At 53.7% G+C, this 70,803-nt stretch overlaps 1 protein-coding gene across 1 annotated transcript; it reads left to right on the forward strand.

The window, feature by feature from the left end:
* Positions 1–27,763: 27,763 nt before the first annotated feature.
* LOC138096137 (V-set and transmembrane domain-containing protein 2B-like) lies at positions 27,764–55,628 on the forward strand. The gene is made up of 9 exons (XM_068992214.1): positions 27,764–27,845; positions 28,384–28,568; positions 29,512–29,541; positions 30,434–30,875; positions 33,620–33,743; positions 38,023–38,137; positions 53,208–53,421; positions 53,723–53,866; positions 55,540–55,628. Exons 1-9 carry the CDS (start codon positions 27,764–27,766, stop codon positions 55,626–55,628), a joined length of 1,425 nt encoding a protein of 474 aa, XP_068848315.1.
* The last annotated feature ends 15,175 nt before the right edge of the window (positions 55,629–70,803 follow it).

The following is a 70,803-nucleotide window of genomic DNA, read 5'->3' on the forward strand; positions in this document are numbered from 1 at the left end:
GGAGCCCTTCGGAGATTCTCAAACATCATCTAGCTGAAGATTCTGAATTTTTCCTATTTCATAACCGAAACCAACAGGGCGACCACACACCTGGGCTTCCAGAGAAGTCTTGACCTCATTGCGCTTCATTCTATCTGCCATGCTTTATTCATATCCATTTAGTGCGCTGTGATTTCCGTAACTTTGTAGGTACTCCACATGTTTAAATGCACAACTAAGGAAAGTATCTTTTTTGGTCCAAGTGTCCTAAATTTTGTCCCAGAAAAAAAAAAAGTAGCCATATAAGTAGGCCGCAACTTTGAAAGCCATAACAATAAATCGCATTAATTTGGACCCATTAATCTGGAGTAGGTGCTAATCCCTTAGGCCTAGGAGGAAGCTTAGCTTTGAAGAAAGAGTTTGCTTTCTAAGCAAAGAAGGATGCAAACAAGCCAGGGGAAGCGTAGCCTACTTAGAAGCAGATGTTGTTCTTAAAGAAACAGGTGCACATTAAGCTGTGCCTGCTTGTGAGTCCTAATCTCCCAGCTCACTCTTCACTGTAGACATTAACCGATTCTGCTGCAGAGTTTGAAATTCCAGGTCCCTCACCCATTCCAGCAAGCAAGTCCTTCCAACACAGAGTTAAGCAAAGGATGCGCCCCTGGAGATCCAATGAGGTCCAGAGAGGAGAAGGAACCAGCCCAAGGTCACACATCCTGCAGTTTCACAGCTGTCTGTGCCTCAAGCTCTGCTTCACGCAGATCGGGGTTCTAATCTCACCCAGTCTCTTATTGGGCCCCTTATTGGTCTCTGTGCTAAAGTATGGAACGCAGATGAAGCCTGGAGCCTCCCCACGCTCAGATCCTGGTAAGACTGGCCCAAACTGCAGCTCCAGACTCTGGAAAGTGCCCTCCCCGAGATCTCTGCAAATCCCCCACCACGCACGGCTTCTTTTCCTACTGTATCCAACTCTGTCCACTTTAATAATATAATAGATATGTTACCACCAAAAACACATTTGTCTGGGAATAGCTAGAAGAATTACAGTTTGGGATACGCAACCTATCGTAAACCATAGGCAAATCCAGAAACAAAGAAAGGGAGCTGGCTTTTATAGGGAAAAGAAGGGAGTTGGGAGGGGCTATCGTCACTAGAGTCTCCTGAAGGAAGCTGGAGGCTTCTCACTGGTCGGGCTGCTGCAGGCTCAGATCGGCAGGGCAGTCAGGGTGGAGAGAAGTTTCCTTCCTCCTGCTGGATAGTAGGGCGGTTTGCTCCTTCCTGTCAGGATGTAGGTGCCTGTCTCTTCCTGTTTGGCCATGCCTGGCTGGGAAGGAGAGCTCCCCCTACAGGACTTCTTCACTCCAATTTTAGCTGAGGTTTCTTTCATTCACTCCGCAGCTCCAGTGGAAAGCCCGGCCCATCTTTAACTCTCGCACACACTTGTGAACGTGCTAGAATTTGCAGAAGGGCTTCTCTCGTGTTAGGTTCCCTAGTAGCACTGGGTGGGCAGCCTTCTGCACCCACTTTGTCACTTAGTCAACTGCTAAGGGGAGCAGGGAGCTGGAATCACCTTGGGGCAATTCCCCAGAGAGGGGGCAGCAGCTAACACTCACAGCTGAGGGCGGGGTGTGAAGCAGCAAGCAGCCCAGTAACTCTGCAACGGTATCTGGCAGGGCACAGCCAGCATCCACGACACAGAGCGGGTATTAATAGAAAGGTGCTCTGAGGCTTCTGTCACAACACAGCCCCACGCTCAGCATGGGGCACCTGGTGCTTACAGGGACCTGGGCTCACACCTCAGGGTGCCCCTCATCCACACAGCTCCTCTTCACACATTCTTGCTTCTTCACTCCCGTTTTCTGCCCCTCTTACTGCTGTTTCCCCTCCCTCTCTGGAGCAAACAAACAAAAAAGCTTCATTTTCTTCTTTAGAACGGCCTAATCATTCTTCGCCTGAGCTGCTGCCAACAACCTCTGTATATAGTGACCACCAGTTTCAGCACTAAACACCCCACATCCCAGAAACCCCTCTGTCCTGGGCAAACTGGCAATTGCTCTTTAGCAATTGACTGTGTCTGTGACTTTTCAAGGCTCCCTCCCAAACGGGCAGTAAGTCCCGTATTTGCTAACACGGCTAATCATCTTTTCTTTTGGATCAGGAATGTGTGGTGAATTACATCGAATGCTGCTTCAGCCTCTATTAAGAGACTCACATGATTTAACCTGCCAGTGGAGTAATTAGATTAGTATAGTTTCCAATGTTGAATGGTCCCTTGTTGCTGGAATAAGCCATAGTTGAACACACTGTATGTTTTTTATGATCCCATGCTTGATTTGATGATATCCTAGTATTTTGTAGGTAACTTGTCTTTGAATGAGGTTCACCTACGGTTTTCTTTTGCTGCCTGTGTCTGATGCTGGTGGCTGGAACAGACTCGCCTTGCAAGCTGAGCTTGGGAACATTTCCGCTTTTCTCACACCCACCTCCTTCCTGCTCAGCCTGAGCACATGAGTGAAAAATAAACGAGATATATTCAAGTATATAATAGAATAAAGATGAACTTAATTTTTGCATCCAAAAGACATAACATGTTCAGGAAAAATTGTGCTAAAAGTGATACAATTGAGAAACAAGAAAACAATCCTTGTGTGTTCACAGCGGGGGGAAAAAGGCATTTTCAGAAGGAAAGAGGTTCATGAAATCACACTGGGCTCAGACTTTTCCTTGGCAATTTTCAATTCAGTGGATAAGAGAGAATGTTCACAAACTGTAGTGAAAATGTGAACCTACAAAGCTGCTGCTGCTGCTAAGTCACTTCAGTCATGTCCGACTCTGTGCGACCCCATAGACGGCAGCCCACCAGGCTCCCCCGTCTCTGGGATTCTCCAGGCAAGAACACTGCAGTGGGTTGCCATTTCCTTCTCCAATGCATGAAAGTGAAAAGTGAAAGTGAAAAGTGAAAGTGAAGTCGCTCAGTCGTGTCCGATTCTTAGAGACCCCATGGACTGCAGCCCACGAGGCTCCTCCATCCATGGGATTTTTCAGGCAAGAGTACTGGAGTGGGGTGCCATTGCCTTCTCCTAAAAAGTCATGATCATTCAATTTGCTGTTTGAACAAAACAGCAACTAACATTATGAAAGAACACTATGGAACTCAGTAAATACACTAGCCAGGAACTTTTCTTTAAAAATCTAATTTACAGCTATATCCAGGCAAAATATATCTAAAGAAAAAAGAAGCTGAAGAAATCATAATATTAGAGGAAAAATATAGAAGGGTGGAGGGGGTAACATAGGAGTCTCCAGAGCAAAGCTGAGGAAAGCAGTTTTAAAGGCAAACTGTGTATGTCTCAAGTTGTCCTTTAAATATAAATATCAAGAGAGGCATTTTTTTTAGCACGGAGAACTTAGGCAACATAGTACCCATGACTCTTGGAGGAAAAAATCCATTTCACAATAAAATAGAGCATCAAAATGAAAAAAAAAAAGGTAAAATCATTGAACAAAAAACAAGCACTGACTAAAATAAAATATAGAAAAAAAGAAATCCTGTAGAAGAGAATGTTAAAGTTGCAAACTTGGACAAAGTAAAAAAATAACTTTGTGAATAGAAATTGGCAGAAAATCTTCAGAAGAGAATAAACCTGCTAATTCCCTCCTCCTTTAGAATCCAAAGCCAGCTCAATTGTCTAGAATTGAGATATACTTAAAAGAAAATGACTCCCAGTTCATATTGTTTCTCGTAACTTTTTTTTCTTAATCTGAGGCACTCTTTTAAGAATGATGGATTATGAGGTGAAGAAATATTGTTTCCATCTCACTTCAGGTTTTTCATTGTTCCTATTAAATTCAACCAAAATTTGACAATTTTATTTTTACATAGCATGTTGAAATCATCTTTTCATCAAACCCTCTCTATGAATCTGTACATGTTCCTAGAGAGAGATCCAGAAAGGCCACCACCTAATTTTAACAATTATGCTTCTCTCTTTTGCTTGGCTGTTTGTGATTATGCATCTTTATGAAATCAATAAAGGGAAGAAATCTAGAGAGAAAGGGAGGGAGGGAGAAGGGGGATGGCAGGAAGGGCTCAGGAACAGAAACATGACTGAGCTGGTTGATGGCGCTCACTCCACAAGCACAGACAGAACCCCGGGGGAAGGGGGACGGGCCTCCTTCTGCCTGAGGAACTAACCGGTCAGACGACAGCACATAAAGGGGGCATCCACATGGGGGATCCGGCAAGGGGATTGAGCTCAGGGAGGAAGACAGAGAGACACATAAAAACATAACTGCTGAGCCCCTGGATCGAGCCATGCCTGAGACCTAAGCCTTCCGGTTACTGAGTCAATAAGTTGCCCTCTTTGCCTAATCCAGGCATATAATGATTTTCGGAAGGAAATGGCAACCCACTCCAGTATTCTTGCCTGGAGAATCCCATGGGCTGAGGAGCCTGGTGGGCTGCAGTCCACGGGGTCACAAAGAGTCGGACACAACTGAGAGACTTTACTTACTTACTTACTTACTTACTTACTTACTTATACAACTGCAAGCATTCTAAGAAAGCATCCTCCAAAAGCCCTCTGGGTTGAGATTTGGGAATCCAATTATCCTACAAATGCTTCCCTGCGAAGCTCCTGACAGTACTCCTGATTACGTGTCAGTTGCCCGTCCTGTTCCCAAGGCTAATTGTCAAGTAAGACAGTAGCAAGTGGCAGAGGCCACTGAGCTGACACCATGGATCAGGATGCTGCCTGCTCCCGCGTGACCCAGACACGGCTCACCAGCCTCCCCCAGGCTCTGCCACGCAGGCCTTCCTCTGCTTCAGGAGAACTTCAAGACAGGACTTCAGCTGCCCACCCACACCCAGGAAGGACATTCTGGGGTAGGAAGCAGGAAGAACTCAGGCCAAGCATCAGTTGAAAGGTGACTTTGACACAGATCCAGGCTGACTTCCCCAAGAAAGATGGTCCTGTGGGAGTGTTGTGTGCCGTCAGTCACAAAGGGCGCTCTCGGTGAACACAGTGAGTTGGGAGCCTGAGGCTCCCCAGAGCCCAGAAAATGGAGTGGGGCTGCAGATGAGGGGCACCAGCCTGAGCTTGCTCCTGTGGTCTGCTCAGCCTGCACTGCGACTCCTGACTCCCCACCTGCTTTCCTTGACTTGTCACGGGGGCCTGCTCTGCTCACTCACTCAGTCACATCCGACTCTTTGCAGCCCCCCATGGACTAGAGGCTCCTCTGTCCCTGGGATTCTCCAGGCAAGAATACTGGAGTGGGTTGCCATTTCCTCCTCCAGGGGATCTTCCCAACCAAGGAACTGAACCCATGTCTCTTGCATCTCCTGCACTGGCAGGCAGATTCTTTACCACTGAACCATGAGGGAAGCCCCCATCATAGGGGCCTATCTAGGAGTAAAGAGCTGAAATGTGGCACATCCCTGAAGACCTTCAGCCCAGACCCTGGCCTGGCCAGCGTTCAGAACTGAATGAGCAAATGAGTGAAGTGAATGAATGGATGAAGCAGGTTCTGGGTACCTGGCACTATTCTTGGCTCTGGAGGTCCCCGAAGCTTAAGGCAGGTAGGGTCCCTGCTCCATGGCACTTACATTCTTTCAGATCATGCATCTGAACAAGAGAAAGAAGAGGCCATCTGGACAGGGGCCTGGCCTGGGGGACCTCAGACTGCCCTGGGCAATCCCGGCCAGTTAGAATTGCCCAGTCTTCTAACTAGTGTTAAATGTCTCCTGTCTGAGCCAATTTCTTCAAGTGTCTGCACCACGCCTGGCATGTGCAGGTTTCCCTGAGCAGCAGAGCTGACGCAAGAAAACACCACAAAAAGAGCTGGGGACAGGAGCCCAGGAGAAAGTAGCCCTCTCCTCTCCTGCGTTCCTGCAGTGACAATTCAATCTGGTCTCCAACTGTGTGTTTCTGCATTGAGCCTTCCCACAGAGTCCTCATGTGGAAATGAGGGTCACCATCCATTTTACTGGAATCTAGAACGCATGACTATGGCCAGACTTGGGTGTGATACTTCATGGGGGTTAGGACGGGGGGAGGTATCTATGCAAAGAAGCGCCCCCTTCCCCAGCAACCTGCTGTGAGGCTGGATCCAGAAGAGCAGGTCCTGAGGGACCCCTTCTGTGGGGTCGTGGGATACCCCCTCATTCTCTGTTTGCATAAGAGGGCCACTCAGGTGCTCAAGATCAAATAAGCTTGAGGAATTTCTGTGTCCATCCAGAGAAACTGAGATAGCTGACCGACCCTCCCATTTAAAAAGTGAGTTGTTCATCGCAGTCATCTGAGATGTAGTTGGGGAAGGGATGCATCTCCCCAGCTCACCAGTGGAGAAACAGGGAAGTGCCTTCCCCAAAGTCGTGGAGAGCAGGGGACTCCTGGCCCAGCGCTCCTCCCTGTGTTGCAACGTGGGACATGGTGGATGTTTTCCTCTTCTATTGAAGTCACTAAAACAACTCAGCTATCAAAAATATCAGATGCAAGAAGAGGCAAGACGATTACATGCAAAAAAGAGCAAAATTTGGTGGTTGTCCAAAATTCTCTAGTTATTTGAAAAATAGTCCCTTCTGTAAAACCTCCCCATGCCTAACTTGTTACCAAACATTTTTTAAAGTCACAGATCAAATCGTTTCTGATATCTTCAGGAGCTTCATGTCAAGGCTGATGTTAATATTTCGTGAGAGACAGGCACAGTGGAACAAATGCAAAATCAATGCCATCTGTCTGCAGGAAACTACTCGAGATTCCAGACATCAGAGAAGCCTGATGCAAGCAGATTCAGGAGCAATGGCCCCATAGAGGCAGGGAAAGATGGAAAGGGAAAAGATCCATTTCTGGTCAAGAGAAATCCACCTTTTATGGTTAAAAACAAAATTAGTGAGATTAGGTCACTTCTGAATGATTCTTTCTTCTTTAAAATCCTCAGCCCAAAGACAAGTTTATAACACAATCAGTACACTTTTCAGCAGAGCGGCATGTGGTCAGACAGCAGGAGAGATTTCCTCAGTAAAGAGATGCGGAGTTCAGGAGTAAGTCAACTGGTGAGGCTGATCAGTGTGAATGCCCATTAGCCCATGGACCGGGAGCTGCACACAATGGCCTCTCAGGGTGCTGATAGTCCACGTCTTCTGAGCAGCTTGGCCCGGCAGGCATAAAATCAGAAGCCAGCTCTGGGACATGGGGCAAAGGGGTTGGAAAGGGCCTGAGGTCTCCCAGACTCACCAGAGAGCCACCTGGGCTTGGGGAGTGGGCCAGGGGGCTCCAGAAGTCCAGGCTGCACAACACACTGCGACCCCTGGGTCAGCCACCAGCAGGCTCCCTGAGCACAGAGCACCCCTGGGGTGGTCCTTCCAGGCAAGCGTCCGTGACTCCCCGTGGATGTGACCACTCTGACTCTGGAGCCCCTGAAGACACCAAAGCCTCTTGAACAACCTCCCTTCCAACCTGGCACTGTGGCTACTCAGGTGCACCTTGTATCTCTGGGGACCGCACGCCCCAGGCCTTCATGGGGACATAGCGCGCGATGACGGCAAGATGTGCGTGAACAGAAGAGCAAGGGGAGGATGGGATGCCAAGGGGGCTCTGGCTCACGGGCGTCCTCGTCGTGGCCGTGGACCGCCTAGCAGCCATGCCCCATGCGGCTCCAAAGCCCCAGCATCCCTGCGTGTCGGTGACATTTGCTGACCGGGCACACAGAGCACTCACGCCTACTGACCCCTCCCCCCTCTGCCCAGATCGGGGTCTCCTCTCCCAGACAGGGCTGAGTGGGTGCCGTGGAAGGTCAGCCAACACCTCCCATGACATCGTTTCTTCCAACCACGCGTCCTTCGACGCATCCTTCACCTCTTTTCTCTTTGGCCCTTTTTCTACCTGACTTCCCTGAGAACTACCTCGATCCTTGATCGGACTGACACTCTTGGGCAGAGAGCTTCGGTGTTGAAGGACATTCCCTGAATGGCTGAACTGGAGGGATCTGCCAAGGGACAGGCTGCGCTGCTGCGGCGGCCGTCACGGCTGCGTCAGCAGGGGCCTCGGAGGCCACACAAGTGTCTCGCTGGGGGTTGACAGAACCCGGTGTGACAAGTGACAGGATCCCAGCCCAAGCCAGATGCAGCAAAGCGAGGATGTGTGGGCCCCACGGCAAACCCCGGGAGGGGTGGGGGCCTGGGAGGTCTCAGCGATGACCTGGGCCCTCGAGACCCTGCTCCAGCTGGCAGTCTGGCTCTTCCCAGGTGAGCTCATTCTGTCAGAGGTGCAACTCCACATGGCTGGCCGCGGCAGCCACAGCCTCAGGGCCCCCACAGCCCCAGCTTTCGCCGGGATGAGGGGGGAGTGGGGCTCTTCCCTTGGCTCCAGATTGAAAACTCCCCCTGACTTGCTCTCTTGGAGCTGCACGATGGAGTGGCGGGAGAGGTTCCCCCAAAGAGGAAGGTGCCATCCGCGCCAGTGAAGGATGCCCACGGGGACCAGACTCCAGGGCACCCCGAGGAATCACCCTCGCAAGAGCAGGCCCTGCGGGGCAGTCCGACAACCCCTGCGATCTGACTTGGCTTCCTCCTGGTCTGCGGGGTGACTGACAGCAGTGGAGAGGGGGTAGCGGGGCTCCCCTCCCCAGATGTGGCCTGAACGAGGCCCTCAAAGCTTTGGGGTCCATGAAACACAAACAGCTCGCTGAGCATGTGTATTTGCCAGCAAGGCCCACCTTGACAAAACATCACAGACTGGGGGGCAACAGACGTTTATTTTTTACAACTTTGGAGGCCAGATATCCATGATCAAGCTGCAAGCAAAGTAGGTTTCACGCTGAGGCCTCTCCTGGCTTGCAGCAGCCACCTTCCGTATGTGTGCTCAGGCGGCCTTATCCTGTGCTGAGGGTGAAGAGAGAGATGGCTTTTCCTCTTCTTAAAGGGACCCACCAGCCCTGTAGAATTCGGACTCCACCCTTGTGACCTCATTTAACACCATTACAGCCTAAAGACCCTATCTCCAGATACCGTCATATTGGGCGCTGGGAATTAGAGCTTCAACATACGGGTTTGGGGGACCCAGCTGGGTCCACAGCAGCATACAGGTGCCGTGATGAGTGGGGAGAGTGGAAGACGCCCGCAGGCAATGTGTCCCTTACGCCCTTCGAGTCCAGGCACTGCCCCGCCCTGGCAGCGGGCTGAGGGCAGGCACACAGGCACACGGGTTGTCCTCCACCCTCTCCAACACTCTGACTATCAGCAAGCAGTGCAGAGCCAGGGTTTACACCCCAGTAATCCTGCTGCGGACTGGCAACACGGGACGAGGCAGTGAGCAGGCTGCTGTGGGTAGCCCGCTAGGGACTGTAGATCATGTCAGAGCTGTCCTACCCAGAGGGTGTCCATCCATCAGTGCCCACTCGTCACCGCAGAAATCTGCCCCTGGGACATCAGCTCCCATGTATCTCCAGGCACGTGCTCGTGGCTCGAGGGACCAGCAGGCCAAGTACCCTCAGCAAGAAGCTGCTGGTGCACAGGGCAACTGACAGTGGCAAGGGCATACGGACTGGTCACTGCACTCCCTAAGCAGATGCCTCTGTGGGAAGAGGGCAGGCACCCCACAGGGCTCAGTCCCTGTGAACAAGCCCAGACCGCGTCCAAAAATGAGCAGAGGCCCTGCAGTGAGCTGGGCACCTCTCGGGGACTCCCATCTGCCCACTGTGACTGCGGGAAGTCAGGACCCCAGGCGGCTGTCAGAAGTGACTCTTCCCCTCCTGGGTCTGTGCCCGGAGCCTGACTGGGACTCAACCTACCAAGGTAAATCAAGTCAGGTAATTCTCTTGTCTGTATCATAATTACTTTCTCCAGAGGAACACATTATAGCAAAATGTTGGGCTTTTTTGTTTTTAAAGAAAAGCCATCTTCCTCACTAGTTTTATTTTGAATGAGCTAAGTGGTGCTAGTTTTTAAATCACGAGAGAAAACACACACACTAAGTAGGCGACAATTTTCATTTTCAACAGTCATGATTGGGAACAACGCTACTAAAGGCTTCCACAGCGGCTCATATTCATTCACCTAAAAGCCAAACCCCAAACTTATGTATTGAAGAATTAAAAAAAAAATGACTTGGGCCATTTAGTGACTGTCTTGTGCATTCCACCAACCCTTCTCTGGAAAGTCATTCTGTACTGTACCCGTTTTTCAGAATCATGAGGTGTACTGGGGCTCTTCAGCGGGACATGGAATAGTTTGGGGGAATAGTTTAAATTTAGACCCTCTGGCTCATGACGTGAATCGAGCATAAAGAGGGGCTCGGCTATTCCCTGCAAATGACCGTCCACCGACAAGAATATGAAATGCTCCAATACAAAATAATCAAATGGACAGCAAGCAGCGACCAGCATGCTGTGGGAGCCTTTAAAAATAAGGCTCATTGTTCCCCAACTGTCTATTAATAGCTTGAAAAGACATCTGCTCCTAATTTGGTCTTCTCAAATCAAGAAATCTTCCCTTCACTTCCCTCCAGGGCCCGGATGAAATCAATCAAGCAACGAAATTTATCAAGCACCAGGCACATTCTGGCCCAGAGCTCAGAACCAAGCCTGCAACCTAACCCGAGCCACCCAAAAGCCAGGTCTGCAGGGAACATGCACCCTTTCTCCAGACCAACATCCTTCACCCTGCACGCTCAAGCAGGGCAGAAACCACCAAAGGAGACCCCAGTGTTGGTGAGCCCCAGCCCCGTCAGTACCCAAGAGCCATCCGCTCCATCACCAGGGGTCAGCTATTGCACGAGATCCTGACTCCAAGCAAAGCTGGATTCCGTCAGTAACAGGCAGCTCTCTGCTTCTCAGGGCAACTCTTCTCATTCCTGAGTATCTACGACTACTGAACACACCTAAAACCTTTCCCCACCCCGTAGGTATAATTCTGCTCTCGGGGGCCACAAATAGCAGGTCAGTTCATCTTCCTATGATAGTCCTTCAGCTACTTGAGTGATGTCTGCCTGGTACCTGAGTAGCAGGGGGTTGTTATGGACCCAGTGCTCAGACAGGACAACTGAGTTACAAAGCCACAGGGTGGTTCTGCTTCATTTCGGGCTGCGCCCCGAGTGTTCGTGTGTCCCCCTTGCACATCCACTCCAGTTCTAGACCCACAGCTCACCTCCCCGGCACGTCATGCTCCCATCTACCCAGGGATGGTGCCAGCCCTTCTTTTCACACAGCGTGATTCCTCCAGTTCCCACATAGCTCATTCCCATCTTTCAGGTCCCAGGTCCATAAGCAGCCTTCTCCAAGCTCCCTGCTAAAATGCACCCCACATCGTGCCCAGATACACCCTTCTTTCTTAATTCCCTATATAGCAGTGAACACTGTCTTCTCTATTTTTCTTCCTTTTTATTCACGTGTTTATTATCTATCTCCCCCTCTAAACTGTAAGACCATGAATAAGCACAGGGTAAGAACTCAATACATGGTTGTCATCTGAATAAAGAAAACAGCTTTCTAGGCAGAAGCAGCAGCAGCTGGAGCCAAGGAGCCCAGAGAAGCCGTAGAGTCTACTGATCCTGCGCACGAGCTTTAGGAGAGGAAAGACTCACTTTAGCGAGCTGGGTGGCCTTGGGAAAGTCACTTCGTCATCCTGAGCCTCAGCCTCCACATCTGCAAAATGAGGACAAGAACACAGACCTCCCGACACCGCAAGTGAGGCAGTGTTTAGGAGCATTTGGCAAGAGGATGGGTTCAGAACAGACCGTCCGCCTGTGGGACTATGGTGTGTGCTGGGGGCCGGGTGCCCAAGGAGCCAGGCCCCTTCAGGGGGACGAGGCGGGGCTGGCGGGCAGACAGGCAGCACGGTGCAGGAGCTGCGAGCCCGAGGGGCTGAGGGCAGAAGAGCCAGACATCAGGGCCTCCACTGAAGCCCCGACAGGAGGCCAGCCCCGACCCGTCAGCTGTCCCCATCCTTCTTCTCCCACCCCTCGGAAGAGCCCACTGAGGGCATCAGGCTCAGAGAAGGTGGCTAGAGGGATCGAGTCCCCAGCCGTCGCATCTCTGCTCACAGCCCCCGGTCGCGCGGTGGCCCGTTAGAAAGGAGCCAGGCCCAGCCCCAGCACCCCTTTCAGAAAGCTGACGGGCCTCCTCCTTGGCCAGCGTCGGCTCCCACGGGCAGGGCTGCAGAAAAACCAGAGGCCCTGGAGAAAAGGGCTCCCCGCGGGCTCCACCTCCAAGCTCCCAGCCCGAAGCCCCCCGCAGGGCCTGGGCCGGAGCCAGGGCACTTCCGCGGGCCGCCAGCCCCCCGGGACACAGCCAGGATTGTCCAGCCCGCCGCAGGCGTCGGCCGCAGCTGAGGGGACAAGGCCCGGCTGTTCCTGCAGACAAGCAGGCAGCTCTCTTCCCACATGACAAGGGGACCTGTGTCCCTGGGGGAGGAGACAGGCAGAGGGAAGGGGCCAGGGCAGACCCAGGTGGGGCCGTAAACACCCCTCCCTGGAGTCCCCCATGCCTGGAGCGGAGCCAGGGAGGGGAGGGCAGCACGGGTCCTGAGAAGCCCCCCAGCCTGCCACAAAAGGGGGACAGACGGCCTGCCAGCAGGGCCGAAAGACGGGGCTGTGAGCGTACACGCACGCGAGGGCTTCTAGAGATGGGCTCGTTTATGCTGAGCCTCATTCAAGACAGCAGCAGCTTCTATTTAATGAGTAGGTTTTAATCAAGGATAAAGACCTGGACAGATCCTGCCAGGACCCTTCCAGCAGGAACTGACAGAACACTGTGCGTTAACTAAAAGCCGTGGAGTTGAGGAGGCGGGGGGTGCACCTCCTTCCAGGTGTGGCTGCACCAGAGGCTCCAGCGACGCCGTAGGACCAGCTGTGCGCCAGCTCTGGCTCCCGCCGAGGGAGGCGCCTCTGGCCATCTGCACAGCCTGCCATTCTGGAGACCAAGGAGCACTGCCTTCCCGGTGACGCTGACCAGACATCCCTCCATCACACGGACATGTGATGCAGCCAGGGTCCTGTGCGTCCCCGGACCTGTTCCCAGGCTCAGGAGGCAGAGCTCTGATTGGCAAGGCCTGAGCCACATTTGTACCTCTGAAGCTGGGGAAAGAGGTCAGCTCCACTCGGCCAGTAAGGATAGGGTGTGCCGGAAGGGAAAGCTGCAGATTTTTCCCTTTAAACATCAGCCATCGGCTATAAATGTGAATAGCACACCGTATCACCCTCCCCACATGAAGGGGGAGGGGTTGGGGGTACAACCTGCAAGAATCGAGAGAATGAGGCTAACGTGCAAAGGAAAAGCTCAGGGAAAACAGACCAGAGTCCTAACAAATTCATCTGAGTCCCTGGATCAAGCTCTGCCTGAAAGTCACACCAGATACATGAGCAAATAGATTTCTTGTTTGTGTTACGTAGTGTGAATTGTTTTTCTGTCACTTAGCATGTGTAAATGCCTTAACGTCTCTCCCACCTAGACAGTGAGCTCCAAGAGATCAGAAACCATATCTTTTCTATCTCTGTATACCTACCACCTGGCACAGGGTTTGGCATGGAGTAGGTACTTAAAGAGTACTTGTTGAATGAATGAGCAAATGTTACTAATGATGGTGGAATTTCTCACCGTCCTCCGCAAACTCAGAATTTGTGGAACATGTTCATCGGCCTCATTGCACCTGAATATACAGCACCTTCCGCAGTCCCCACAGCATCTGTCAGACTCTGGTGGGGCAGCTGGCCTGGGCCCATTCTACAGGAAGAATGCAGGCTGAGGATATTGCCCAGCCTTCCTCAGGGACGGTCATTTGTCGGGTGCCGATTCAGCCGTCTTGGAGAAGCCCACTCACGACACTAGAGAGCCACCTTTTGGACAGGTGATGTCTGGGCCTCCTCAGAGGGTATCCCCTCTCCAGGGTCTCCCTGCAGAGCCGCTGAGCGCGTGGGACTCCTGCGAAGCAAGGCAGGCAAAGCCTCGGACATATTTAAGAGCGAGTTGGAAGTCGTTAGCTCCCATTTTAACTTAACAAGCCCAATTTTATAAATAAGACTGAATTTTCCCAGGCTATTATTTCTAATTATGCATTTACATCAATTCACATTATGCGGTTGATGAAATGTTAATACCAAAGGCAATTTTCTGCTGATGGGCGGCATGGAGAAGAGCTTTCTTCACATTACGAGTCAATATTTTTGGAAATAATTACCGAGTTGCTCACCAAAGTTTGCACTGACTAACGCAGTTGTTGCATCTACGTAGTCCCCAACTGGAGAGACTAAGAGGGAAATCCCCTGACAGGGAGCGGGGGGATGAGGCCGAGGACTCAGGGAGCTGAGCCAGGGACCCGGAGCAGCTCCAAGGGCTGGCCGCTGCTGGCAACCAGGCTTCCCTTAGCTCCACTTGGAGAAGGAAATGGCAGCCCACTCCAGGACCCTTGCCTGGAAAATTCCATAGATGGAGGAGCCTGGTAGGCCACAGTCCACAGGATCGCAAAGAGTCCAGTGATTCACTGGCTCAGCTCCACCACGTACCAGACTAAATGGCTCCAGGACACAGACTTTTCATCTGCGCCATGGGAATGATCATAGCAACTCTCCCACAGGGTGTTAATGCCTCTATGCCTTCATTCATTTATTTGTCCAGGAGGAATCTATTGTAGGTCTATTCGGTATTGGTACTCAATAAATGATAAGGATGCTTATGAGGAGAAGAAGGAAACACTCTGGACCTCCTAACAGAGCAGGCTGGAGGTGCCTCTCACCCTAAGTGACAACACAGGGCCGGTGGAGCCCTGCAAGAAGGCCAGAGGACCAACACTCAGGCCCTGGCAGCTTCACACAACTTCCTGCATAAGAGAGGCAAGCGCTGGGTTCCAGGGCTGCAGGGGGCCTCAGCATGGCACAGGGGTGGCAGGCCAGCTACTGAGACAGAGACGATCACCAGGACCGCCCCAGACCAAGCTTGCGGAGGGAACGCACAAGCTTCAGGCGGACATCCTCCAAGTCCTCCGTGGCATCTATACGGAAGCCCGTGCAGGCAAAGGACCACTTCCATCTGAGCTAGAGAAGCGGGCCTGGGACTAAGTTGTGAGGAGTCCAACTCAGCAGCATAAGAAAGATGACCAGTGACAAGGAGACTGGGGGGTGTGGCCAGGGTAGTGGGGGGAAGCCGAGAAGGGACATCGCAAAAGCCAAGGGAGCAAGCGCTTCCGGGAGAGGAGCACGCCCAGCTCTGCCGCCGTGTCCAGGTAAGGACTAGACAGCGCTCCCGAGGCTGGAGAAGTCGGGCGCGCCGAGGTGTCACCGCAGGAGTGGTGGCAGTGAAGGAACGGGGTGGAGCCGTGCTGAGAAGGGCCAGCGACAGGGACACCGCGGACCGCCCAAGGCCACCGCTTCCCAACCTCAGCACCTCCCCCGGCGATCTCCGGGCTCAGACAAGCCTGCGCAGCACAAGGAGAGACCCTGGGAACCGAAAAGAGGAGAGAGCCAGGTTCAAGGATAACATTCTCACCTCAGCTTAAAATAGACAGAAGACGCAGCAGAGCCGCACCTCATGGAGACCTGCAGCCTCACCAGTGTCCCCGCCGCGGGTCCAGGGTGCAGCCCAGTCCCGCGTCAGCGTCTGCACAGTTGCAGAGAGCCCACCCCAGAGTGTCCTGCCTCTGGGGCCACTGGGGCTGGTGACGCCGCACACTGGGCCTGGAGCCAGCGTTAGCCTGCAGACCCTGCAGCGTGTGTTTCTGTAGTGAAATCAACAATTAAAAATTAGATTTCTCGTAAACTCCTGGGTTTCCAGCTTCATCTGAGACTGAAACAGCAGGCCTCTCAGGGTCTGCACCGAGCCGTGACCCCCAGGCAGGGTGTGACGGGGCGCTCTGTTCCCTGCCCCCCAGCACCTCGGAGACCAGCCCCACCCCTGTGCACGTCGGCCCGGCCCACAGGCCTGCAAGTCCATACGCGGGAACTTGGGCCTCCGAGAGAGACCTGAGACGCAGCACATGGGGAGAGGGTACACCCGTGCTGTGCGGGCAGGGGGCGTCTCCCGGCCACTCCAAGCCAGTCCAAAGTCCCCTCCACTCCCCACCCCAGAGCAGCCAGGCAGAAGACGGGAGAGCCCAGAGGAAGGGGGAGACGGTGACGCTGGCTCAGACCCACAGTCCCAGGAGAGCTCAAGGCTGCTAAAGAGAGGGCAAGGAGAGTGTTTTGCCTATGTTCTCCTCTAGAAATGCAAATCAAAACCACAATGAGGTACCATTTCACACCAGTCAGAATGGCTGCGATCCAAAATTCTACAAGAAATAAATGCTGGAGAGGGTGTGGAGAAAAGGGAACCCTCCTACACTGTTGGTGGGAATGCAAACTAGTACAGCCACTATGGAGAACAGTGTGGAGATGCCTTAAAAAATTGCAAATAGAACTGCCTTATGACCCAGCAATCCCACTGCTGGGCATACACACCAAGGAAACCAGAATGGAAAGAGACACGTGTACCCCAATGTTCATCGCAGCACTGTTTATAATAGCCAGGACATGGAAGCAACCTAGATGTCCATCAGCAGATGAATGGATAAGAAAGTTGTGGTACATATACACAATGGAGTATTCCTCAGCCATTAGAAAGAATACATTTGAATCAGTTCTAATGAGGTGGATGAAACTGGAGCCTATTATACAGAGTGAAGTAAGCCAGAAAGAAAAACACTAATACAGTATACTGACACATATATATGGAATTTAGAAAGATGGTAATGATAACCCTGTATGCGAGACAGCAAAAGAGACACAGATGTATAGAACGGACTTTTGGACTCTGAGGGAGAGGGTGGGATGATTTGGGAGAACGGCATTGAAACATGTATAATATCATGTAAGAAACGAATCACCAGTCTATGTTCGATACAGGATACAGGATGCTTGGGGCTGGTGCACGGGGATGATCCAGAGAGATGATATGGAGTGGGAGGTGGGAGGGGGGTTCAGGATTGGGAACTCATGTACACCCGTGGTGGATTCATGTCAATGTATGGCAAAACCAATACAGTATTGTAAAGCAAAATAAAGTAAAAATAAATTAAAAAAAAAAAAAGAGAGAGGGCAAGGGAAGAACCAGGGGACTGGAGAGGAGCAGAAGGAGAGAGAGAAGTCGGGGGCAGAGGGGCCTGTTCACCAGCCCCCGCCCACAGCGTGCCTTCCCGCCTGTGTGTGCACACACACGCTCCATGTGCACACATTCTGTGCACCCACCATTTACACACACCTACGCTGTCTGCTCACACCAGCTGCCACTCATCCAAACATCGCCTGTACACACACACGGAGGTCACGCTGTCTATGCACAAGCACCCCCCACACACACAGGCACACTCAGCACACGCCCACCACCCATGTCCTGAGGGTGCAGCCTGGGACTCCAGTCCCTGGAGGCGGGGCCCAGGGGAGACTTGTGAGCTGAGGGGCTCCAGGACAGGAGAGGACCACAAGTGATAGAGCTGGCCCCCGGAAGGTGCCCCCCAGCCTGGAGGGCCAGGACTGCAGGCAGGTGTGGGGAGAGCCACGGCCCCCGTCACTGCCCGGTTACCCCAGGTGTGCCCTGCCACTCTCTCTTACTACAGGGCTGCCACCGTTCACAGCTGCACCAGCCCCTCAAACTGGCCGCCCTGGTCTGCGTCCCACCTCAGCTGGGTGGGCTCTGGAAGGCACAGCTGCTGCAGGAGCCCTCCACCTCAGAGAAGGCCCACCGCGGCCGAGGCCACGCTCCTGTGGGGCCAGACCTCCCCACCCCCACAAGGCACCTGCACACTTGCCCAGAAGCCCCAGGCTGGGCCATGCACACAGCAGGCACTCACTCAAGGCTTGCCAAGCCACCTCTCTTTAAGCACCATGGGACAAGATCGAACCCTGACAAACGTTCTCATCCCCGCGCTCCACCCCAGGACAAGCAGGACTGGGGAGGATGGGGCCAAGGTGAGGGGCACAGGCCCGAGAGGCTCAGCATCTGGGATCTCCCCAACTCAGGCCTCTTCCCAGAGAATCTCATTTTCTCCGGTTTTTTTCTTTTTTGGAAAAAAATGACATTTTGAAACATTATTGTGAAAAATTTATTTAGGCCTGAAGCATCAAAGACATTTTGCAAACAAAACTAAGGCATCTATGCGTGACCACTGCCTGAGCTGAAAACCCCCGGGGGCCTTGGCCAGCCCTCCGTCCCCATGGGAAGAAGCAGCCGTACCCACACGAAACCGCTCTCCTGGGAAAAGCACAGCCTGATTCCAGGGCCCGGGGAAGAGGAGAGTAATCACACGCATGCAAGGGCATGGCAGCTGCTGGCTTCCAAGGCAGGGTGACCTTTTGTCAACTTCGGACAGGAACACAAATCTCCCTACCATCACGCTGGATCGGCCTTGATTGGATCAAAATCCCATCGGAAAACAGGGGGGAGGAAAGGCAATAAAGCCTCCAGAATTGATATTAAACCACTGACATTTCACAAACCGAGCGGCACTGGCAGCTGCCAGTCTAACAGCAGGAGGAACTCTGAAGGGGCAAGTCAGGCATGAAGGTCACGGCGGCGCGGAGCCTCTCTCAGGCCCAGGCGTCAGCACCCAGGGGGCTGGCGCCCAGACGAGAGGCTGCAGCAAGCCCCTGCCTGGCAGAGCTGCCCCCTGAGCCCTGTCCGCGTGCCTGCCTGGTGCGCCCGAGCGGGGGACACCAGGGGGTCTCAGAGCCTTGCGGACCAGACGCTCTGCGGCTCTGAGGCCAAAGGTGACACGGCGCTCTGAACCTGTGCCTGGGCCCTACTGGACCTATGGTAGCCTCACATGGGGATGGGCCCATCCAGTGCTAGACTGGGAGAGACTACTGGACCTACTGTGGCCTCACACGGGGATGGGCCCCTCCAGTGCACGACTGGGAGAGACTACTGGACCTATGGTAGCCTCACATGGGGATGGGCCCCTCCAGTGCTAGACTGGGAGAGACTACTGGACCTATGGTAGCCTCACATGGGGATGGGCCCCATCCAGTGCTAGACTGGGAGAGACTACTGGACCTACTGTGGCCTCACATGGGGATGGGCCCATCCAGTGCACGACTGGGAGAGACTACTGGACCTATGGTAGCCTCACATGGGGATGGGCCCCTCCAGTGCACGACTGGGAGAGACTACTGGACCTATGGTAGCCTCACATGGGGATGGGCCCCATCCAGTGCAAGACTGGGAGAGACTACTGGACCTATGGTAGCCTCACATGGGGATGGGCCCCTCCAGTGCAAGACTGGGAGAGACTACTGGACCTATGGTAGCCTCACATGGGGATGGGCCCCATCCAGTGCTAGACTGGGAGAGACTACTGGACCTATGGTAGCCTCACATGGGGATGGGCCCCATCCAGTGCTAGACTGGGAGAGACTACTGGACCTATGGTAGCCTCACATGGGGATGGGCCCCTCCAGTGCTAGACTGGGAGAGACTACTGGACCTATGGTAGCCTCACATGGGGATGGGCCCCATCCAGTGCACGACTGGGAGAGACTACTGGACCTATAGTAGCCTCACATGGGGATGGGCCCCATCCAGTGCTAGACTGGGAGAGACTACTGGACCTATGGTAGCCTCACATGGGGATGGGCCCCATCCAGTGCACGACTGGGAGAGACTACTGGACCTATGGTAGCCTCACATGGGGATGGGCCCCATCCAGTGCTAGACTGGGAGAGACTACTGGACCTATGGTAGCCTCACATGGGGATGGGCCCCTCCAGTGCTAGACTGGGAGAGACTACTGGACCTACTGTGGCCTCACACGGGGATGGGCCCCTCCAGTGCACGACTGGGAGAGACTACTGGACCTATGGTAGCCTCACATGGGGATGGGCCCCATCCAGTGCTAGACTGGGAGAGACTACTGGACCTATGGTAGCCTCACATGGGGATGGGCCCCTCCAGTGCTAGACTGGGAGAGACTACTGGACCTACTGTGGCCTCACATGGGGATGGGCCCCTCCAGTGCTAGACTGGGAGAGACAAGCGGTCCTTCAAAAACAGCCTGGGACTAAAACTCTCCGGGAGCCTCCTACGGACCACAGCACCTCCCACTGTCCCCAAGGGCCCCACACGGATGCTCTGGGCAGAAACTTCTAGGTGGTGGCCAAGAAAGATGTGGAAGGATGCCACAACCTTAGGGGCCTAGAAACAGAGCCCAGCTGGCACTTCCTGAGTGGCTCCTGAAACCCAGAACTGCAGAGGACGCGGGACCATAATCACCGTGAATCCCCACCCGTGACAGCTCACAAAGCTACACAGTCCAGGAGGTGGGGACCCCAGTGCGCTCTGACGGGGGAGCTGAGGCTTAGTTCACGCGGCAGAGAAACAGCCATAGTTCCTGGCTTTGACCGCCCCATCACTGCCTCCACTGCGCCCTGCCAGAGGCTCTGCACTCTGTGCCCACCTGAACTCCCTGACCACGCGATGCTGACTCTTCAGAAGGCTGGCTGGTCAAAGACACTGGAAGGGCACCAGAGATGCCTCTGGTCCCCAATGGCATATCCAGGAGAACCATCACACAACGTCTTGCCAAGGGGGAGACTCCCATGGGTCTGGAGCAAGCACTGGCGCCACAGCCCTGACTCTCCGGCCAGCCCCTGGTCATTATTAGCCAGCTCCGTGTTTCCTAATCACCATCCTCATCATTAAGGTGAAGAACACTCATGGGGAAATAACAGAGTTTTATCTCAAGTAGACTGATCCACTCAGATCCATCTGCCCGAGCCTTGTAATTCTCCATAAAGTCAAAGCAATTTTTGGTTAAGTATACAGTCTGTCCTCTACTAAATTAAACTAATAAGATCCACTGGGAAATAAAACCCCAAGTGTATTGAGAATATTAAAAAACGCGCAACTCTCCATGGATCTGTAAGATTTACTCTGGCAAATAATTGTGAACATAACACACACAGAGACTATAATGAAATCATTAGGGGACACAGAACACCACTTATCACTTCCCCCTGATAACACCACGCTTCCCAAGTGCCCAGGCTCAAGGAGAGCCAGTCCGCACCCTGAAAGTTCCCATCCCGCACTGTCACGTCACCAAAGTCAGCTAGGCACGCACTTTAAAATATGAACTGCTGCTGTCACTGCTACGCCCAGGTGCTGCGGGATCTGCTGTAAACACTGTCTTAGAATCAATCCCCCCATTCACCCTCTGCAGTCAGCAAAGCTGGTATTCCCTTTTCACAGACAGGAAAGCTGAGTTCCAAGAGGTCAAGGCAAGGCCAGGACCTGAACCAACGCGCTCCTGACTCCATAGCCCTAGATGCCACCTGGCTCTGCTTTGCTTAGTTTTGCATTTGACTTACTTTCCCATCGAGCAATGGGTAGCCCAATCACTGGCCAGGATTTTGCTCTCATCTGCTCATCAGAGATGGAGTCGAGAGCCCCCTCAGCCTGCCCACCAACTCTGGCCTAGGACCATATGCATCAATCTCAGTGGAAGGTGGAAGAGAGAGAGCAGAGAGGGCAGGAATGAGAACCCACATTGCAGTTGGGGAACCTGAGGCTCACGGTCCCTCCCAACCAAGCCCAGAGGTCCAGGGATCCCAGCAGGTCCAGGACCCAGGAAGACAGGGTGAGGCCCTTAGCTGGGGACTCAGGCACCACGAGGCTCACCTGAAACCCGCACACTTTTGGGCCAGGTGTGGTACTGTTTGTCAGAGCCAGCCACCAAGTGCAGAGGGACAGGAGAGGGCAGGGACAGGCGAGCTCTCGTCAAAAGGCCTCCCCTTGGAGCCGCGTCCAAACAAGGAGCCGTCTGCGGCCTTGCACTCGCTTCCCTGCCCCCACCCCGCGCCACGCTGCCTTCAGGGCGGGGCCCCCAAGGCCGGAGCGTTAGCCCGTCCTCCCCGCGCCGCTCCCTGCTGACCCTGTCACTCTGGACTCCTCTCTGTCCCCGGATGCGGATGCGCGCCTCGGGCAGCACAGGCGTTTCTTCCCAGGGCTGGGCCCCCAGAACCCGGCCCCGCCTCGGTCAATCAAATTTCCACTCCACGCTCAGCCGCGTTTGGGAACCTTCCGAGGTGGGGTCCACCTCTCTGCCGGGGCTGGGCTCACTCTGGGCTGGATCTGCACCCCATGGGTTCTGAGCCCCACTCTTCTGGGTATGGAAACCCTTACTGTGGCTCCAAGGCCCCCTGTGCCCCCACTTGCTGCCCCCTAGGCCACCTGAGCCCCTCACTGGCACCCCCTGCCCTCTACCAGGCCCCTGACCTTGACCTTGGCCTTGGCCCCCAGCACCCTTCCCCTCCTGGCCTTTGCCTGGCTGATGCTTCACGTCTTCCCCCACCATGAGGACCACCACGATGTGTGTCTGTGTGTGAGGGGTGGGGTGCGGGGTGCATGTCACACATCGCTGACTGAGCTGATCAGGCTTAGCTTGTGTTTCCTCTTTGCGGGTGCATCTCTGCTCCCTTCTGGAATGAACTGCAGCTTCTCTGTAGGCAGGTGCTGTGAGCACCCCAGCGTGGTGCCCGCAGATGCGCGCCGGTGAGATGCACGATGAGGTCCTCCAGACGTGCTGGCTGAGTGAATGTTTGAGGTGACACAGGCTCTGTCTGGAGTCTCTCCCCTTTGTCCACCTCTCCAGGCAGTCCCCAGCCTCAGCAGGCCTGTCTCTGACGAGCAGACTACCGGCCCCCGGCTCTAGGGGCCCAGCGTGGGGACACTGATCAACACGGATGGACCAGGCCCGCGGGCCTCACAGCTTGTGGTCTCCTACTGCTGCAGGCCCAGCACAGGCGGACTGCACACCGGGTCCACTGTGGCGTGCACACGAGCAAGGGCCGGCTCAGCTCCCCAGGAGGCCTGCCAGAGCAGAGGGCCCTCCCTTGCGTCTGTGCCATTCAGGGGCTGAAGCCCCAGGGTCTTCCTCCTGGGATGCAGGGCAACAGGAGCTGCCACCCCCACATCTCAGGCACTCGATCCCCCATCACCCGGGACAGAGACCGCCGCGTGCAGGGAGGGCCCGCCTCTGCTGCCCACACTGCCCTCCGCCCGACACAGCTGGCCGGATCTGTGCCCTCAGGGGACGTCCCCTGGGGCTGGATGTCTGGCCTTCATCCCCAATACTAGTGGCAAGTCAATGACTAAACCAGCCAAAAATGAAAGTCCCCGTAAATCTGATCTTTTCCTTTAAGCTGTTGGGTACACAGAGTGTGGCCAGGATTATTGATAGAAAAGTTTATGGATGGGCTGCATCTTAAAATGAAAACACATTACCCAAAATCAATGTTGCTGGATGTGGTTCCAGGAGGACAGGAAAGGTCAGCGGAGACAAGAATACCGAAACCAAAACTCCAAGAGGACGTGAACATTAAAGCAAATTTTGAAAGTGAGTTCCAGGAAAAACATTTACGTAGGGCTATAATTTAAGGGTGCTTTCACGAGAGGCTGGGCAGTCTTTCTAAATAGCATTTTTGAAGCGTCTTTGAGAGTCCACTGAGTTCATCCACAAAATGGTATTAACAAGTGCTGCATGCCCCAACTTGCAGCCCAATCAGAACAGCACGTGCTGGTGGTGGGCATGACTTAGAGACCTGCCGATGGGCACAAGCAGGCCCCCAGGCAGAGCCGGACCAGCGGGCCAGGCGCGCTCATCACCAGACCCCTGTACACAGCGATCCTGCAGGCACTTCAGAGCCTGTGGACACAGAGAGGAGGGGAAAAACCTGGAGGCCAAAAGGGCAGCTGTCACTGCCTAGTGATGAGCATTCGGGACCGGCCATGCAATAGTTCTGAAACGTTCTGACAGGTCCATCCATGGGAAAGCAGTTTCATCTCACATGGCCAACGCTCTCCTTAAACAGGGCATCTTTGTGGAAGCCCAGGGGAAATTGGCAGCTGGCAGGGCTGAGGAGCTCTGGTCCCCAGAGAGCAGTTTTCCTTTGGGGAAACAAACTTTGTCACAGATGCCTTCTTTAGAGCTTCCAATGGAGACCGTGGCCCACCATGATTCAGTGAGAAGGGACTGGCTTCCCTGCAGGAGGGGGCCCGGCCAGGCTTCGCCCAGGACGGTGGGGGCTGTTGCCTGGCAAACACTAGATCGAAGAGACTGAAGGCCATGAGTTGCCCACCAGGGAAGCCCCAGGAAAGGAGCCACCGCGCCCTCTGGGACACTCCTGGCAGGGCCCCTGGTTCCTACAGCCACAGAGCCCTAGGCACGGGTCAAACCCAGCCTGGAGGTAAAGACACAGAGAAGAAAGATGCAGCTGCGGCCTCAGTCTAGGAGACAGGAGGGAAGAGCAGACCCGCCCAGCACAGAGCTGCAAAGCAGCCTCACCAGGCGCCACCAGTCAAGGGCAGAGGAGCCTTGCTGTCTACACCAATTCCAGGTACGGGACCACAGTCTCATCTGGGGTGGGGCTGTTTGAGCTAAAATTAGGACCTCAGAGGAAGACAGACCTGGTTTAAGCCTTACTTGCCTGTGTGACTGTGGGCTAGTTCCTCAAACACTCTGAGCTCCAGTACCACACTTCTAATAAGATGGGTAAAATCAGTCTACCACACAGGAGAAGGTACCCACCATTATAGGGGTTAAATGAGCCCACTCATTCACTCCACAAATATTTACTAAGCACTGACTGTATGTCAGACCCTCTTCTAGGTGCTGGAGACACATCCATGAGTATAGACTCCACAGATCTCCCTGCCATTATAAATAAGGATATTGGATCATGTATTGGAAGGAAGCTGGCGCTAAAGAAAGGAGAAAAGAAGCGCAAAGTCAGGGACTGGGATGCTGGAGGTAGGGATGGAGGAGTGCAGGTTGCATATTAAAACTGTGACTCCAGCGGGCCTCACTGAGATGTGACTGCTTAACAAAATCAGAAGAACCAGGTAACTGAGGAAGGAAGGAGTATTCCAGCCAGAGAAAACACCTGGTGCAAAGGCCCTGGGGTGGGGGCACACCCTGTGGGTGGGGGCACGCCTGGGGTGGCATTGTAGGAAGGAGGCCAGTGTGGCCAGAGGATTCTGACCAAGAAAAAGACAGGAAGCAAGAGATGAGGACCGAGGAGGTGGAGGTGGGAGGCAGATGGTTTGACCCTGCCAGTCATTGCAAGGTCACTGATGTTTGTCCTGAATGAAAAGGGAGCCATTTGCAGGGCTTTGAGCAGAGGAAGAGTAATCTGATTTCTGTTCGAGAAGGACTGCTCGGTTGTCATGTTGACAACTAACGCATGGAGAGTGCCTGGTACATGAAGAGTATGTAAAAATGTATAGCTGTTATTCTTATTAATAGTAACACTGATTTATGCAGTGGGAAAGAAATACCTTACCCCCACAAGGTGGTACAGGTTTAGAAGATTCACCATCCTTAAAGGTAAGTGAGGCATAACTTCCTCTAGCTGCAGGAATCCTCCCCGTGTGCATCCCTGATCACTGGCCCTCCACCTCGATATGGTATCAGGACAGGAGACTGCTGCGTCTCCGGGCAGGCCACTGCACAGTAGGCTAGCTCCTGCCATCATAGCCCCGCCTGGAATCAGCCCCCAAATGAACCTGGTTTCCTAGAATCCCACCAGCGTCCCGAGCCTGTGCAATATAGTGCAAGTCTCCCCCTCCCTTGCGAAGCTGAGGACAGCAATGAGCCCGGTAGGGTTTTATATTCAGGGATCCAAGGGTGGTTTCCAAAGGAAGGTGGAATTTTTAAGGGAAAGCTCCCAGGGGGTGGGGACTTGAAAGGACAGAAAGCAGCTGGCAACCGCCTCTCTGGGTCCCCTGGAGAGAAACTGTAGGGAGAAGAGGAAGGCCCTGAGACATCCCTCCCTTCTTGGCCAGAAACCTTGGCCAACAAGGGCCCAACAGATGAGCAACAGTGGCCTGAGGACGCAGGAATAACTCCTGGGCCACAGATGAGATGCTGAAACTCAGGCCTAGGAGGGGGTAGATGGACCTGCCCAGGGCACCCAGCTGGCAAGACCTAGCTTAGAAAGGGCCTGCAGCTTCCTGGACCAAAGTCACCTGCTGGAAAGTGTTTGCCCAGTCGTATTCCATCTCCTTGGTTCTTGGGGAACCCTCTGGTGGAGCCTCCAGAGAGGCTGGGGAATAGGGACAGCAGTCACGTGAATTCACAGGGCTCCTCTCATCTCGACCTCAGGTCAGAACTAAGAGGTTAGGGATCGGAGGTGGAAACAGAGACGCTGAAGTCCGCTGCCTGGTTTCCCTTGGTGAAGGCAAGAGACGCCGAGCGCAGGCGTGGGACTCGCCCCTACAACTGTGTGTCCCTCCAAACCACAAGCGCGCCCCATGTTTTCCCTCAGGGGCCAGACTTTCCGCAGAGGGCTGAGGACGGAGGAGGCTCTGGCGAAAGCTTTGAGAGGTCCAGGGTTTCGGGGGATGCGAAGCCAGGGATGGGCTCCGAAACCGCCCTTTGCCTCCTTCCTCTTGGGGATCCCGCCGGGCACGGGTAAAGCGAGGGCTGCGACCCATGAAGAACAAGGCGGGACGCAAGGGCCACGATCGAGGCGCAGAAACCCCACCCCTCTCGGAGCCCTCCTGGGCCTGGAGTCGTGCCGGGCGCTCCGCAGCCACCCCGCCCCACCCCGCCTCCGCCGTCACTCACTGCCGCCGCTCCGGCTCGCTCTCGCGCTCTCGGCGCCTCGGGCACCTGCTCGCCCCGCGCCGAGCGCTCACTTCTCGCTCGCACGCTGCAGACTCCGGCTTGGCCGCCCGCACCGGCCCCGGCCCCGGCCCCGCGCGGCGCTCCACCCTGCTCCCGGGCCCTCGGGGCCCACTCTCCCGCGTCCCAGCCCGCCATGGCCTGGGTCCGGGACAAAGAGCGGGGCAGCTTTTTGTCCAAACCGGGGTAAGAAGTTGAGGGCGGGGGTCTGCGGAGAGGGCCTCGGGCCCCGCGGGGCACAGGGATGCTAAGCGGCCGTCTCCGGAGACGGAGATGGAGAAGAAACAAGGGAGAGTTGGGGTGGGAAGACCCCCAGCCCAGGCGGGGGCGGGGCGGGGCTGCGCTCCAGCCGGAGACTGGCGGTCCCTCCAGGCGACCGGGCGGGGCGTGGGGAGCGCTCCGGGGCGGGGGCGGCGCCGGCTGTGGCAGAGCAAAGAAGGGGGAGAGAAGAAGGGGGGGGCGCGGGTGATGCAGCGCTGGAGGCGGCCCGGCGCCCAGCCGCTGACCGCCCCCTCCCCTTCCCTTCCCCCTCCTCTCCCGCCCCTCCGGCTCCGGGGCCGCCACGCCGGACCCGCTCTCCCGGCGCTGCGCTGGGTCGGACGCCAGGTCTGCGCGCCGCGGCTGAGCGCCCACTCGCCCTGCGGAAAGAGCCGAGCAGGGACCGGCGGAGGCGGCAGCGGGAGAGCGGAGCGGCCGCCAGAGGAGGCGGCGGTCTGGAGCCGCAGCAGCAGGAGACCGGCAGGCAGAAGCTCGGGGCTCCGAGGCGCGCGCTCTCCTGGCCAGGGATGGGTCCCGGCGCGGCCCGGCCCCCGACCGGCCCGCCGGGCAGAAACTGAATTGCGGGTCCCCAGAGTCCGGCGGACGACTGGACAAAAGGAAGCACGGACTGACTGCCAGGAGCCTCCCGGCGGGACCTCGCGTTCCGCGCACCCGGAGCAGCGCCCCCCGCCGGAGCCGCGCCTGGCGAGCCGGCTAGGGAGCTGGACTGATTGGCGGCCGCCGGCGGCCGGGGGAGGGGGCGCCGCGCGGGGCCATGGCAGGCTCGAAGGCGTCCTAGCCCGAGTCCGACCGGATCCGAGCCCGCGCCGCCGCCACAGCCGCCTCTCCGAGCCCGGGTCCGCGTCGCCGCCGCGCCCCCTGCGGGAGATGGAACAGAGGAACCGGCTCGGCGCTCCCAGATACCTGCCGCCGCTGGTGCTGCGCGCCCTGCTGCTCTTCGTGGCCGAGGGTGAGAGCGGGAACTTTGCTACCGCTGGGGTCTCAGGGGTCCTCGCCGGGGCCGCCAAAGCCAGCCTGTCCTGGCCGCAGCGGACAAAGAGGCGGAGGAAGCGAAGGGGAAGGCTTCACAGTCTCCAGCGATCCTGGTGTGCAGCCACTGCCCGGTGCGGTAGGGGGTGGAGAGCGGCGAACGGTCGCGGCATCAGTGGCGCCCGCGCCCAGGTCCTTCGAAGCCGGACCCGGGCTCCAGCTGCGGCCAGGCGGCTCGTGGGGCGCCGGGAGTTGGCGCGCCCCAGCCTGGCGCTGGTAGCGCGGCCGGGCGTGGAGAAGAAGCGTGAGCCGCCCCCCGCCGCCCCGCCCGGACTGGAGGGAAGCGGCCTGCAGCGGCAGCCGGTCTCTGCAGCGGCCCGGCAGCTGCTCGACCGGACTTGGCCAGTGCCTGGGCCGCGCGAGCAGCTGAGGGATAGGAAGCACACGGCCCAGCGAGCCGGGGTGGCCCCGGGCCTCAGCCCCACAGCTGGTCACGCCTCTCTCTCCCCCGCCCCCAGCGACATTCACCGAAGTCCCCAAAGATGTGACCGTACGTGAGGGAGACGACATCGAAATGCCCTGCGCCTTCCGGGCCAGTGGAGCCACCTCGTACTCGCTGGAGATTCAGTGGTGGTATCTCAAGGAGCCTCCCCGAGAGCTGCTGCACGAGCTGGCGCTCAGCGTGCCCGGCGCCCGGAGCAAGGTAACTGGCCGCCCGCGCGGCGCCTGGGGTGACCGGGGTGAGGCAGGCAGGGCGCCGCCCCGTGGTGCCACCCATCTCCTCCCGTCTCCGTCCTGACAGCACCTTCAACAACAGCGGTTGTTATCCCCTAGGCATTTGCATTCCTTTCACGGAAACCTCCCCCGAACTCCACGCCTAGCCCTAGGAAGCTACCCCTCATCCAGTTTGCCCGCTATTGCCAGCTGCCGGTCCAGAGGGTGATGGGTGCCGGGTGTTGAAAGAAGACCGCTTGCTGGGGCCGGGCTTTCCCTGTCCTCTGCCACTCTGAGGTCCCCAGGGCACACGGCCAAGCAGCTAAGCTCCTCCGGGCTGGGATCCAGAGGCTGGCGGAGCACGCTGTACAGGTTACCTCCAGCCGCTGCAGGGTCAGAGGGACTTCCCCCTCTGCCCATCTGCCTCTTAAACAGTCTCTAGCTCTGTCTCTTTCTCTCACACACACACCCACCTCCCCTAGCGCCGCACAAAAACACACACACCGCACACCCACACCGCCTACCTTCGCTCTACCCGGAGTCCCACCCTTTGCTCACATCTCCCATCGGGTCCTGTCCATCCAGTTTTCCAAGGGGTTTAGGGAAACACCATAGGGAATGGGGATGCTCCTCCGGAGGGAAATGGGTCTTCTTTCCCACCCGGGGGGCGATCCAGCCTCCCTTCCTTGGCTGGCAGGGGTGCTCCGGCAGCCCCTCCTTGGCCGGGCGCCATACTAGCTCCAAGCCCTGCTTCCTTCCGGATAAAACTCCTGAAAATCTCGATGTTCTTCCTGCCCTCCGCCGTGGCTACATCCTGAGCGGTTTCGAGTCTCAGCCCGCCTGCGGAGGATCCTCTTGCAGGAGGTGCGTCTGAGTTCTCTGAGCCTGAAGGCCAACAGCCTAATGTCTCTCTCTCCCTCTTTGCATTTTAGGTAACAAATAAGGATGCGACTAAAATCAGCGTAAGTGTGGAGCCCAGCGTGGGCCGCGGGAGACCCCTTCCGGCCGCTTTGCGCCCCGCAGCCTCCTCCCTCTTAGAAAGGCTCCTTGGCGGTGCGGTATAGGGCCCAGCTCACAGCCTGGCATTGTCGGCCGCTTGGCGTGTCCGTGCGCCATCTGTCGCCGGTCGTGGATCGGGTTCTCTTTTGCGTAAATCAAGGGTCCCAGGCCTGAATCTCCTTCCTCCGTACGCTTGCCTGTAAAGCTCTCCTGCAGGCTCCTTGCCCTAGCTCCTGGCTCAGGGCTGTGGGCCCCACTCCCACCCCGCACGCAGCCCACGCCCTGGCGGCGCCCTCCGCGGCAGCCCTCCGCCTGGGTTGCGGGTCGCGGTGCCGGGCGCCGTGGGCTGGCTTGGAGTTGCGGTGGAGGGGAGGAGTCTTGCCAGGGTTGGGGAGGACATGCGCCAAGCCTTCCCCTCTGGAGATGGAGGGATCACGGCCTGGGGATGACCAGGGCCTCCTGTGCTTGGTTCGGAGGTGAGGGTTCCCTGGGAGCTTGGTGAGGGCCACAAAGCGGTTGCTCGCCGGCATCTCCAGCAGCTCGCAGGAGCTGAGCTTTGTCTGCCGTTCCATGCTGCCGCCGAGAGACAAGTTCCTAGGCAGCAGGGACCCAGTGGCTGTGGCAGCAGCCTCTGCATGCACTGCCTCCCAGCGAGGGCAGAGCGCTCGCTGAGAAGGGCTGGAGCTGGGAGCAGGTATCTGCACTATGAAGGCAGAGCGACTCTCCCTCGAACACCACCTCGGCCCTCCGGGCTCTGGAATGAAGGAGTGTTAGTGGGAGCGGATGTGAAGGCCCCAAGGGCAAGGCGCCGGCCTGCCCGCCCCGGGCCCTGACCGAAGCCCCGCTCTCTTGCAGACCGTGCGCGTGCAGGGCAACGACATCTCGCACCGGCTGCGGCTGTCGGCCGTGCGGCGGCAGGACGAGGGCGTGTATGAGTGCCGCGTGTCGGACTACAGCGACGACGACACGCAGGAGCACACGGCCCAGGCGCTGCTGCGCGTGCTCGCGCGCTTCGCACCGCCCGACGTGCAGGCCGCGGAGGCCGTGTCCCACATTCAGAGCGGCGGCCCGCGCCGCCACGGCCCCGCCAGCGCCGCCCGGGCCGACGGCGCCCAGGATCCCGGCCGCGGCGACAAGAGCCCGCCTCCCGGGGGCCCTCCCGCCGCCCCCGCCCCAGGCGTCCCCGAGGCCGCCGCCGCCTCCGCGGCGCACAGAGCCGCGACCACCGTGGCGGCCGCCGCCTCGTCCGCGCCGCCGCCGCCCCGCGAGGCGGCCCTTCTGCGCCAGAGGCACTCAGGTAAGGGCCCCGCGGAAGGCTCTCGCCGGGCGGGCCGCCCCGCTGCGGTCGGTCGCGGGCGCGGAGCCGTCGGTGGGTCATCTGGCGGGAGCGTTCCCAGAACCCCGCCTCTGCTCTCTTCCCGCCGCTTTCCCATCCTTACTGTCGGCTGCTGGGGGTGGTCACCACCCACCTTTTTGACGGTGGGCGCCGCCCGGGGTTCCCGAGGCTGGAGGCGGGGAGCTCGCTCTCGAGTTTGGGGAACCGGACCTCGGGGGCTGCACCCCAACAGCATCGGGCCTGCTTGTCTCCTGAACATGCAGGGTGGGCAGTAGCACCCAGTCTAGAGTGAGAGGAGGCGATTACAGTTCGGGTCTTGTAAGTCTGGGTGCCACCTTGACTGGACTGAACAGACACACTGTTGGAGCCCGCGTGGGTGGACCTGGCTGCGTGCGCTCTGCCCTCCTTGGCAAGCTCCAGGCGGTCCTAGACAGCAGTTGGGCTATAATCGCCCCTCCAGGCTCCTTTAGGCCCTCATGGGGGACAGGGTGAAGATGGAGCCCTGCCATCGTTAGGAGGGCTGCTCTCCCAGGGAGCTGAGCGGATCAGGGGAGGGGGAAGGGGCAAGGAGAGAAGGGGAGAAGGGAGTCAGAGAGCAGAGGGCAAGGATGAGGGGCTGACTGCAGGCTGGGAGCAGGAGGGCCGGCTTAGCAGTGGTGGGCTTTTAGCCAGGGCAGGAGGGCCTACTGCGCAGGGTGTCCCTCCTCCAAGGCACCCCTCACTCCCAGCACCTGCTCAAAGGTGGGACCTCAGAGATAGCTCAGCTCCAGGGCTCACTCCCTGTGTCTGCCTTTAAGCTTGTCACTCCCTCTCAGTCTTGTCGAGGCACAGACTCAGAGAGAGCATCTCCATCAGCCTTGCAGCACTCAGAGTGCTGGGCTCCAGGACAGTCATATAAACCACCACAGAGTGGGCGAGCTGAAGCGCACCGCCCTACTCTCATGGTTCTTTTTTTTTTTTTGAAAGCTTCGTCCCACTCTTTGCAACCCCATGGACTGTATAGAATTCTCAGGCCAGAATACCGGAGTGGGTAGCCTTTGCCTTCTCCAGGGGATCTTTCCAACCTAGGGATCGAACCCAGGTCTCCCGCCTTGCAGGCAGGTTCTTTACCAGCTGAGCCACCAGGGAAGCCCTCTCAAGGTTCTTAAAGTGCAGATGCCCCGCCACCAGTATCAGCACTTTGTAAGGATGCAGACTCCTGGGCTCCCCGCTGAATCCAAGGACACCAGCATCCTAGCCTCCCTCCCTGGCCGATCGTCTTAAGGCTTCAAACAGTTCAGACCCTGCCAGTTTGTCTTCCACATTAGTTCAGTTGCTTCTCACTAAGTCACCCTCCCTGTGGAAGCTTCTCCATGCGGCTCAGGCTCTTGTCTATATCTGGAGGCTTCATCCCTCTCAGGTTCCATACAGGTACCCTCCCAGGCTAGGAGGGAAGGCGAGTCAGCTGGGAACTTGTGAGGGTCCTCTCCCCAAACTCGACCACCTGTCTTGCAGCTTACCCCATATCAGTTTAAGATAACATGAGTTGCTGTGCAGAGCTGCAAAATGCCAGAGGCTTAACACAATTCGAATGTACCATTTTCTGGTTTCCATTGCTGGGAGGCGGGGCTGAGGAGGAATGGCTCTGTTCCATGCAGTCATTCAGAGATTCAAGCCGACAGAAACTCGACCATCTTTAAGAGGTGGCTTCCACGCTCGCTCATCAACACACAGCCCGCAAACAAGGGAAGAGAGAATGGAAGCAGCCTTTCTCAACCCAGTGCCCTGAGCACACCAAGCCCCAGGGCTCTAAGGCTCACAAAGCATGTGATGAGTCTTTCTTGTGCATTTAGAATGGGTCTTGGTATCTGTCATTTTTGGAAGACTGAGAAGATAGCCACTCAGATAATTTTGGTAGAGTTCAGTTCTCTCAGAGAAAAGCTGATATGGAGAATGGCAATGGAAGTTTGTAAAGGCCATGCCTAGAAGTGGTCAATATTACTACCACCCTCATCCATCAGCCAGAACTCAGTCTGATTGTTCAACAGATGCAAGCAGGGTAGAAAAATGTAGTCCTTGGCTTGACAGCTGTTCTCCAGTCTCATCTCTTCAGGGTGGAAGAGCCTAAATCACAGGAACGAAGCCATCTCTGCCTAGCACGCTGGAAAAGGGTTACTAGGGATGCTGGAAAAGGGTTACGGGCCTAGATACTGCTGGTTGGTGAAGAAAACACCCTTCTGCCCCATCCCTTGGGCTCTAGCAAGTAAACGTGTGTCTTGGGCTGGAACATTCCTCTGGGATGTCCCATAGACCATAAGCAGAGCAGAGGAGGTGGCGCGCCAGGAGCCCAGATATGCGTTGTGTTTCCTTCTTTTACTGGCTGTGTGATTTTAGGCCTGTGACTTACCCTCTCTGAAAGTATTTCTTTTAGAAATACTTCAGTAATCCCTGACCTCAGAGGGAACTCAGCATGGAAACTGCTCTATTATCACCAAGGCCATTATATTCTCTGAGCGAAGAGGAGGGGGTGAGGGAGATGAAGCGAGTGGCTGGTGGTTGGAGGCCAGGCTGCGGAAGGTCTTGAATGCCGAGTGGAGCAACAGGAGCCACTGAAGGTTTTGGTAAAGGAAGCCCCGTGTGATAAGAGGTCATTCCTGCTCGGTCTCCCTCCTCCCTGGGCAGAACTTGACCCCTTGAGCCTCATCGCAGCTGCCCTGACTGCCCAGCACGGCTGTCAGAGCTGCAGTCTCTGGGCCTGACCGCAGGGAAGCTCCAGATGACGCATCGCTCCAGCAGGGACCCAGACACGGAAGTTGGCACGGACAGTGCCTTCTTTCTGGAAGTCCTTAGGTCAGCCCCGTTCTGACGGCACTTGCCAGCCCAGGCGGGGGCTCCTCTGCCCTCCCTGGGGTGAGAAGCAGTACTACTTCCCCCCAGAAAGAAGAGCCAGTGGGGCTGCCAGCAGGGCTCACAGCTCGACCGGGATGGGGTGTGCTGGCCCTAAGGCCTCTGTCGCCCCAAAGCCACTGCCGGCTCCTGCACCGTCAGAAACCACGCAGACACGGTGCAGAAAGAGCCCTGGGTTCCTCTCCAGCTGTGTGCAAGCCCAGGAAGGTGGGCCCTCAGCTGGAGGACCAAAAGGCTTGTGTCCTCTGGGCTCCAGGGAGAATCACTGTGCTGCGGCCCCCTCTGTGGCCCACTCTGGGTGTAAAGAAGTGGGTCAGGACTTCTAACCCACACACGTACCCAACAGCCTGATGCCAAGGGGGCACCCGTACTGTCTTCAGTGCCCCAGCCTGCCTCACCTGCTGCGCCTGGGGGCTGTGGGCGGGATGAAGGCTGCAGCTGGGCTCTGAGTCACGGGCGCCGGTAGCCTTTCTGCAGGGCTGTGTTGTCGAGCAGCTCTTGGTCCTGCCGAGCCTCTCTGGGATGCAGCAGGCAGCCGATCACTCAGAGCCAGCAGCAGTGTGAGTCAGAGAGGGAGCTCACGGCGATGACCTCGGAGTTGCTCCCCGCCCCCACCACTCTCCTCACCCCACTCTCGGTTCTTGGCAGCTTAGAGGGGGAAGGACGAGAAAGGATTGTGGCCACTTGGTTACCAGGCAGGCGTGTCTGCAGAGCGTAACAGAGAGGGGGCTGGTGGAGCAGATGGCACATTCGAGCAGAGTCTTGGAAGAGAGACAATGAGAGTATTTTTTAAAGGTGTGAACAAGGTTAGGACAGCCAAGGATGAGAACTGGCCCCTGGCTCATAGCAGTGGGAATCATTAGCACCTTGGGCCTGGAAGGGGCAAGGGGAGGGGGCAACTTAGCAGAATCCAGAGAGGTCAGGTGGACAGAGAGACCAGAAGAGCTGAGGCCTTGGGAGAGGGATGTGCTAACCCCTGGTGGCCTGGCAAGACCCCCTTCTCCTGCTGACCTCTAGTGCCCTGTCAGGGTCTCCCAGTGACCAAACCCTCCTGGGAGCTGAGGACAAGGGCACCCAGGTGATGCAGCCTGTACAGGCCAGCTTCTCAGGGCTCAGAGCAGAGTGGGGAAAGGTGAAGGGTGGATCTGGAGTGACAGAGGCAACCAGCTGGCTCTCAAGGGAGGAAGATGCATTCTTCCCCAGCCCAACACCAGGACAAATCCAGACCTGAGTTCCTAATTAAAGAGGTCATCTAACCCCTGAGCTGAATGGATACACTGGCTATTTCAGATTAGCAACCTCAGAGATGGTCCCAGCCCAGCTCCCCAGTCACCTGTTAAGCAGTTGCTCCTGGGAGAAAATCAGAAGCCCCAGACAAGACTGTGTCACTGTTTTTAAAGTGAGGCTCTTTGCTAACGCCAGGAAAGGGATGAGGGGACTTACTCAAAGCTTTGTTTTCAGCTTTCTCACAGCCAGGCCAGGAAAGCCTTCCTGTGCCCTATACATGCCCAACATAGCCAAATACATAGTTGCACTAAAAGTTTATGTTCAAAAACTCATTCATTTCACGTCTCATTTGTCAAGAGACATTTTGATACTTGTGCCTAAAAATAACATGGGCTGGATTAGCGCAACAGAGCCGGCACAGGAGACTGGGGTCCTTCTTAGCCATGTTCATAAATCTGACTCCTAATTAATTTGAATACTGACCTATTTTTCATGAACACTTTGCTGCTGGTTGCCATGTCTAGAAGAAATAAAAAAAGAGAGAGAAAACAAAACAGTATCTTCCAGACAAATGCTTCAACTAGAAGGTTGCCACAGTGAAGCCAAGTGTGGCCTCAACAGAATAGTTTGCAACTGACTGGCTTGTATGTTGGCAAGAGGTTCCCCTTTGCAGGGACCTGGGGATCAGCTCCGTGGTGTGTGACCCTCTAATTAGCCTCCAGGCTCCAGTTCAGAGAAGAGCCACCCTGGCCCCTACAGAGAGCCAGCTGGATGTGGCAAATTGCTGCCTGGTACCCACCCAGATAACTGAGTCTCAATATTTCAATTAATAATGAGAGAAAGACAACCAAGGTCATAGGTGTGATGGCTTTAGAGAGACTGCTACTGCTGGGAGCCATCAAGGGGAGCATCCTTGGATGTCACCATGGCAACTGTAAACCATGACCGAAGAGGGCTGTGGACAAGGTAACAAGGTGAAGGGAGCTCCTCTCAGCCCGGGCCCCTGGTGGACAACAAAGCCAGCAGAAATGCCAGTATGACCAGAGAGAATCTCCACGCGGTGGGGGTTTCCAACCAGGCCGCAAAGGCAGGCGGCAGCCACCCGGCCTCCCCTTCTCCCCGGACCCACAGGGACCTGACAGCCATCACCTTAAATAAACAGCCTGCTCTTCCCTCAAGCTCTGATGTGATACAAGGGTCGTAAGTCAAGAGAAAGTAAATCTGGCAGAGGTTTTCCCAGAGAGGAGAAGGTGAAACTCTGAGCATCCTGAAAGAGAACGTGAAGGGACTTCACAAAGTAAACGGCCGAGCCTCACCGCTGGCAGGAGGCAGCCGCATCCTGCAAACGCGTGTGGTTGTCAACGTCACGGCCTCCCGTCCCTCACCAGCCAGTCCCATGGTTGCAGGAACCGGCGAGGACAGCCAGACTCAGCTCAGGGAATCAAGGGTGCCCACGGGACTCCGGGACAAAGCTATCTGTGTCAGCAGGAGTCCCAGGGAGCACAGCCCCGGCCCAGACGAGGCTGATGGAGGAGGCCTGCTCTAGGCAGTGCGAGACCTCAGGCTGGAAGGAGGCACCTGGGCTTCGTCCGCCTCTTAGATCAGTCCTGGGGAAGTTCCCGGGGGGGCCCTCTTTCCCTCCCAACTCTGTGCCCCATGGATTGAGAAAGTCACACCAGGTGGAAGGGCCTTTTTTGTCTATCATCCAGCCGTGAGTCGGCTCACAATGCAGCCATTCTCTCAGCACCTGGGAGACCCCAAACTAAGGAAAAACAGTACTGCAGATCCTCATAATGATAAAGAATACTTGCCTTTCACTGAGCACTAGGTGTGTGTCACGCTAGCATCTCACCAGTGTCCCCCGTTTCTACATGACCCCTTCTGCCCCACTCCATCAAACAGCCCCCACCCCAGAGCCCAGATTCCTTCCCTAGCCGGGGGGGGGTGGGGCAGCCCCACGGGAAGAGTGGAGAGCCAGGCTTTCTAAATGTCACCGGGAGCCAAGCCCACCAAGGAGCTTCTCGTTAAATACGCCAGGCACACATTTTAAAAGCTCTGAATATTAAGGATTCCCCAAGCATCCATGGGAATAAATGAGGTCAAGTGCTTTTGTAATACGATATTGATTACTGCTGCCCACGTGGACAGAGGCAAGGGCTTGGCTGTGGTCTAAACCTCTAAGCTTTACGGGAGATGCTGACTTGTTTTAAGATACCTTTGCAGCACAGCAGGAAAAAAGAAACTATCATCTTTTCTATTCCCCCATGCTTTGCAGGCATCTCTTAAAAACTCCAAAGCGGTGAGAAGCTCCCCTTTGTCTTACACAAGGGCTTCAGGAAAGTTTAAGGTCACAAGCAAACAGGTCCAGCATCTGCAACTGCCGATCCCCGCCTTTTCCTTATGAAGGATGACAAACCTCCTTCCCTGGGATGGGGCTTCAGTGGGAAACAGTCCACTTGTTGGTGGCTTTGGTGTTCTCAGGAAAGTGAAGTGAAGTCGCTCAGTCAGGTCCAACTCTGTGACCCCACGGGCTGTAGCCTCCTAGGCTTCTCCATCCAAGGGATTTTCCAGGCAAGAGTACCAGAGTGGGCTGCCGTTTCCTTCTCCAGGGTTCTCAGGGAAGGTGCTCTAAGTGCAGGATGGATTACCCAGTCCAGCCTTCTCTGGGCTAAGGCTTAGCTGCCGGTGAGCTGAGAGCCGTGGAAGGGGCTGCCGGGTGCTCAGCAGCAGCGGGCCCTCGCTCAGGTCTTCTCGAGCCACACCTCCACCAGGTGGCCCTTGAGAGGCAGGCCCTGTGAGTCTCGTCCCTGGTCAGCATCCTGGGTGAGGCCATTCCTGGAAAGTACTGGTGGTTCCATTCCGTCATTACCTCTCCCCGGGCTGAAATATCAGAGCCACATTGGGCTGGCCTCTGTTCTTTGTGGTTCAAGGAGAGAGTTTTGGGGGCCCCACCATTCATCAGCTCACCCACGCACACGCGTTCTGCTCCCTCCAGCTCAGAAGTGACCAACCCGCTGGAGGGCTCCTCAGGCGTGAAGGCCAGCTGTGCCCAGGGCACCTCTGGAGTGTGCCCAGCTGGACACCCAGTGCTGATAAGGCAGGAGGCCACGGTCAGCCAGGCTTCCCTGCAGTTCAGCTGGTAAAGAATCCGCCTGCAGTGCAGACCCCAGTTCGATCCCTGGGTCAGGAAGATCCCCTGAAGAAGGGATAGGCTCCCCTTCCAGTATTCAAGAATCTGCCCACAGTGCAGGAGACCAGGTTTCAATCCCTGGGTTGGGAAGATCCCCTGGAGGAAGGCATGGCAACCCACTCCAGCTTCCTTGCCTGGAGAATCCCAGGGACAGAGGAGCCTTGCAGGCTGCAGTTCATGGTGTCGCAGAGTCAGACACGATTGAGCGACTAAGCACGCACACACGCGTGGTCAGTCAGGGCCTAGACAAGCTCTCTTGAAGGGGCTGCCCATTATGGTGGAAAAGACAAAACAAACCTGAGAAAGGCTGCCAACAGCTCAGGAGAAAGTGTTACTCACCCCTTTTCCAACCACTTAATTCTTCCTCTGACATTTCAAACATCCCTTACTATTGAGCTAAGCTGGTTCACGGGCAAGCCAGTGTTTGAATGCCAACCCATCTTCCTGTTTCTGGGCCTCATGGAGCTCCAGCCACCCAGAAGTCACAGGCCATGCCTCGTTCCCTCGCCCTCCATAAGGAGCGTGCTTCTCATTCTCCACGAGTCCAAGTGCTTGCATTCCAGTCCTGACCCATCACTTCCCACCCGCCACAGGCAAGTTCTCGTATCTATCATCCGGCTGACACCAGTGCCCACACAGGAGCAGAGGAGGTAAGCCGCAGAGAGGGGAGCTTCGCACAGGCCAGGCACCTGGAACACACCCACCGATGTTGGCTCTATCAGCAGCGTCCGTGGGAATGGCACTGACTGTCCCCAGTCGTTTCTTGACCATTCCTGGGGGCTGGACAGGATGCTCCGATCTGAGACGTTGCTCTGAGACGCGTTTCCCTCTGTGCACTGAGTGCATCGTGGGGCCAAAGGTGAGGAGACAGCCGACGGCACTTCAAACAGAAAATGCCCTCAGACTGCAAATGGCTCGGCGAGGTGCTATTTTTGTCCTTTCTCCTTGCCATTTGGAGGAGGAGGAAAGGAAATGGGGATAATGCCATGTCCTCATTCTTTCCTGGCTGCAGCTATTCTGCATGAGTCAGGAGCGAGGTGAGCAAGGACAGGTTCGGTATGGGTCCTCGCGTCCCACCTGCTCACACCTGTGTACCTGGCCCCTAGTGATGGTCAGGCAGCCGAACAGTCTCCAGGGCCGACCTGGACTGGAGAGGAGGTGCCAGTGCCCTCCTCACTGAGACTCTCCCCACATGAGATAGAGCCGCTTGTGCAGGGATGGGCATGTCAGGGGATGGGTCAGGCCTCTGCCGCAGGTTTGGGCCTACACTGTCTCCCATGCACTCTGGCACTCTGCCTTTTGTGTTGGTACCTGCTTGGATGCATTCTCTGATGACTGCTTGGCACCCAGGGACCCATGGGGAGAGGGTGGGATGAAGAGCGGGCTATATGCAGAACCAGAAGGCCAGGACCCCTTCAGGCCCACGTGAGCCTCCCTCCCACCAAGCACTGCAGGCTTACCCTGAAGGAGGTCTGCCCGCCTTTACCGGATGAATACAGGCAAAGATCCAGAGCCCCAACCTCTCTGCCCCCTGGCCCCTGCCCATCAGCTCTCCTTGAAGAAATACCGGTTTTCTCTAAGCCAGGAAATCCCAGCTGCAATGTCATATCCTTACAGCAACTCATTACAGTTGATTCTCACATGAATGCCGCTTAGCGCAGAGGAAGGATCTTTAATAAACCCCCAGGGAGATGGAGCTGACATGGTTCCATGGCTTATTCTGAGCTGGAGCTGCGGTGGGGGCTCCTAGCTAACTGTGTCTGGTCTGACTGAGGGTGGCCACTACCCCGGGCATCTGGTAGATGCAGCCCCTGCTTTAGGGAGAAGCTGATGGCCCAACAGCGGTGGCCAGACAAGCAGGTGCTCTGAGAATGCCTCGGGGTCATAAAGGGGACGGCCAGGGTGGGCTGGCAGTGGGGGACCAATCCACAGAGGGGAGGACGCTTCGCTGACCCTGCATCTCAAGGGCCCTTATCCGTCCTGGGCACCCAGGAGGGCCCCGCTGCTGTCTTGGGCCCCCACATTTCCCTCCTGTCCTGGACTGATGCCCTGGGCAGGCAGGCAGAGTTCGTTCTCACGTCTTTGTCCCCAGCGCCCCACACTCACATTCCCTGGGCCTGGCACTGATTTGCTCATTCGTTCATTTACTTGCACGTTCAGAAAACATCCCTTGAGCATCTTACGTGCAAGATCTGTGCTAAGCACTGAGAGCACATGTGAACAAGATCAACAGGGTCCTAGGAGTCTGAAGAGAGGGACACGGCATGACTGTTGATCAGACAGGCACACAGCAGGGAGGAATCTGCGGCCATCGCTAGCACTCTAAGCGAAGGACCATGGGCCATGGCCCAGTCAGGAAAGGGCCCCTGCCGGAACAACAGTTAAGCCATAATCGGGGGGATAGTTAAGAGTGGGCATGAGAAGGAGAGAGAGTAGGGCCTTCCAAGAAGAGGGGCAGCATGTGCAAAGATCCTCTGGCAAGAGGGAGCAGGGGCTACAAAGGCCTGACAGAGTTGCTGTGTCCAGGGCACAGAGAGCAAGAAGAGGCACAGGGGAATTAAGTGGAGAGGAGTTCAGGTCAGACCCCAGGGAGGCTTTGGCTCTTGGCCATGGATGGGAACAAGTGGCTGGCAGGGCGTGACGCTTTCTGAAACAACATCCTGGCTGCAGCTGTGGGGGCTGGAGAGGTAGGGGCAGGGTGGATATGGGGAGACCACTGCAGAGCCGGTAATCCAGCCAAGAGGTGACAGGGCCAGGACTAAAGGTTTGCATGGGTGAGGGACAGGATGCATGCAGAGATGAACTGGAAAACGAGTGTCTGCTGAATGAGTGAGGGGAAAGATGTGTGACTGGATGACAGAGGTTGGGGTCAGTGAAAGGAAGGATGCAGGGCCATGTGGCTGGGCGGAAGGAATGTGTGCGAAAAGGCTATGACTGAGCGGCTGGATGGGAGAGGGGGACAGAAAGAAGGATGAGTAGATACTTATCCTTGGATGAGTAACTTGTTTCATCGTGTGGATGAAACACGAATGCAAGATGGGCCCTGCAGGAGGAGCGGGGCTGGAGGAGGAGATATGCCTGGGTCAGGATTCTCCACACCTGACCTCTGCACAGCCAGGCCACATCCTCCAGGAAGGGGAGGCCGGAGGGAGAAAGGTCCCAGGTGGTGGCGTGGGCCAGAGTTTCATGCCAGGTCATGCCTCTGCGGGCTGGCCCTGGGCCACAGAGAGGACAGGCAGAGCAAGGGGACACAGCCAATTCCCAGCCTGCCCCAGCTCCCTTAACCCCTCAGCCTGCAGAAGGCCCTTCTGTCCCTTGCTGTGAGGGGCAGGAGTGGACACTGGGCATTCTGGAGGATGCAGCCTGGCAAAGACTTGATGCTGACTGTCCACGTCAAAGTTAAATATATTTTTTCAAGCATTTAAAAAGTCAAATCTCTAGGTAGGCAGATGAGGAGCTGTATTTGCATTAAAAACTAATGTAACAAAATACACAAGGCAATAATTCATAATGCATTCTGTTCTACAGAGTCATCTTTTAATGCGTGACATACCCTGGGCAGCTCCTCTGTGCTAATTTTATTTAATGAGCACATGTTATAGAATTTTCAGAGCACTGTCCCCGGGCAATTAAAATGTGTGAACCTTTTCAGTTAAATTGTGTTCCTGAAGAGAAGTCCTCAGTGTGAAAAACAAAGGAATGCCCGGGTGTTGCCAAGGTGGACTCTGGAGAAAGGCGCTGCTGTCGTGCTCTGCGTGCTGGCCCTGGGGACCTACAGCCCTCCTCCCCCGGCCCTGGGCCTCCAGGCTGCCACTCCTGCTTTTTCTTGGCCATGCCCAGCTCTCAGGCCTGGACCCACACAGTGAGAAGCCCTCCTTGTGCAGGCACTGATTGAGTGCCCACTGTTTGCCTGACCTGGTTAAGCTGGGCACACTCTGCACCGAGGGACATAAAGGCTATGCAGGGGACAGTGGGAGCTAAAGGAGGCTGAAATGCCTCAAAGAGAAGCAGGGGCCCCTCCTCTGAGGTACTGACAGCTCTCCCCTTCCGCATCTGTGTAATGGGCACACCAGCTTTCTGGCCTCTACAAGTCTGTGAGTCTTAGGTCGGAAAGGGGCCACAAACAGTCTCCAATGAGTAGCTCCCAAACTTTGTTCCTTGGAGCCTCGGGCTTCCCAGCCCTGCCTCCCGCCACAAACAAAGCAGTTCTGCTTCTAATCTTGTTTTCTTTTTTGGGAGGTGGGTGGTGGTGGGGTGTGAGGAGAGGAGTGACTTTTTTTTTTGGCCACACTGCTGGGCATGTGGAATCTTAGTTCCCCAGCCAGGGATCAAAGCCATGTGCTCTGCATTAGAAGCGCAGTGTCTTAACCACTGGACCACCAGGGAAATTCTCCCTCGCATGATTTTAAATATTGAGGTTCCACGCAGCAAATAGCTTGAAAAAGGAGGTCTACTGCTTTAAAAGATTTTAAAACTGATTTAGTCCATATATGGTCTGTCTGACAGAATGTGATCCACTGGAGAAGGGAATGGCAAACCACTTCAGTATTCTTGCCTTGAGAACCCCATGAACAGTATGAAAAGGCAAAATGATAGGATACTGAAAGAGGAACTCCCCAGGTCGATAGGTGCCCAATATGCTCCTGGAGATCAGTGGAGAAATAACTCCAGAATGAATGAAGGGATGGAGCCAAAGCAAAAACAATACCCAGTTTGTAGATGTGACTGGTGATAGAAGCAAGGTCCGATGCTGTAAAGAGCAATACTGCATAGGAACCTGGAATGGTAGGTCCATGAATCAAGGCAAATTGGAAGTGGTCAAACAGGAGATGGCAAGAGTGAACGTCGACATTCTAGGAATCAGCAAACTAAAATGGACTGGAATGGGTGGTTTAACTCAGATGACCGCAGTATCTTCCTACTGTGGGCAGGAATCCCTTAGAAGAAATGGAATAGCTGTCATAGTCAACAAAAGAGTCCAAAATGCAGTACTTGGATGCAATCTCAAAAATGACAGAATGATCTCTGTTCATTTCCAAGGCAAACCATTCAATATCACAATAATCCAAGTCTATGCCCCAACCAGTAACGCTGAAGAAGCTGAAGTTGAACGGTTCTATGAAGACCTACAAGACCTTTTAGAACTAACACCCAAAAAAGATGTCCTTTTCATTATAGGGCACTGTAATGCAAAAGTAGAAAGTCAAGAAACACCTGGAGTAACAGGCAAATTTGGCCTTGGAATACGGAATGAAGCAGGGCAAAGGCTAATAGAGTTTTGCCAAGAGAACGCACTGGTCATAGCAAACACCCTCTTCCAACAACACAAGAGAAGACTCTACACATGGACATCACCAGATGGTCAACACCAAAATCAGACTGATTATATTCTTTGCAGCCAAAGATGGAGAAGCTCTATACAGTCAGCAAAAACAAAACTGGGAGCTGACTGTGGCTCAGATCATGAACTCCTTATTGCCAAATTCAGACTTAAATTGAAGAAAGTAGGGAAAACCACTAGACCATCCAGGTATCACCTAAATGAAATTCCTTACGATTATGCAGCAGAAGTGAGAAATAGATTCAAGGGATTAGATTTGATAGACAGAGTGCCTGAAGAACTGTGGACAGACGTCTGTGACATTATACAGGAGGCAGTGATCGAGAACATCCCAAGAAAAACAAATGCAAAAAGGCAAAATGGCTGTCTGAGGAGGCCTTACAAATAGCTGAGAAAAGAAAAGAAGTGAAAGGCAAAGGAGAAAAGGAAAGATATACCCATCTGAACATAGAGTTCCAAAGAATAGCAAGAAGAGATAAGAAAGCCTTCCTCAGCAATCAATGCAAAGAAATAGAGGAAAACAACAGAATGGGAAAGACTAGAGTTCTCTTCAAGAAAATTAGAGATACCAAGGGAACATTTCATGCTAAGATGGGCTCGATAAAGGACAGAAATTGTACGGACCTAACAGAAGCAGAAGATATTAAGAAGAGGTGGCAAGAACACACAGAAGAACTGTACAAAACAAATCTTCACGATGAAAATAATCACGATGGTGTGATCACTCACCTAGAACCAGACATCCTGGAATGTGAAGTCAAGTGGGCCTTAGAAAGCATCACTACGAACAAAGCTAGTGGAGGTGATGGAATTCCAGCTCAGCTATTTCAAATCCTGAAAGATGATCCTGTGAAAGGGCTGCACTCAATATGCCAGCAAATTTGGAAAACTCAGCAGTGGCCACAGGACTGGAAAAGGTCAGTTTTCCTTCCAATCCCAAAGAAAGGCAACACCAAAGAATGCTCAAACTACCACACAATTGCACTCATCTCACACACTAGTTAAGTAATGCTCAAAATTCTCCAAGCCAGGCTTCAGCAGTACATGAACTATGAACTTCCAGATGTTCAAGCTGGTTTTAGAAAAGGCAGAGGAACCAGAGATCAAATTGCCAACATCTGCTGGATCATCAAGAAAGAAAGAGAGTTCCAGAAAAACATCTATTTCTGCTTTATTGACTATGCCAAAGCCTTTGACTGTGTGGATCACAATAAACTGTGGAAAATTCTGAAAGAGATGGGAATACCAGACCACCTGACCTGCCTCTTGAGAAACCTATATGCAGGTCACGAAGCAACAGTTAGAACTGAACATGGAACAATAGACTGGTTCCAAATAGAAAAAGGAGTTCGTCAAGGCTGTATATTGTCACCCTGCTTATTTAACTTATATGCAGAGTGCATCATGAGAAACACTGGGCTGGAAGAAGCACAAGCTGGAATCAAGATTGCCGGGAGAAATATCAATAACCTCAGATATGCAGATGACAGCACCCTTATGGCAGAAAGTGAAGAGGAGCTAAAAAGCCTCTTGATGAAGGTGAAAGAGGTGAGTGAAAAAGTTGGCTTAAAGCTCAACATTCAGAAAACGAAGATCATGGCATCTGGGCCCATCACTTCATGGGAAACAGATGGGGAAACAGTGTTAGACTTTATTTTGGGGGCTCCAAAATCACTACAGATGGTTATTGCAGCCATGCAAAAGATGCTTACTCCTTGGCAGGAAAGTTATGACCAACCTAGATAGTATATTCAAAAGCAGAGACATTACTACAAGGTCCATCTAGTCAAGGCTATGGTTTTTCCAGTGGTCATGTATGGATGTGAGAGTTGGACTGTGAAGAAAGCTGAGCACTGAAGAATTGATGCTTTTGAACTGTGGTGTTGGAGAAGACTCTTGAGAGTCCCTTGGACTTCAAGGAGATCCAACCAGTCCATTCTAAAGGAAATCAGCCCTTGGTGTTTTTTGGGAGGAATGATGCTAAAGCTGAAACTCCAGTACTTTGGCCACCTCATGCGAAGAGTTGACTCATTGGAAAAGACTCTGATGCTGGGAGGGATCGGGGGCAGGAGGAGAAGGGGATGACAGAGGATGAGATGGCTGGATGGCATCACTGACTCAATAGACGTGAGTTTGAGTGAACTCTGGGAGTTGGTGATGGACAGGGAGGCCTGGCGTGCTGAAATTCATGGGGTGCAAAGAGTTGGACACGACTGAGCAACTGAACTGAACTGAACTGATATATATATATATATATATGAAGTGAAGTGAGGTCACTGAGTCGTGTCCGACTCTTCGCGACCCCACGGACTGTAGCCTACCAGGCTCCTCCCTCCATGGGATTCTCCAGGCAAGAATACTGGAGTGGGGTGCCATTTCCTTCCCCAATATAGTTATATATATATAACTACATCTAGTTATTTGGTCACTGAGTGGTATCAAGCTCTTGCAACCCCATGGACTGGGGCCCACCAGGCTCCTCTGTCCATGGGATCTCCCAGGCAAGAATTCTGGAGTGGGTTGCTATTTCCTTCTCCATTTCTCCAGGGGATCTTCCCAGCCCAGTGATGAAACCCACGTCTCCTTCATCTCCTGCATAAGCAGGTGGATTCTTTACCACTGAGCCACCAGGGAAGCTGATATACTCACACGTGTGTGTGTGTGTGTGTGTGTATAAATTATACAAAATACTGTTGTTGTTCAGTCACTAAGTCATGTCCAACTCTTTGTGACCCTGTGGACTGCAGCACACCAGGTTTCCCCGTCCTCCACTCTGTCCTGGAGTTGCTAAAGTTCATGTCTATTGAGTCAGTGATGCTATCTAACTGTCTCATCCAAAATATGCAAATTATACAAATACGCTTTTATATATATATATATATATATATATATATATATATATATATATAAAATTTTTCCCTAGGGGAAAAATTTGAAGTGGTTTACAAAGCTGCACGTGGCATAACAGTGAAAATTATTTAATGACAAAACTGGAATAAAGGGAAAATGAAGGTGAAGTTAATTTGGAAAAAGGTAGACAAAGAGATGTGTGCACACAGTCTTGGGCAGGTGAAAAGGTCAGGTAGCGCTATGTAGTTGAAGACACAGCCTGTGTTTAAGTTGACAGACATGAAGCAGCTGGCCAGTGCCTGGTGCATCTTGCCTGCTTAGACCGCTGGGGGCCTCTAAGAGCAACTTCCACTCATTCATTCAACAAACCCTTTGTGAGCAATGCAGGTGTGGGCAGGGTGTGAAGCGATTGTGGGTTTACCCACTGTCGGAGGAGACAGCAGTCAAAACGTAAGCCACCGTGGCCACTCAAACACAGCGCAGCATAAACATGACTTGCTCTGGAGCCCATGGGGCAACAGGCGCCTCCAGCCAGGCCAAGGAGGATGTGGTCTCTGAGAGACCCCCTGGGCCTGGGGCAGGGGGTCCGGGACAAGAAGCAGGCAGATGGAAAGTTGTCTTGGAGGTCATGCTGTGGGCGTCTCGGGGCTGATCCATGGAGGGTGGGCGGGCTCTGGCAGCAGGGAACAGGAAGGGCTGTCTAATAGCAGGAGAGGGAGGGCCCCGTGGCTGCTGTGCAGCCGGTCTGCCTGGAGCTTGGGGCACCAGAGGCAGTGTGGACGCAGGTGAGACAGAACTTTCCCCCAGGGTGGGGTCAGGAAGGCATCCTGGACTGAATTCAAAAGTACTGGGGAGTGAACTAGAGATAACGCCTCTACCGCCTCGCAGCTGTCCATACTTAGGCGCGTTACTTCACCTCTCCATGGCCCACCTGTGTAAGAGCGCCGCCGCCGTTCCGCCTCCCAGAGTCTCCTGAGAGAATTAAAGGAGAGAATTCTCTTGGCACCACGAACCAAGAACCACAGGCCTGTTAGCACCCCACAGCCTCAAAGTTTAAAGAACTTGAATGAGCGGGTAGGAAATCCTCCCCTGAAGACTAGGCCCAGTACTGAGGAGCTGGGAAGCTCCATCCGGCCTGGGAAGCACCCTGATCCTGTGGTCAGGGCTGCCCTTGGCCCTGCAGACAGCAGCCGCCCAACCAGAGGGAAAGGCCCGTTTACTGTTTTCATTAAGTGGCACCATTAAAGGGTCCTTTGGGGCAAGATTTCATTTCAAAAGAATTAAGGAGCTGGAAAGGAGCTAGCAGCAAAGTTGGCCACATTAAAAACCCATTATAAATGTTAAAATACAAAAAAAAAAACCTCATTCCCACATGCTCTCCTTTGGAAGCAGCCTGGGGCTGGGATCAAGCTGAGGTGCCAGGGCAGGGGAGCGCCTCACCTTCGACCCTGAGTGTTGGTGTGTGCGGTGGTTAGGTGTGTGGACAGAAGCCAGATGGTCTGGGTTCATGGCCCAGAGTTGCCAATTATTTTAGAGGGGTCTTGGTAGGGCTGCTAGGTTTTAGCAACTTAAAATATAGGACACCCGTTTAAATTTGAATTTCAGATAAACAATCAATAGCATTTTAGTGTAAGTATGTCCCATGCAGTATTAGAGATTAACATATATTATACTTTAAATTATCTGTTATTTATCTGAAATTCAACTTTAACTGGGCATCCTGTATTTTATCTGGCAGCTCCAGGCTTTGGGCAAGTTCCTTTACCTCTCTGGATCTCAGTTTCTCCATCTGTAAAACAGGGATAAAATAGTAAGTTCTACAGTTAAGAGGACGGGGTTTAAAATGACGCACTTACTGTGGCGCCTGGTCCCAGCTGGGCTCTGCCTTCCTGGGCCCTGGATGTGGATGGGGCCACTTGCTGGGGGAAGAGGGGAGGAGGCCGGGCCCAGCCTTCTGGCACACGGCTCCCACCGTGACTGGAGAGGCAGGATTCATGAGGAAGCTGTTTACGGGGCTGGGGGAGAAGGGGACACAGGCAAGGGCCACAAGAACAGACATTCATTTGTGCAAAGCCCTCTGTGCCTGGGTGCTCAGAGAGGGCTTCCTGGAGGAGGCAGCACTTGTTCCAGGCTTGAGGTTCAGGCCAGGCCTAGACAAAGGAATAGAAGTCAGTGGTTCTGCAGGGTGAGCCTGGAGCCCACTCAAGGTGCTGGCAGAGAACAGTGGATTGGAGTACAGGGCTGATAGCGAAAAAGCAGTGGGGGTGAGGTTGCTGGGGGAGATTACGGAGCACCCCAGCTGTGGCACTGACGTGGTGGTGCTTTCTCCTGAAGGCAGAGGGAACCCATCAAGGTTTTTGCCCCTCAAGCAGAGTGAACCAGATGCGTTAGAAGGAGGGAGGCAGGCACAGGGTGGCAGTGGAGGCAGGAAGACACTTTAAGAGGTCACCGCCGCACTGGGACCCAGGCAAGGAACAGGGCGCCGAGAGGCGTGGCTAAAACAGGCAGGGACGCTCGTGTCTGCCCCCACCCCGTGGGCTTCCCTGGGGACGCAGCTGGTGAAGAACCCGCCTGCAGTGCAGGAGACCCGGGTTCAACCCCTGGGTTGGGAAGATCCCCTGGAGGAGGGAAAGGCTACCCACTCCAGTATTCTGGCCTGGAGAACTCCATGGACTGTACGGTCCATGGGGTCACAAAGAGTCGGACACAACAGAGCACCTTTCACTTCAGTACCCCATTGAGCCCAGAGCACTCCCAGTCCTCCCAGCCCAGACACGGAGGCTGCCCTGTGGACGTCACCTCCCGTGGACATGGACCCCCAGCAGGAGGACAGCTTGTGCTTGAACCCAGGAGCCAGCTGCCTGAGGCTGGGGCAGGACCAGCACAGGACCAAGGCACCCACAGCTCGCCCCTCCTCTTGCACCTCCTCAGCCCACACTTTCAGTTTCCTTTAAAGACCAAGGCCGTTGGTTGCTCCTAGTTTTTGCCCTAGTTACCGGCACACATTAATTTTATGGCAGAAATTAAATTCTGTCCAGTCCTGTTAGTGCTCGATTATTCCTTGCTGATTCCCTTTGAATAAATATCTGTGAAGAGGGTTTAATTAAAACTTCAACAAGGGGAGCAGCTTCTTGAAAGGTGGTATCTTCCCACACAGCTGCGGGTGGGCTGCCTGGCCTAACCAGCACAGTGTTCAGGGGAGGCCAGAGAGCCAGGGTAGGATGGGTGCAGGGGAACATCAGGAAGCCAGGCATGTCAGAGCGAAGGGAGCCAGCCCCGCGTGGTCACCCCAGGGTGTAGGAATGAAGGCGAGCTGACAGCCAGGCCTCCTGGATCCCATACCAGAGCTTGCCCAGAAGTTGCAAACTCAGACCCCTACAGAGGGCCAAGCGTGGGGGGTGCAGGTGAGCGAAGCAGGTTGAGGAGAGGGCTGACTCCAGGGCATCAGGGAGGAAACAGGCAGCCGCCCAGGCCCGGCCTGGGCTGAGGCGGAGCAGTCAATAGGAGATCCCCGCAGCTAGGTGACTAGCGGGCCCGGAGCTGCTGGGTCGTGGGCCTTTCCAGTTCACATCTCGATTTGTACTTTTATGTAAAAGTCTCCCACATTTTACCTGTTGGATTATAACTTTCGATTTTTAGAGCTCAGCATGCACCAAGCCAGACCCTTCTGCATTCCAGACTGAAACCTCAAGTGGCAGCTCAGGGCCTCTCCATTGCCCCGGGCTCTGTGCGTGTGTCCCCCACAGATAACAGCTGGGGCCTGACCGTGGCCCAGACGACCGAGTGTTCTGTTCCACAAGCCCCTGCAAATCTCCTTGTACCCTGCCCCCAGGGAGCTCCTAGAGGAAGCCTTTCTCTTTATCTGGGCTCGGCCACCACCACACTCACAGTCAGGGCCAGTGATGGGAACAGGGGTAAGAGCCAGTCTGTTCCTGGCTGCCCCAGGGAGACAGGCCTCAGTCTCCACGGTAAGTGATGTCCAAGTGCAGCCCACAAAGTCCAGCCATGCCCAGACTCTTGCTGCTTGGGGGCTGGCCCCTTCTCTCATTCTCACATGGCAGCAAAGGGGAAAAGGAATAGAATCGAACAGCCACGCTGAAAGAAACTCATTCAGGGCGCTCCACTTGGTTTTCTAACATTTTCAACCAAAAAGCCCCTATTCAAAAAACATGACAGCACAAAATGCCGAATGGATGTAAATGCCTTGCTCTGCTTGACACAGAGGAGGGACCTGTCCTCCAGACCTCCGTCATAGTCCTGATGTTAGGATACGCACGCTCACTGGTGGAGTGGATTTGTCCATGAGGCTGGACTGGTTCTTTTCTGCCTGTGCTCAGCATTGGAATATTCTAATGCAGCACTTGAGGGGGCAAAGGCCAGGCACCGAGGGGTCACCCACAGGGTGAACCTCCAGCTTTGCTTAGGTCACAAGAGCCAGAATCAGCCTGTTAGCCATTTTTGTGTGTAGAACCAGACCGCAAATGTATCTAAATTTTACTGACTCAAACCTGAAATAAATTTTTAGTTTTTAAGCTATAGACAAAACAAAACAAAATACAGCCTCTGAGCAGCACTGGCCTCTGAGGGCACCTTTGCAAACTCCTGACCCAAGCCAGCCCCTCAGCTGTAGCCCTCAGGCCAGGAGAAGACTGCAGTGGGGAGGGGAGGGGCTGCAGAGACTGCAGGACCGAGAGCCCCTCGATCCCAGACGTGTGGGCGGGGCGGGTGGCGGAGGGCGTGGTCATCCTGGGCTCACAGATCAGCTGGGGAGCAGCCTACCAGTCCTGAAGCCTGCAGAGGGGGGTGGTCCCCCCAGTGCCCCATGCCTGTAGGAGTCCAGGCCAGAGTAGGGGTGTCCTCTGCATCCCGCTCCCAGGAACCGACTGTCAGGAACCTCCGGTGGGGGCAAAGTGAGGATCCCAGGGGGTGACTGGAGCCCAGCCTCCTTCAGTGCCATCATGAGGTGATAAATGGCCCCAGAGATTCCCTGTTGTTTTCTGATGAGGGCTTTGGAATTCTGCCATTGCTGGGTAAATAGAGAAGCAGGATTTTCCAGGGGAAGCTGCTCGAACTGGCACCTTCACTGTGCCTGTGGGTCTGGGTGCACCCACAGTGTTCTTTGGGAAATGGCTCTGGTGTGAGTCTTACCCCACTCGCCACCCAAATGATAAAAGTTAATATTCACAGAGCAGCTTTGATTTCTGTAAGAATGATTAGCAAAACAGTGCTATTTGTTTAATATAAAGAGTGAATCAGCTACTACTCCATCAGATGCTTCCCTCACCTCTCAAGCAGCCTAATTTTCCCACTTAACCACAACAGCAACTTCTGTGTGCTGCAGAGCTCTTCCTGGCCCTCCTTAGGAAAGGAGGAAATAGACTGTTAGCAACCAGTCATCACAACAGCCTGCATGTCCCTAGGAACATTGACCTCTCCACGGCGCATGACACAGGAGACCAGGATAGGAGGTCCTGCCTCAGCTGAGCCAGAGGCACTCTCCTGGTCCTTGCTCTGGAGGGTCAGGTGAGCCCTGGACAGCGCAAACAGTCCTGCCTCGCTCCAGGAAACAGTGAGGACGTGGACTAGGGCAGCAGATGCGGGAGCAGGGGCGGGTGGGGGAGCTAGGTGCTGGACACTTGCCCACGCCCCTCCACTGGACAGCAGTGGGGAGAGGACGGGGCTGCCAGACCCCTGAACTCTGACCCGTCCTGCTGTGAAGGCCCTCTGCTTCCAGGAGCAGCCCAGAAGGCTGTCTTCCCCGGTCGACCCTGGCTCATGTGAGTATCTCGTGAGGGATGCAGCAAGAGGCTCCAAAACCCGAGTCCTCCACCCCTCAGAGACCCAGGGGCATCTGTCTGTCTGTCTGGAACACAAATGCTTGGGAAGATAGTTATTCTGTTTATTCCATCTTGGAAAATGTTTCTCTCAGGAGGACAGCCCTCAAAATTGGTTCTTCTCCAACACTTTTCAGAAAAGGAATTATGTTGTCCTTTTCATTAACATTTTATTCACATGGCTCTTACTCTGTTTGAGGCACTTTTTTTATATATGATTGTATCTATCAGTGAGCTTCTGACTCTAAACCGTGGTGACATGGATATGACGGGCAGCCATCTATTTAGGTCATGGTTCTGTGGGTCAGTGCGTATTTCTCCTGCTGGTGTCTGTCAGCTTCTTCATGCACCTGTGGTCATCTGCTCTTCCATTTGGGGCTGGCTGGTCTAGAGGGACCTCAGCTGGGACATCTCCTGGCTCTTAACCTGCAGCAGGCCAGCCCAGTCTTCTCACATGGCAGTGGGTTCCAGGAGCCACAGAGAAAGGCAAGCCTCAGTGCACTTTTCAAGCTGTGGCTTGCTTCACGCTTGATAATGTTCATTGGCCAAAGCAAGTCCTGTGACCAGCCTCGTCAGTGTGCGAGGGCACCGTCACGGAAGGTGAGAGGGGAGGGGCATTTGTAGCCGTTCTGCGACCTACCACTGTCGTCTTGCTTAGTCTGGACCCAGCCTGGGGAGCCGTACCCTGCACATACTCATTTCACGGCACCATGCATGTGCAATCCGCATTTTACTGAGTGTGCCCCAGGACCCAGAGAGGTGAAGGGTGTTGCACGGGTCCCACAGCAACCTGGCCGGAAGCTGTCCTGGTTCCAGCCCACTACCCCATCCCACCTCCTCGGGGCCCGTCCGTGGCAGTGCGGGGTCAGGGAGACGAAGACGTGCCACCGAGGAGCCAAACCCGGCTCCCCCGACGTAGACATCCTCAAGCAGAGACATGGACGACCCCGGTGCCTGCCCCCCAGGCACTGGCCTCCGGGAGCACCCGCTCCGCAGCCCCTGTTGCCCGCCGCCTGGCCCCATCCCGCTCCGCAGCCCCTGTTGCCCGCCGCCTGGCCCCGTCCCGCTCCGCAGCCCCTGTTGCCCGCCGCCTGGCCCCGTCCCGCTCCGCAGCCCCTGTTGCCCACCACCTGGCCCCGTCCCGCTCCGCAGCCCCTGTTGCCCGCCGCCTGGCCCAGCGCAGGAGCAGGGTGGTTGTTTCAGTTCAGGGTTGTTTCAAAGTCTTCTGCAATTTTACAACTTTTAAACATGAGGAGGTGAGACTGCAATAGTGGAAAAGACACAGTCGCCAGTATTCGGAGGCAAGTTGCCATCTCTTCTCCAGTCTCCCGTGCCCACAGTTCTGCAGCGTTCATCCCGCCTGGCTGGCATGTGCCGTGCCTCCTGGCCCAACGTGCCTTGAGGATCTGGATGTGCCCTACTGCACACACACGCCTGCTTTTAAGTGCCTCGCATGCTTGTTTCTGTCTTGCCTGCACAGGCCTGAGTGTCAGGGTTTGCGGGAGCAGAAAGATCTGCACCAGGAGATGGGGAGGCCAGTGGGGCTGGGATGGCCACATGAGCCCACTGGGCCCAGGAGCCAGTGCCCTGCTGGTCACCCCTGTTTCCACACCCCCGAGCCTCGGTGAGTCCACCCAGGCATGTGGGGCTTTCATCAGCTGGTCTGTTACCACATCCACCCTTGTCCTTCCCAGAGACGCATGGCCGTGAGGAGCAGCAAAGGAAGACCCAAGCCTTTGGAGTGACCGCACCGTGGTCCTCTCTATGACAGGGGGCAAGAGGGTTTGTCAGCTTGGGTGAAGCTGCAGAGGAGGGCCGGGCGTGGTGATGGCGTGAAAACAGTACCGCAAGGGAAGGTCGCCCGTTAGGGCCCTCCTGTCCTGTGCTTCTCAGTGGGGGCTCAGGGCTGGGTTCAGAAACACCGACCTTGGATAGGACGGGCACAGCAGATGGCCTCTGCCCTCTTTTCTTTCAGATCTTCCAACACAGCCCTCATTTCCTAAAATGAACAGATGGAATCCTGGCATCTTGAGCCAGAATGGGCCTGGATCATTTTTCCAAGCCCCTCCTCGTACAGAGGGGAGACTGGGGCCCAGGTCACAAGAATGAGGGAAACACCTTGGACAGGAAAGACAAACGGCTCTTCCCCCTGGAGTGGGGAAGAAGTCAGGGGCTGAAGCCCGGGCTTGTCAGGGAAGCCACAAGCCTGGCCGGGCTGGCTGCAGCTGCAAGCAGCCGGGTGGAGGGGCTGCGGCTTCTGTGCATGTCCGCGGGCCGAAGGGCCTCCTGCGCCTCCCCTCGGGACAGGCAGGGCTCCAGCCCAACTGGCTAGGCGGGGCGAAGGGAGGAGAGGTCTCCATAAGGTGCAGATAGGCAGGGTGTGGCTGGAAACTGCTTCCATGGACGCAGCCCGATTCTTTGCAGGCTGGTAGTGACACCCACATGGTTCAGGCAGGACCAGGGGCATCCATGGTGCCTCTACACTGGCTCCTCCTAATAACCTGAAGGGAGCCCCACACCCCCCAGTGAGAAGCCTGGGGTTCGTGGGTGGGCTTTTGCCGAGTTGCCCAGGAGACCTCCCAAACAGATGAAGAGCTGATGGCTGACAGATGGGGAGCCGGGCAGGCAGCCCGGGTGAGGAGGGTGAAGGCAGTATGTCACAGTCCCAGTAGTGGGCCAGAGGCTTGGGTTAGAACTCACATGGAAGACACAGATGGGGGTGACCTCCCATCATGATAGTGCAAGGGTCACTCCTAGGGGGCCCTAGCCCACTGACCTCCACCAAACATTGATTGCTGAGTGCCCCACTTTGACCCCTGGGGCTGGACTGACGGTTTGTGGAAAGAAGACTCACACGTTCAGGATGCCTCAGGCAGGGTGTCTGTGAATGCAGAACTGTGCAGTTCAGGCAGGAGCTGGAGGGGATGGAGTTGTGTGCGATCAGGAGTCTCTCCGGAGGAGCGGGCAGCTGGGCCTTCAGCACCAAGGGCACTTCTCAGTGTAGTCCTGGGGGCAGGAGTGGAGAGGGAGCACAGAGTTCTTATTCAACTGAAATAGTGCCTGGACTCGGGATCTGCTGTCTAGCACATGCCCTTCAGGCAGGGGCGCCCCGTGTCTGGACCACAAATGGGCTCCTGTGCAGCTGGTAAAGAGGAAGCCGCCGCAGAGCAGTCATGTCTGGCTGGGTACCAGCAGGGCACTCAGAGCAACAGCCCAGTGGGGGGTCTCATGCGCCCCCCACCCCCCACCCCACCCGCTCCCAGGAGATAACCCTGCCCCTTCTCTCGTCCCTTGCAGGCACCGGCACAAACTACGCCACAGACCCGCTCCTGTCCCTGTTCCTGTTGGCCCTCCATGAGTTCCTGCACCTGCTGGCAGGGCCCTGACAGACCCAGCGGCCTGTGCTCCTGAGCGGCCCACGTGGCTGCCCAGCCCTGGGTGAGGACCGCATCGCCAGATGGACACAGACAGACTCAGAGATGCATGACCGAGTCCACGTGGAAAGCAAATAAACCGTGTTTTGGGGGGAAGTTACACAAATGTAGACCACCTAAAATAATGCATCTAGTTTCCAAATAAGATGGAATTTGGACCCTGCAATATGCATGGGATCAATGATTTCTCTATTTTAATGTATTTTTCTTTTCAAACTTTTCTTCAAAGTCTTCATTTTGCACGAACTGTTGAGCAGTTATCTTTAGGATACTATGTAAAAACGTTGGGTCAAAGCCTTTTTGACAAAGCAAAATATTTTTAGTAGATTATTGTGTTTAGGAAATTTTTTAATTTACTTTGTTCTTTGGGGGGTTTTCTTTTTTATTAAATTATTTCTTTTGAGACATTTTGATTAAAAAAGATACATCTTATCATAATTAAAATTCACTGTCAATAATATTTATTTTTAAATAAAGATTGGAAACAAGGTCAGACACTCGTTTATAAACTGTACTGTATATTGCTGAATAACAGTTGAATAAAAAACAACTTTGAAATAACCTTTCTACAGACATGTATGAATTTAAGCTGTGGTGCCCCAAGCAGCCCAAATGCCGAGTGCTGTGCCCTCCTGGTCTCTGCTGCCAGCTGCACTGGTGGCTGGCTGCAGCCCAGGGCTCCTGGCCAAGGCCACACTGGGCAGAACAGAGTGCTTGCCCAGCCTCCGCCAGGGACAGGGAACCTTGTGGAACGCGCCCCCCAGTCCTGGTCCTCAAGGAAAGGAATTATTGGAAAGAGGTGTGATATAAATCAAGAGCCATTCTTTCCCTTCCAGCTTAACTACCTGTCAGTGCATTTGCTCAGTTAGAGATTAAGCATCCAGGCGTGATTACTGTGGCTGGAGTCACTGCTAGTTTGAGGAGAGAATTTGGGGAGAGAGTGGGGCACTCCACACTCTTTGTTCATGCATCCAGAGATTGTGTTGAGACTGAAATGTGTGTGTTCAGGGCAGGTTGAACGTGAACGTCGCTCAGTAGTGTCCGACTCTTTGCGACCCCATACCGTCCGTGGAATTCTCCAGGCCAGAATCCTGGAGTGGGTAGCCTTTCCCTTCTCCAGGGGATCTTCCCAACCCAGGGATCAGACCCAGGTCTCCCATATTGCAGGTGGATTCTTTACCAGCTGAGCCACAAGGGAAGCAGTTTACACATGTCTTAGAGAAACAGACAAGCCCTGGGGGGTGTTATTCTTCGATTCCATGACAAGATCGCACTAAATTGCCAGATCCCATGGATTCGTTTAAAATCTAGCCAGTTTTTAAACAAATGTGCTTGTCACTGATGTTGCTCACCAGACAGTATTACTTCTTCACTGGCTGGCACCCTGTGGCACCTGGGGCCGTGTTACCTGCTCTGGCCACTGAGTGGAGAACAGAGGGGCATGTATGATTTCCAGTTCCAGACACTGGATCACTAATGCAAGAAGCATTGCTTTCCCCCATAGGACAACTGGTGACTTTCAAGATAATAAACACTCTGCCAGCCTAGGTCCCGACTTTCTACTATGGGCAGAGCCCCCTCTGCAGGTCAGCTTTGGAAATGCAGCACGATGAGGGATTGGCCTTTGCCATTTCAGGCCACTGAGCTTAGGGGTTGTTAGTTATTGCAGCATAAGCCAGCCTATCCCTATTAATTCAGCAAGGTACTGCCGTATTTATTTGAGAGGAAAGAGAAAGTAAGTTTTTTTAACAGTCCCACGTGTGCAGAGAGCCCCAGTGTGGAGCTGACAGACTGGGATACCTGTGAGAAGATGACCTTGAGCAAGCTGTTTTTAGTGGCTGCATTAAGCTGTTTTCACATTTCATTTATGTTGACCAGCACCAATCAAGTTGTGAATTTAATCATTTTGTCTGGTGGACAGTAATTCTGTCCAGAAGGATCATCGCTGTTTATAGTTAACTCAATACTGCACTAGGCTGTCATGTTAAATACAGGCGTCTGTGCTTGAAAAGAAAAAGGGACTTCCTGGATGCCGGGCTGAATGGAAACAATGCGTCAGTGATGGGGATGAGGTTGTGCCAGATCACTCCCGGGGCCAGGAGCCAGGGAGTCATCTTCCATCGCCAAAACCAGACCCCTCTGCACACGTGCAGTCAGCCAGGCCCCTGCCCGGAAGTGACTGGCCCTGAGTGTGGGGTGCGTGTGGGGAAGAGGAGGCAGGGTGTTTGGCGAACTGCTCCCGGAAGTGACTGGCCCTAAGTGTGGGGTGCGTGTGGGGAAGAGGAGGCAGGTGTGTTTGGTGAACTGCTCCCGGAAGTGACTGGCCCTGAGTGTGGGGTGCGTGTGGGGAAGAGGAGGCAGGTGTGTTTGGCGAGCTGCTCCCCTGGGCCGCCCTTTTCAGCACTGAGGCAGCGCCTTGCAGCCAGAGGAACAAGCCCTTAAGTCTCTCCCTGGAGATCACGGTCTCCTGGGAAGGAAGTCAAGGATGAACCTTAGCAACTTCCCTAGAGTGGGAGCTCCACTGCCTCCCCACCAAGAGGTGACAATGAGAAACGGAGGAATCAGGGTCCATAGGTGGCAGCAGCAAATCCCTCTGACCTTGGGACCCCCGTGCGCCAGCCTCCCTGCTGGTCAGGGCTCTGGACTCACAGGAGAAAGGGAAGTCAGCCCCTGCAGACCCACTGAGCAGGCTGATGGGACCTGGGTACATGCTCTCTGGGGTCCTTTATGCCACCCTCCTAGACAAGGACCAAGAATGAGTCGTTTGCTTTAAATATTATGGGATGCATACAAACCGGGAGGGCTAAGCACTCACCGAAAAGAGAAAACGTGGGACTGGACTCAACCCAAACCACCTTTTCCTTTGGATTTTGGTCCCAGCCCCGGGCAGACAGGTCCAAGGACAAGACAACTCATTTCAATTTGGGAAGAACACACTGCGGGTGATTCCGGAACTCTGGCCCCAGCCTGTGACAACTACCCGCTCTGCTTGGAGGGACTGGGGAAGGGACAGTCAGCATGGCGACCAACACCAAAATGAGGGCACGGAGGCAGGAGGGCAGAGGAGGGAGATGGTGGCGGGCAGCCTGCACCCCAGCCAGAGGTGGAGCGAGAAGGGGAGAGCGCAGGGCAGGGCAGGGGGCCAGGTGTGTGGGGAGCCACCCCTGCACCCCAGCTGCGGTAAGGGGCTGGCACCTCACGCTGCTGGTCCACCTGGGCCCTCAGGTAGCACCTCGGGGCGCAGCCTGGGAGGAGGACAGGAACCCCCACGTCTGACGGGAGGGGATGTGACCGGGGCCAGTGCACTCCCAGTTTTGTTTCCACCTGCACCGCACAGTCTCAGTTACTGCTCTGAGTCAGAAGGGGCCCTGGGTCTGATTGATCTAGACCAGCCTCGGTGGTATACCAGACGAGCCATCTGTGAGCCGCGCTCGCAGCCAAGGGGCTTCTCCCACAGGGCAGGGGCACCCGCTCTCACCCAGTGTTGCCTTGCTTTCCCATAGAGGCCCCTCTCTCCATCAGACATCAGCAGCCCTCCTGCCGGGGCTCAGAGGGCGCAGCCCCTTCATTCCCCGGATACCGAGCGGCGGGCCGCCGCCTCTGCCCCGTGTGCATGTCTGCTTAGCAGCCTGCCGCTCTAACTCTCTTCCCAGGTGGGGCGGGGAAGGGCGCAGAGGGACTGGGCGCCAGTTCAACCAACCTGCACAGCGACGCTGCTGGCCCAAGGAGCCTCTGCCCTCCTCAGCCCGGAGGAGGCCTTACCTCCTCCTTGGGACCCCAGGAACCCTACGATGCATGGAGAACCCATGTCCTTTAGGAAGGACCTGCCCTATTTTGTGGCTGCAGACACCACATGAGCTAAAGTCTGGAAACAACATTGGCAGTGACCCCTTTTAAATGACAAAGACCCATGGAGCACTAAAAATACATTTCAAGTCAGAAAATATGACTTCACATCAAGTCTAATCTGCCAGCAACTAAGAAAAATACCACAAAAATCAGATTTGCTCACTGCATCTGATTTTCTTAAGGGGGAAGTGATAAGTAATAATTTTTACTATATAATAAATGATTACAGTAAGTGATAAGTGATAAGTAATACTCTTAGAAAATACAGATATCTTTTAGATTTTGAAATCAGGGAGGACTTCGTAAATAAGACACCAAAAGTGGTTACTATAAAAGAAAAGATGGATAATTTTGACTGCATTATAATTAAGATCATTTGTCAAAAGATACCATAAAGAGAGTGGAAAGAATTCATAAAATACAACTAACAAAGGGTTAGAATCAAGTATGTATAAACAACTCCTGGAAATCAGTAGGAAAACCACAAATAATACAATGGGAAATTAGACAAGAGACATGAACCACCATATCATGGAAGAGAAAATATGTCCAGAAAATATATAAAAGGTACTCAGCCTCAAAGTGATAGAAAGTGAAAGTGAAAGTGAAGTTGTGTCCGACTCTTTGCGACCCCATGGACTATAGCCCACTAGGCTCCTCCACCCATGGAATTCTCAAGGCAAGAATACTGGAGTGGGTTGCCATTTCTTTCTCCAGGGGATCTTCCCAACCCAGGGATCGAAACCCAGGTCTCCCACGTTGCAGGCAGATGCTTTAACCTCTGAGCCACCAGATATTCAACCTCAAAGTGATGAGTAATATAAATCAAAGCCACAACGATTATACCCACTCAACTGCGTGTGTGCAAACTCAGCTGCGTCAGTCGTATCCAAGTCTTAGCAACCCCACAGACTGTAGCCCACCAGGCTCCTCTGTCCATGGGGTTTCCCAAACAAGACTACTGGAATGGATGGTCATTTCTTTCTCCAGGGAATCTTTCTGACCCAGGGAGGAGCCCACATCTCCTGCGCTGCAGGTGGATTCCTGTACCACTGACCCACCTAACTGCAGGACGGTGAACTAGTCTAACGTCACTGGAAAACACTCGGCACTAATTCTTAAAATCAAACATTCATATACATACCTTTTGACCCAGGAGTTCCACTTCTAAGTGGCAAAAACTCGAGCTCATGTTCATATCCCCAGGGACGGTATAAACAGAAGCACACAGCAGCACCACTCACGTAACCAGGAAACAGACAAGTCCCCACAGGCAGGACAACAGCTGGGTCTGCTGTGGAATGTGCTGATGGCACAGTACACACGAGCCAAAGAGAGTGGGCTGCATCTCAGCTTCTGTTAGTTGAGAAAAGTAAGTCCCCCAGAACTGCATATAGTATTGCTATAATACTCTTTTCATGAAGTTAAAATCCAACTAAAACCAATAGATAGATGGATGGATGGACGGACTCTTAAAAACACACAAGATGAGATAAAATTATCTAAGAAGCAAAGTAATGCAGTGATGAACACGGATTCCTTGGTGGAGGGAGGCAGGAAAGGGAGGTAGGGGAGAGAGGAGCACACCGGTGGATGTAGGTAATTACCACAACCAGTTTTCGAATTGAGTGGTGGGGTTGGTATTATTTTGAATGAATGAATGAATGAAGCCATACACAAATCAATGATGAGAGCCTATCATAAATAAGGACTGATTAATCAATTCTGTGCAGATGAAATTAAAAACAAAAGAAGGAAAAAAGATTGCAAACTATCAGGGATTTATATTAAAACCAAAAGCGAAATAACTTTCTCTTTCCACCGCCCCAAGACAATGCATGTCTCAATTCAGTCTCCCACCCAGAGGTTGCAAACTGGCAGTCTGTGGGCCACACAAGGATATTTGTTTGGCCTGAACAAGGATTTTTATTACTACTTCACAACATTGGGAACTCTCGTGTAAAATTCAAATTTCTGTCTTCCCCTGAAAAAAACCATAGTATGTGGCCCACATTCCCCACAGGGCCCACATTCCCACGCGGTAAATGTAAGTGCCAAGCAGTTGCTGTCTCCTACAAAAGAACAGTCTCCCCACTTCCCAACAAGCTCCACCACTCCCTGTCGCCTCACCCAGCTTGCAGCATGCAGATACACGGTCTGCAAGCGCCTGCAGGCAAATGAGCATGTACTCAGGAGGTCCTGGGTCTCCAACCCTCCTCTCCCCTCAGCAGCCTCTGACAGCTGTGGTCCCTTACAGGGCCAGAAAGCAGCCATCCAGAGTGCTCCTCAAAGAGACTGGACCAAGACGAGATTCAGGGTTCACCAGAACCCCATTCCCAAAGCACGTAATTTACGTTTTCAAATAACATGTATCCAGTTTTTTATTTAAGTACACATCAAAGAAGTTAAATTGGATTGCAGATACCCTGAGTTTCTTTTTCCATGCAAATGCTATTTTTTCTGTGCTTTTTGTTTTTTTTAGTAAATTATAGTATACAAAATTTTCCATTTTGCTTTGAAAGGTCTTCTGTGTGTCTACAACAAAACCTAGCAACGTACTTCACATAGGTGACTAATACACTTTGCAGCAGCAAACAGATTCCTGCCCCTTACACCAAAAGACTTGGTATTATTATTCCAGCTCCCTCCACCGACCCAGCCCCAAGCACTTCCATGGTAAAAGTATGATCCCACCACCACCACTTCCCATACCTTCTCCAAACTGGCCCTAAGGAATTGGCGCTTTAAACTAAGGCAGATCACAGTCACTTTTCAGAATGTTAATTCCCATAAAACAGAATGTCAGTTTTACATGGACGGCTCTCCTTTATCAGAAAAAACTGATTCCATTTGACTGATTAATTGTCCGTAGAACCGTCAAGGCTTCCAGACTAGAGGTGATGGCTGGGGAGGAGGCAGCCACACAGTGTTGTGACGTGTGAGGCACTCCTGGACTGGGGAAGCCAGGAGATTACAAATGTACGAATTATTAATTCAAATCAATACAGCAAGGGGTTCAGGCTGAGAGACATTCAGTTACATTGTTCAAAGAGAAGATGCTCATCTTCAGCTAGTCTGCTCCGTGTTGCAAATAATAGAACATTTTTAATTTGTGCGGCAGGGATGTTAATCTTTTGCCATGTAATCCAGTCCTTGGGGCATGCCATAAATATGTGGCACTGAGTGTGTGAGGCTCCCTGCGGAGGGCACTCAATCAAGTCAGCCCTGGCTTCCCTGCCTGTCTCTTTACGTTAATCTCTCATCACTCGGTAAGGAAATATAAGCAAATGGATGATGGATGGATGGATGGATATGGAGGCAGAGATAAAGACAGAAATTTTCAAAAACTGTCAGACACCCAGACCCCCAACCATGAACAGTTTATGACTTCCAAATTTGGCCTCATCCAGTAGCACAAATCAATCCCAAAATTATTCACATCCCAAAAGGAATCACTTTAGAATTCCTTTAAGTAGCAGGCTCCTGTAGCACGTTTAACACAGAATTTGAATTCCAACTTCATTATACAAAGACAGTGGAGCACACACGCAGAAATAAAGTTTTAGAAGGTTATACCCCAAGGTGTTAAAAGCTTACGTCTCCAGTGGTGGATGGGATGGTGTTTACGCCTGGCTGTGAGGTTCAATTTTTCTGTGACAAACACTTCCTAAAATATTTTTAATTAAAGAAAAGACAATTTCACTCACACAAACACACATACACAAAGGAAGATTCAGTTATAAAGGTGGAACTTCCCAGTGGGGCTTCCCTGCTGGCTCAGTGGTAAAGATGTCACCTGCCAATGCAGGAGACTTGAGTTTAATCCCTGGGTTGGGAAGATCCCCTGGAGAAGGAAATAGCAACCCATTCCCATATTCTTGCCTGGGAAATCCCATGCACAGAGGAGCCTGGCGGGCGACAGTCTGTGGGGTCACAAAGAGTCAGACATGACAAAGCGACTAGCTTTCACTTTTCAGTGCTTTTTCACAAACAGCTGTCACAGAAGGAGAGGCCTTATTACACCTCTTTTCAAGGTGTGCTGAGATACGGAAGCAAGGACCAGTGAGTCTCAGGCTGTCTGAGCAGAAGGCAGCCCTGTGGGAGTCTCGGAGCCCACTCGGGGACACAGAGCCAGCTCTGCACGGGCTGCGGCAGGCAGCGTGCACAGAGCTGAGTCAGCCCCAGGGAGGCCCGCTCTGAGCGGCGCCTGGGAGACAGAGCCGCACCACGTGAATCAGAGGGCGCCTGCCACGGCAGAGACAGGTGTGGGGGGAGTCAGCCACATCACAAGTCAGAAAGAACAAGGAAAACTCCAGTCAAACAAGACTGAAGAAACTTCAGCTCTTCTGCTCTTAGCCTTGCCAGGGCTGGGACAACAGAAACACGAGGCGCGTGGAGATTCTGCAGCTCCAAGTCAAAGGATGCATTTGTTGACTGTGTAGAAAACTAAAATCAGTCAAATAAATGAAATATTTGCCATTTCCCTCCTAAATTTCATGAGACAGGGACTAAGAAGATAACTTATCAGGCAGGAAAACCTTCAGCAACTGGTTTTTATTTATTAAAGGGCTGCATGGCGTTCGGCACGCTGCAGTGTACATTTTCTACAAACTAGAGATGAACAGCAGTCCATAAGACCAGGGAGAAAGTTCAGAGACTTCCGTCCTTGTTTATTACCATAAATAAGTTCTCAATTTCCCCATTTACACTGTTGGTAAAGATTAAAAGGGAAGTTTCACTGAAAGATTATTTGTAAATGCCACCTGAAGTGATAAACTCAGCCATGCCAATTTGGGGCATCTACTACATTCCGTTCAGTTAGAACTGGACATGGAAGAATGCACTGGTTCAAAATTGGGAAAGGAGTCCGTCAAGGCTGTATATTGTCACCCTGCTTATTTAACTTCTATGCAGAGTACATCATGAGAAACGCTGGGCTGGAAGAAGCACAAGTTGGAATCAAGATTGCTGGGAGAAATCTCAATAACCTCAGATATGCAGATGATACCACTCTAAAGGCAGAAAATGAAGAGCTAAAGAGCCTCTGGATGAGGGTGAAAAAGGAGAGTGAAAAAGCTGGCTTAAAACTCAACATTCAAAAAACTAAGATCATGGCATCTGGTCCCATCACTTTATGGCAAATAGATGAGGGAAAAGTAGAAACAGTGACAGTTTATTTTCGTGGGCTCCAAAATCACTGGGGATGGTAACTGCAGCCATGAAATTAAAAGATGCTTGCTCCTTAGAAGAAAAACTATGATAAACCCACACAGCATATTACAAAGCAGAGACATCACTTTGCCGACAAAGGTGTATACAGTCAAAGCTATGGTTTTTCCAGTAGTTGTGTATGGATGTGAGAGTTGGACCATAAGGAAGACTGAGCACTAGAGAATTGATGCTTTTGAAGCGTGGTGTTGGCGAAGACTCTTGAGAGCAAGCAGACAGCAAGGAGACAAACTGTCCTTTGGAAAGCAAGGAGATCAAACCAGTCAACCCTAAAGGAAATCAACCTTCAATATTCATTGGAAGGACTGATACTGTGATATAGAAACTCCAGTACTTTGGCCACCTGATGTGAAGAGCTGACTCAATAGAAAAGACCTGATCCTGGGAAGGATTGACGGCAGGAGGAGAAGGGGGTGACAGGATGAGATGGATGGCATAATCCCGACTCGATGGACATGAGCTTGAGCAAACTCCAGGAGATGGTGATGGACAGGGAAGCCTGGCATGCTGCAGTCCATGGGGTCGCAGAGTCGGACACGAGTTCCTGCTTCTGAACTATTTAGGCACAGGGGTTGTGAGGGGCGGAGGTGTGACTGCCAGTGTGTCCTGACCGTGGAGGTACTTCCTGGGCCACACAGAACTTTCTCTCAGCCCTCTCTGACTTCACAGTGCTACAGTGGATGCTTCCAGACAAGGACTGAGGGCCCTCCTCAAGGTGTAGCCTGTGTTCTCTGCTTTTCTACCAGGGGTTGCCTCTAAGCTGTGGAGCCTGTTCCATCAAGAGCAGACACAGCAGAAGCACACTGAGGATGGGCAGTGCCTTGGAGGCTCCCATGGGCAAATGCCCCTGCTTCACGGTCCTCAGGCAGATCATTCTGGAAGGCATTCTGCTTGCTTTGCAGTGTACAGACAAGCGACGCGCTGTCCAACACATTTACTTCTGCCTTCTGTCTACCAACTGGCTCCCTTTACTCAGGGCCCTGCAGCTGGTGAACGGTGATCCACTCCCAAGTTGACCTGTTATACATCAGTTGCCCAAGGAGAAGCTGTACGCCCACCCCAGCACGCGCGTGCGCACACACACACACCCGCACACACGAGTCCTATTCCAAATTCCTAAGAGAAGGACTCTGATTGGCCAGTCTTAGGTCAGATAACCAGCCTTAACCCTAACAAACATGACATGGAGCTGGGGTCAAGGCATCCAACAGGGCTGCAAGCCCCACTCCATCCTGCTGGCGAGGGAACAGAGTGTCCCTGTGATCTGCTAAGATACTACAATGAATCCATTATACTTGTGCCATGAGCCACTGGAGACTCCTGTTAAAATGCAGGTCTGGGGTACAGGTGGTGCTGATTTGAGTGTACAGTCTGCACTTTTCATAGCCAAGGAGGACATACTCATCCCTCTTCAGTCTCACTGAGGAAGGGCCCACCCTCCCCACCCCCAACAACAGAAACCTCTTTGCTAGGCAGCAAAGACAGAAAGGAAGATGACTTCTTGCTGTTGAGATATGATAGGAGTGAACTGTCAATGACATTTTGATGGGCCTTTTTTTTTACACAGGGACATTTAACTCAGCCTACAAACCAAACCATTAAACTTACAGCCAAGTAATCACTTTTACCAAGTAGTGATCAAAGCAGCTCAGCTCAGACCCTGACCCCAGCCCAGAGCTTACACCATCATCTGTCAAGGATCACTGATCAATTAAAAGCAGCGATTTTACATTTTGGCGACATAGCACTTGCGGTGCGGTCGAGTCAGCTGTCTCGGCGGTCCTCTCCCCCAGTCCCTGCGGTGGCCCTCAGCCCCTCATCTCCACCCACGTCAGGCCCACCCTGCCCTGTCTGTGGCCTCAGCGACGACCAGTCCAAGGCGCTCCCACGCCAACCGCTCTTCTCAGCCATGTTCACCCACCCCTCACAGCTCTTCCCCTCTCAACAGCCAGCTGGGAGATGGCCAAACCACCATGGGCTGTGGAGGGTGCCCATTTAGGGCGGCAACACACGCAGTGGAGAGGCCACCACCCGACTGTGACGGAGCCTGTCCGTGAGGCCCCGGGGGCTGGGGAGGCGCACCCGGCGCCGGGCTCCACAGGTGGGGCTGCACGAACAGTGCGGCCTCGACACTTACCACTCAGCATCTCACAGTGTCTCTGTTCCCGACCTTTTCATCCAAACACTACATACCTCTCTTCTAGGAAAAGCCACCAATGGCAAGTTTCCCAACACATGCAAAACACCCAGCATACGGACCCAGAACAAGCCTGAAGTCTTCACAGACTTTCATCTTCTGTAGGCCTGGCACCAGAGCCAGAAGTTTTCTTCTTAGTAACCACACCCAGGAGTCACCTAGACCTCCATTAAGGAAGCAGCTTCTGAGAAGGGAACGCTGTACTCCCCCAGAGAAACCCTCTTGGTCAGGACTGGTTCAACCCCAAGCGACAGAAAAACAGCTCTGGGAGAGTGCTCGTGCTATGACAAGCACAGACAAGACCACGACCAGGCCCTGTTCTCCTCTGGCTCCCAGTGCTGGCTCCTCGGGGCTCACAGGCGTCGAGCCTTCTCCAGCCTGTACCCCACTAGTTTAGCAACCTGTGGAAAGAGACCACCTCTCTCCTTAAAACTTCAGGAAAAGACCTGGGGTTGCCTCTCACTGGTCTGGGTTGGGTTATGCACCAAACCGAGAGGCAAGCACAATAGCCAGGAAGAGGTGGCACTTTCACTGGCCAACATGAGTCACAAGCCTCTTACTGGAGCTGAGGCTGACGGTGGGAGAAGCAAAGCTGAGGGACTGCTCCAGAAGGCAAGCACACTACAATCTGGCTACCGCAACTAGATCTCTGGGGACAAAGCGTACGTTCTTATAATCACAATGATTATACACAGTGTTATATAAGCTGCTGCCCAACATGCCCAAGGAGTAGCCTGTCATGGATAATCCTATATTTCTGGCTAAATGGTGGGCCCACACAGACACCATCCCCATATTACTGAACGTCTTAGTTTGAGTCAGCCCAGATGCAGCTACTGGGATGAAGATGTTTGGAAGATCATGAAATATCTCCATGGATATTGGAAAGTGGACAGGGAAAGTGAACCAGGGAAGACAGGCAGCCAATAAAGGGTATGACCAGGCTAGTTAACATGATGGAGATATGGAACTCTGCAAGACAGCAAATCACACCTGAGAGTTATCCCACCAAGGAACGAGGGAGCTGTGGTTTTTAGACAGAAAGTCCTGTTACTCTTGAGAACTCATCTGGAACTGCTGACTCCCTGGCGCTCCCGGCTTATGGTGCGTGGGAGAGCGCATGCTCAGTCACTCAGTCATGTCTGACTGTTTGCGACCCAGTGGGCTATAGCCCATAGCCCCTCCAGCTCCTCTGTTCTTGGAATTCTCCAGGCAAGAATACTAGAGTGGGTTGCCATTTCCTTCTGCAGAGGATCTTCCTGACCCGGGATCACACCTGCATCTTCTGCATTGGCAGGCAGATTCTTTACCACTGAGCCACCTGGGAAGCCCTTGGCTTATGGTGTCCAGTGACAAAGAAGTCCTCCGAGAAAGAGATGTAGGTGCTGTCTATTGCAAGCAGCGCTCACAAGCACAAAAGTGAATATGGGCAGGGAACCAACAATGTCCACAATTTCCAAAGGCTGACTAGACTGAACTGCATTGTCTTGGAGGTCTTAAAGTCACCTGAGAATGCCTAAATTCCTCCAAGTCTGTAATAGGAATATCACTTACCACTGTATCAGGTCCTTTACAAGGACATTGTTAGTAGAGATTTTTCATAGACAGAAAGTTGAGTAAAGTTACTTTATGAGGTCTAAAAGTTAGAGATTCTCAAAGAATGATACTTTTTTCCTCTTTAATATTATTCTAAGAATTTCAAAACATTTTATAAATAACATGGTCTCTAAGCCACCCTGAGAAGGGAAATTGAATTGATTGAGGCTTTTATTTTTTTAATCAATTTCTTTTTTAAAAAAGATCCAAATTGGTTGCATAACTTTCTGGAGACAATGCGACTGATTGACTTTTGCACTTTTAGCCCAATTGTTCTGACTTTTGAATGAGATGCCACCCTATCAGATACAGGATTGAGCCTCTTGAAGACAACCGTGGCCAGTCCCCAGAGCTGGACCCCAAGTGTCTTCATCCCAAACAGATAAAAATTGGAGTTTAAAGAAGGTACACTTTGCTCTCTGAAAGTCCAAGCCAAGAGTTTCATCATGACACATAAGAATCTTCCCAGCTGCAGGTCATTAACCCGCATGCGCCGGGCACTTTACCACTTAAAAAGCATGTGACCTGTGAGATGGGAACGACATGAATTGTGAGTTCCACTCCAGAGACTCACCCAGACAAGGGAGTTATCAGGGTTGGTGGAAGAAGTAAAAACCAAATTCAACTTTGAAAGTGAGTGTAAAAATCACTCAGTCCATTCTGACTCTTTGTGACCCCATGGACTATACAGTCCTTGGAATTCTCTAGGCCAGAATACGGGAGTGAGTTGCCATTTCCTTCTCCAGGGGATCTTCCCAACCCAGGGATCAAACCCAGGTCTCCTGCATTGTAGGCAGATTCCTTACCAACTGAGCTAACAGGGAAGCCCAAATTCAACCCTTAACCCAACCACTCCCGGCATGAAATTCTTTCCAACTATGTCACAGGGTCCCAGATGTTTAGTTTCCCAAGCATTAGTAAAATTACTAGATTGAATTATCCAGAGTTGCTGTTCTTATTGATCAAATGACGAAATAACAGCAAACTTGCCATTTTTACAGTTCAGAACAGTCAAATATTAGCAATTTCACATGATTCAACTGAATACAAAACAATTTGGGTAACTAATTTTAGTGAGCAATAACATCGGGGGAAAAAGCTCCATCTCAAATAGGAAAGACTATCATAACCAGTAATACAGGCAGGTCACTGCCTCACAATGCAGGACGTGATGCTCATGAAGCACTTGCTGTACTGCCTGTCCTGTGCTCATCAGACCAGCTTGGGGAGCCAGGAGCCCCGTCACTCTGGAGTCTCCAGGGCTGACTTTCTCCAGCTTGACAAAGAAATGCCAAGGAATCCCATCCTGGGGCCACTGCCGTGGAAACCTTGTGCTGCAGGGACGACACGCTGCTTTGCCGGCCCCTCCTCCATCCCACTGACTCAGCACCCCCGCCCTGGCCCCGGGAGAGGGGAGAAGGTGGCAAGTACAAGGGAGCTGCCATCGGGTCCCCGGCACTGCGTAGCAGCACGCTGAGGGGACTGCACGAGTGGCGAGAGGCATGCTCTGCCTGCGCAAGCAGCCCCGCTGCTCGGTGGGGACAACAAAGCGGTACCACAAGGGAGCGACCACGACGCATCTCACAGCAGAGAGCTGCGGGCTGAACAGAAGTGATGACGCATAAAACCCACAACTGTTTTGAGACAAATTCCTTTTTATGTAAAAAGCAAAAAAAAAAGAAGAGAAAGAGCAACATGTCTGTTTATTCTTTCCGAGCACTGAGCTCAACATTTAGATGAAGCATCTTTATGAACAGGCCCCACAGATCGTCATCTCTGCTGCGTTAGTTCTAATTGCATTATTGCTTAATTGCAAAGCAACAGAGTGTGTAATTCGGGAGCTGCACTGCCTGGGGACGTGGGCATGATTTAACTGTTCATGCGAAGCCCAGCCTTGGGGACACTGTCCTGAGGACAGCAGTGAGAGGCCAGAATCTCTCTCCCACTGTCTCATTGGACAGTTCAGCTCCCTCCATCAGGGAGATGACAGAGAACAAAGATCCTTTGGGTCGTGCCTCATGCTACCCTTGCAGCAGAACCTCATGAAGGGATGCAAAGTCTAGGAACAGAGTGTCCACTGTGCACCTGCTGCTGGGCTGTGTGAGCACAGCAATGCGCAGATGAATGTGGCTTGATTCCTGTCTGCAGGAGGGCCAGTCCAGGGAGGGGAAACGGACATGTCAACAGAGCCATTCAGGGATGGAGACAAGCTGAGGAGGTTTCTTCACAGAGAAGCCTCGACCTGAGTGTCCAAAA

The sequence above is a fragment of the Capricornis sumatraensis genome, chromosome 20 (genome assembly GCF_032405125.1).
Source record: "Capricornis sumatraensis isolate serow.1 chromosome 20, serow.2, whole genome shotgun sequence".
Taxonomy (NCBI): domain Eukaryota; kingdom Metazoa; phylum Chordata; class Mammalia; order Artiodactyla; family Bovidae; genus Capricornis; species Capricornis sumatraensis.

Excerpts from the sequence above, each read along its gene's own strand:
- LOC138096137 (XM_068992214.1), top strand. The coding sequence starts at position 27,764 with ATGGAACAGAGGAACCGGCTCGGCGCTCCCAGATACCTGCCGCCGCTG. Across the intron at positions 28,569-29,511 it reads TGCCCGGCGCCCGGAGCAAG|GTAACAAATAAGGATGCGAC; the intron begins GTAACTGGCCGC and ends TTTGCATTTTAG. Across the intron at positions 33,744-38,022 it reads TTCTTTCTGGAAGTCCTTAG|CTCAGAAGTGACCAACCCGC; the intron begins GTCAGCCCCGTT and ends TGCTCCCTCCAG.